A 72,089-nucleotide genomic window follows, 5' to 3' on the forward strand; every position below is an offset into this window, starting at 1 on the left:
AGAGGAGTGGAAGGCTTTCTATTTTGACTCATGAGTTTGTACAAATATTTGGAGAAAGCTGTTCGTGAAGACCGCCGATTGACAATGGATGACAATTCTGCGATGTTCCCACAACTCTCTAGAGCTCTCTTCTACGGGACACACTCAGAAACGTTGGAATACCACGAACCATGCGCAAGATAGATCCAGAAACAGTTGACAGAGAAGCAAAAGAAATATCGCGTCAATAGCGTCCGCGGGTTTCTTAAGCAGCTTGGACTGGCAAGTAAGGATTTTCTGAACTCTCTTGTGATTGGACCTAAAACGTGGTTGACTGATGACACGACTGAGACAAAAACACACATGTCACAGTGGCGCTGCACCAATTTCCCATCTGCCAAAAAATTCACAACCATAATTTCGGGCAAAAAGTCGCCGCCTCAGTGTTGAGGGATCGAAAAGGCATCATTTTGGTTGAATTTCTACCTCAAAGGGAGACGACGACGATATTGTGAGACTCTAGAAAAACTCAAAACGGACATTCGAAACATAAGGAGGGAAATGCTGACAAGAGGAATGTATTTGTGCACGACACCGCCCGTCCTCACACAGCCTTAGCCACCAATACGTTCTTGTACTCATTTGTTTGGGATGTTTTGAACCAACCTCTGTAATCCCTTGACTTGGCGCATTCAGATTAGCATATTTTCACCTCTCTGAAGACAAAACATGTGTGAAATTAAATGCTCCACCGGCAATCAGGTGCAGAAAGAAGGTCTGAAGTGAGGAAAGGAGCTGGCGGGTGAGCTCTTCGGGGAGAGCGTAAAGAATGGTTTTTCCATGGCTCACCACATGCACTGAACTGGGTTCCATTTATGTGGAGAAACAGTCAACAAGTGCATCTGTAATAGCCTGTGTAATTTTTCCAATAAACTTTTTAAAATATATATATTTCATAAAGACTTGCACCAGACTGGCAAACAGCTCCAGAATGGATCTTCCGGCGAATAATGCAATACCATCATTTCATTATTATTATTTCTTGTAGAAGAAATCCGGCGTTCCCCAAGGAAGTGTTATAGGTCCTCTATTGTTCCTGATCTCTATTAACGACGTGGAGACAATCTGAGTAGCCGTCTTAGGTTGTTTGCATACGATGATGTCATTTACCGTCGTGTAAAGTCATCAGATGATCAAAACGACTTGCAAAATGATTTAGATAAGATATCTGTATGGTGCGAAAAGTGGCAACTGACCCTGAATAAGGAAAAGTTTAAGTTATTCGCATGAGTGCTAAAAGAAATCAGCTAAATTTCGATACACAATAAGTCACACAAATCTGAAGGCTGTAAATTCAACTAAATACTTAGGGGTTACAATTACAAATAACATAAATTGGGACGATCACATAGATAATATTGTGGGTAGAGCAAACCAAAAACTGCGATTCATTGGCAGAAGACATAGAAGGTGCAACAGGTCTACTAAAGAGACTGCTTACACCACGCTTGTCCGCTCTATTCTGGAGTATTGCTGTGCGGTGTGGGATCTGTATCAGGTGCGACTGACGGATGACATCGAAACAGTACAAAGAAGGGCAGCTTGTTTTGTATTATCGAGAAATAGGGGAGATAGTTTCACAGACATGATACGTGAGTTGGAGAGGCAATCATTAAAATAAAGGCGTTTTTCGTTGCGACGGAATCTTCTCATGAAATTTCAATCACGAGTTTTCTCCTGCGATTGCGGAAACATTCTGTTGGCACCCGCCTGCATAGGGAGAAATGATCATCGCGATAAAATAAGAGAAATCAGGGCTCGCACAGAAAAATTTAAGTGCTCGTTTTTCCCGCGTGCCGTTCGAGAGTGGAACGGTAGACAGACAGCTTGAAGGTAGTTCATTGAACCCTCTGCCAGGCACTCTATTGTGAATAGCAGAGTAATCACGTAGATGTAGATGGAATCAGTAGTTCATCCCGAATCTTGGATTTATTCCTGCGTGTTTGAAATAATTTGTGTATTATATGGATAACTTTAATTTTTTCAGCGTAAATGGTTGTAATGGTCTGCATGATAAGAGAGATGTGGAAGCAACGTGATTTATCATAAAGCGTTGCAGGAGTCAACGGAAATTTGCACCCAGACTGGTCGTGCGTTGGATGAGTGCTCGTACATCTGGTGTGTAGAGAAAGTAGTATTTCATCAGTTCGCTATGTTCAGTAAACCGACTCTTATTTATCTTTTAGGAAATTAATCTTTAATTTGTGCTCCGTTGGTAGACCGCTGCGTTAGTAACTTCAATGCACTGTGCTGTACCAGCCAGCAATCGAGCAGGAGCGAAGCTTTTTTCGATGCAGCTATAATACGTACGTTGTTCGCTCGATTCATGTAAACAACCTGCCATATGTTGCAAATCACTAGGGAAAATACCTAATTGAATGACCTCATTCTGGGTTTCATCCTGCTAACTGCCAATAACACGAGCTTTTATTAAATTATCGATATTTACCTTACTTTCATTTCCCACGTTGGCTTCAAAACTGTCCCACAGTTATTGCAGCCGTCCATATATCTCAACTAATTTCATTTCTCGATTAACAAAGCTGTGTGATTTCTTTTGCGGCATATGTTTATTGAACTACTCTTAAATAACGCTGGCGTTTCTTTCAAAACGGCTCTGAGCAGTATGCAACTTAACTTCTGAGGTCATCAGTCGCCTAGAACTTAGAACTAATTAAACCTAACTAACCTAAGGACATCACACACATCCATGCCCGAGGCAGGATTCGAACCTGCGACCGTAGCGGTCGCTCGGCTCCAGACTGTAGCGCCTAGAACCGCACGGCCACTCCGGCCGGCCGTCGTTTCTTTAACTACGGGCATCATACAGAAAATATATGAACATTTAATTCACATCACACGCGCCACATTTCCGAGTTGATCACTCAATAGATTAGTAGACTAGAAGAAGCCACATCTATGTGCGTAAGTTATTCCGTTTCTCTCTAGTTGGTTTGTAATCGTTACCTTATCACGTAACTCTCCTTGCTTCGTCGCTAAACACTACGAAAAACAACGATTGGAACCTCTCTCAAGCTCGCTCTTGTTATTAGCCTACTGATATTTTCTTACATATTTCCAACTTTATCACTGATATCTGGAAGAGATTTCACTACAGTATTTTAATAAGAGTGAAGTGCATAACGAACAAATCACAATTATGTACTGGAAAGAATGAAGACTCACGCCGCTCCCCTGTTTGGAACGAAACGACACTATCACACACAAATATTTATGTCCATATTTTGTTATTACGTATATACACTCCTGGAAATGGAAAAAAGAACACATTGACACCGGTGTGTCAGACCCACCATACTTGCTCCGGACACTGCGAGAGGGCTGTACAAGCAATGATCACACGCACGGCACAGCGGACACACCAGGAACCGCGGTGTTGGCCGTCGAATGGCGCTAGCTGCGCAGCATTTGTGCACCGCCGCCGTCAGTGTCAGCCAGTTTGCCGTTGCATACGGAGCTCCATCGCAGTCTTTAACACTGGTAGCATGCCGCGACAGCGTGGACGTGAACCGTATGTGCAGTTGACGGACTTTGAGCGAGGGCGTATAGTGGGCATGCGGGAGGCCGGGTGGACGTACCGCCGAATTGCTCAACACGTGGGGCGTGAGGTCTCCACAGTACATCGATTTTGTCGCCAGTGGTCGGCGGAAGGTGCACGTGCCCGTCGACCTGGGACCGGACTGCAGCGACGCACGGATGCACGCCAAGACCGTAGGATCCTACGCAGTGCCGTAGGGGACCGCACCGCCACTTCCCAGCAAATTAGGGACACTGTTGCTCCTGGGGTATCGGCGAGGACCATTCGCAACCGTCTCCATGAAGCTGGGCTACGGTCCCGCACACCGTTAGGCCGTCTTCCGCTCACGCCCCAACATCGTGCAGCCCGCCTCCAGTGGTGTCGCGACAGGCGTGAATGGAGGGACGAATGGAGACGTGTCGTCTTCAGCGATGAGAGTCGCTTCTGCCTTGGTGCCAATGATGGTCGTATGCGTGTTTGGCGCCGTGCAGGTGAGCGCCACAATCAGGACTGCATACGACCGAGGCACACAGGGCCAACACCCGGCATCATGGTGTGGGGAGCGATCTCCTACACTGGCCGTACACCACTGGTGATCGTCGAGGGGACACTGAATAGTGCACGGTACATCCAAACCGTCATCGAACCCATCGTTCTACCATTCCTAGACCGGCAAGGGAACTTGCTGTTCCAACAGGACAATGCACGTCCGCATGTATCCCGTGCCACCCAACGTGCTCTAGAAGGTGTAAGTCAACTACCCTGGCCAGCAAGATCTCCGGATCTGTCCCCCATTGAGCATGTTTGGGACTGGATGAAGCGTCGTCTCACGCGGTCTGCACGTCCAGCACGAACGCTGGTCCAACTGAGGCGCCAGGTGGAAATGGCATGGCAAGCCGTTCCACAGGACTACATCCAGCATCTCTACGATCGTCTCCATGGGAGAATAGCAGCCTGCATTGCTGCGAAAGGTGGATATACACTGTACTAGTGCCGAAATTGTGCATGCTCTGTTGCCTGTGTCTATGTGCCTGTGGTTCTGTCAGTGTGATCATGTGATGTATCCGACCCCAGGAATGTGTCAATAAAGTTTCCCCTTCCTGGGACAATGAATTCACGGTGTTCTTATTTCAATTTCCAGGAGTGTATATTGTGCAACTATAAACGGTGTTTCACATTTATTACTACTTGCAATCATTATAATTACACAGATTCTGTCTTACTGTAAATGCAATATTATAGAAACAGTACAGCACTTCAAGATTTATGAAATTATATCTTAACGGTATAAGTGCTGTAGTCTTTGGATGAGCTGATCTACCCCTAAGAGAAGATTATCACCTTTCTTTTCACATGGTCGTCTACCAGGAGACTGGTGACGTTTCATTATCATGTGGCGCAGTGAATATTGGCGCTCAGGTGCAGAACATAACCAATCAGCATCAACTGTTGCAGAGATCGGTATCCGATGTACTTGGCGAAAGTTCCTCTACAGCATCGTCCCGCAAAATTGCATCGGACAGGAGGTATATGAAGGCAAACAGACCATTCAAATGTTCAATCTATGATGATAATAAGGAAAGTCAGAAGTAGTTCTGTGGAAGAGCTATATCTTATAATGCTGAGTATTCGTAATTAAAATATACATGAACAATCACTATCTTGTGGTTTTGACTGTTCATGTTCATTTTAGGTAATAAAAAACCGCTTTTCTCCAAGAGAAATGTTCTTAAAAATTAGTTATTCGTGATTTGCTTCGGCGTGGAATGCATGGGATTTTCCAGCTGAGTTTTCGTGTGAAAAGTCCATTCGGGGACAGCTACCACAAACGTTTTGGAGATGGCTGTTACATTAAACATGTTATCCCAGCAGGTGTTTTTAGTAATTGTTTCGCTTGTTTCATGAATAGGTATTGAGGTACCACAAAAAAACTGAAACCGAGGGGAATTTTCTAGAGACACTATGCTTGCAACTAAAACGGAAGGGATCAGTTCGTAAAGACGCACCTTATTATCGAAACAGGGATCGAACTTTAGTGAGATTCTGTAATAAAATGCCCAAAATTAAATAGACGATATAATGATAGTTCTGGCTTCCGCCACCATAGATTACTTTCCAAATAGAAAATTTCTCTGATGATGACGGAAAGGTCTTAAGGCAATATGTCCTTCAAGCAACCGATGTTTACTATTTAAAGCCAAAATAAATAAAAACTTTAGCCTATTATCCTTGCATGGCAAATTGTTCTAATTAAAGGCTCTATACCGTGGCAAGATAATTCGTGTGCCGAAGACGGCTGGTTCCCCGAACTTTTAAAAAGACAAAAAATATTCAAATGGCTCTGAACACTATGGGACTTAACGTCTAAGGTCATCAGTCCCCTAGAACTTAGAACTACTTAAGCCTAACTAACCTAAGGACATCACACACATCTATGCCCGAGGCAGGATTCGAAACTGCGACCGTAGCGGTCACGCGGTTCCAAACGAAAGCGCTTAGAACCGCACGGCCACACCGGCCGGCTTTTAAAAAGACACCCAACTCTTTCTGTACAAATACCAGATGCGATCAGCGTAGTATAAGCTTCTAACTGCAACCGAACAAACGTGGTATCTTCTTCCTAAAATTTTACAGCAGTTTTAGTAAGATCTGATTTTCAACCTCACAGAATTTGGGACATAGAACTGTTGCTAATAGTAAAAGCGAGGAATAAAGGATCCATGCATAGAACGGAAGAAGCGTTCTCACGAATTACGTGCGCCAAGGCCAAATAACTTTAATACATACGAAAATTTTGAGAATTTTTTCTATCTAAATCATCCTTGAAAACCAATTCCTTTGTCTGTGACAAATAATCCAGATAGGAAGCAGGTTGCCAAAAAGATTTACTCCGATGCTTCTTCATGTCTGAAAAGCCGAATGCTGCTTATGGTGTCAAATTTATGAAAAAATATATAGCCAAAGCTACATATTACGAGATACACTAATGATAGGGAAACTGTGAACACTTCCATTTAAAAAACTGAAAATCATGAATTGTGCCTCGGTCTCCCCTACATAAAATTTTCGCTAATAAGTAAAATGAAAAAAGCTACTTTGACTCAGATATCAAAATAGGTGTTCTTGCTTGTTTCGTGTCAGTTGGTTGAAGAAAAGAAGAAAAGGAGTACAACTAAAAAATACGAGCTGGTTTAAAAGGAAAGTAAAAATAACTATTTGCCACAAAGATTGGGATTATTTATTCGGACCGCAGCTCTATCGTCCAAAAGACCTTTTCCTTTTTTAACCAAAATCCAGTTTCATTAACAATTTCTGGCTTCTTACGTGAAACGTGGTAGTTATAAGTGTTTGTTACGTATAAATTGCACCCTTCGAAAACTATTACATGAAACATAAAACGATCTGCATTGAATGTATGACTACATATATGTAAAAAGAAAGGCTTACCAAAAAAGATGAAAATCACAGGTTTGAGGTTTTATAAAAATCTTTGACACATGACTGTTTCCCTCCTTTAGGCCTCTTCTACACTACAATATCCCTCCACTTACGACAAACAGATGATATCATCTGGTGCTGCTTTCTCCAGCTCACTACTGTACTACAGCCAACCTCAATCATTTATGACATATCAAAATGTGAGAGAGATTTTTTCTGTTATCTAAGCTTGTCTCCTCCTCTCGTTATACTTCCCTTCGTGTCACTGTTTCCACAGTATCGTTGTCAACTGGTTCACCAATTTCATCACTTGCCATCCATTCTGTGACGTCCTCTGCAACGAAATCATCACAGACCGGCACATTTTTGAATAAAGAAACGACATCATCGTTTCCATCTTTGACTTCGATTTCATAATGGATTAAAAGTTGAAATCTCGGCTTTTATAGCCTAAAAGAATTTTGCAAGACCTTACAAGTGATATGTTCAGGATCTCTTCCCACGCGTCGGCCAACCACGTTATGATATCTAGGAAGTCATTCCTCTAAAAATGTCACACAGTCTTCATTATTTTCAGTCACTGATATCAAAGAACTGAGAAGACGTCGGCGATACTTCTTCTTTAGCTTTTCAATGATGCTCTGGGCTATCGGCTGCCAAAGAGCAGTCAGGTTTTGTGGTCAAATTCATGCTTTTATATATCTCCATCTGTGCGTTATCAAGAAAAAGCAGAGCTTTCCTCAGAAAATTGTTGTCTTTCGAATATTTATCTACTGCTGGAACGAATTCATTTTGGGAGCTTTCAAAACGTTGTACGCGTTTTTTTAATGCTCGCCTGGAGTCACACACAATGTATGTTAATAATAAATTACTGGAACCACTTTTCAACAAAAGATACTTAGAAGCCCTTTCCGGCGTTCATAAACAATAATGAACACTCTTAGAGAGCAGCTCTGTTGGCAACCCTGTGTTCTTTGTTTTTTCAGTTGCATCACAGATGTCCAAAGAGTGGGTGTTGTTAAATTGTTGTGTGTGCAGTCCTTTGTATTTTAACTGAAGAGTCCAAAATGAATGATAAACGAAGAAGTAACGACTACGGATTAGAAACTACGTGCTTTAATGTGACTGGATGCTGGGATAGCAGTCAAAGTTATTGCTTTGGAGTCAAGTGTAGGAAAAAGTACTGTTGGATACTGGAAGAAAAATCGAGCAGAAACTGAAAAGTGGTGTGTTTCCCAAGCTACTGGAAGTTTAATAAAAGTAAGATAGGCAATGTTGAAAGGTAAGCTTAAAGAAGCTGAGGAAGCTTTAGTTTCGTGACATGAACATTTAAGAGGAAGTAGTTTGCCCCTTAATGAGCTGATACTGCAAGAAAAAGCACTGCAGTTTCAGCGGTCAATACAAGGAGAAAATTCAGAATTTATTGCCAGTTGTGGAAGGCTGTATTGGTGGAAAAAACGACTGGGTATTCGCCAGACTACCATTAATATAGAGGCTTTATCCGCTGTCAAAGAGGCTGTGCCATATTTTGAAGCCTATCTTTCTGAGATAATTGACGAGGAAGGAATTTCTGGCGAAGTGTTGTACGATTGAGACCAGATTGGTTTAAATTACAAGGAGCTCCATACGAAGACGATTACTCAAAAAACTAAGCTGCGGCACACAGATACAACAAAGGTAAGTAGCGAGTTACCATACTGGCTTGCAGTAATGCAACTGGCAACTAAAAGCTTAGGCTTACACTAATAGGGAAGTCGCGGAAATCTAGAGCTCTCAGAAACCTGAAAACTCAGAAATCGTTGCTTCTACAGTACACACATCGAAAGAAAATATGGGTGAATTCGGAAGTCTTTACAACTTCGCAATAAATTAATGTTCATTTCATCACAAAGAATTATTTCCGACGGCACAGAAGAGGGATAGTCACGAGCTGGATAATCGAGATACTGCTGTATCTGACATCAGGTAATAAGGTAGTCATAGTTATTGTGGGTACATTTGGTCATGTTAGTATATCGGAATTAAGCGTAGGTCTGCGACTCATAAAAGACATATAAATATTTATTCCTAGGCCATTGCAAAGCCCTTATTTTCAGAAACTGGACTGCAGTTCAAACGTTCGTTTTACATTTGTAGACAATGTGGGAAAACATATCAGCGTTGAATTGCAGGTACAACATTCAATCAAAATAATATAACACGTGTAAGTCACAAATTAAGTCAGTGCTCTTATCGTACTAACAAATATCTACCAGGCGGTTATAATTATAACGACAGTGTACCGAATGCTGCAGTGTCCTCTCTATACATCGCAGGACGTTGTTCATTAATTACTGCAGTCGCAGAATATGCTGGAAAAAATACTTATTCCACTTTCTGCCAACAGGACGAGACGATGGCGGATCATAGGGTATCACAAAATGTGACTATCATCCGAGGCAGCACTTCTCGAATGTCGACTGGGCTAGAACCGACCGTGTTCAACTTCTCGAACGGGCAGTTCTCCTATGCGTCTCTCCTAAATTCACCGCGCATGGAAATTTTAATTTAACTGGAACCGGGAATATTCATCTTGTCTTCAATCTGGCTATACACTACGAGTAATCGTCCGAAAACTGTAATAACACGAAGGATCACCCATTAGCCCAAATCAAACAGGTTACCACTGATGAAATATTCTCATGAACAAACTGAACAACTGGACGTTTTTTAATAATGCAATGGTGGTTAAAAGCGCCTAAAATTAATCGGCAGAGCACAAAAATTTGCATGAAATAAAATGCGAAACAATAGAATATGCAAATGCATATAAACACTGGCAAAACATATAAACAAAGAAGCATTGGCAATTAAAAGCAAGTGAAAGGGAATAAAATTGTTTGACCTTTATCTCGTTAGTATTGATAGCAACTGTTTGCAATAATGCAGACTATGTCGTGAGTAAATAAGTTTGCAAAATTATTACAATTATTTAAAAAATAAGATAATGGATTAAACCAGGGTTTAACTATTATTCTGAACGTTATAACTGAAAAGAAATTAAATCAACGTTACAGTATGACAGTTTATAATTACTTAAAATTAATCACCATGAAAAGTTACACCTACTGATTACAATAATATAGTTCGCAGTGTCTCTTATTTAAACCTCTTTCAAAACAGTTTCCACTTAGCTTATGTTGTCGGCGAGTTGTCGACGTCCGCCTCGTCAGTCCATAATCATTGAGTGTGTAATCCTTTAACTGGCACTGTTTTGCTGAGCTGCTTGACTGGAGGCGCCCGTTAGAAATGTAACAGGAACGTTAGATGTTTGCAGGATTAATTCCAATTTACATATCTACATGCAACGACGAACTTAAGTCGCGCTTCTTTCCATTAACGCGTGACGTAACCTGACGTCATAATGTTTGTTGAACACATTAGCCACATTTTTCAGATTTATAGTTGACGATTGCGGTGCGGCACTTTTCACAACATACCCGTCCACACTACGAATGTAAATCAAGCCAGTTGTACCGAAAATCATTAGTCCATCGTTTAAACAGAACATTAAGTGCGTGCACTGTTGCCTAAGCAGTCACTTCAATCTCGTGGCAATCAGCACACCGTACTTTCACAGTTAAGTTCTTCATATCAAGATACGACGCGGAATGTGTTACTATGTTTTCTGTTTCATTCCACAGTCCGTGGTATCCACTAAACCGTGTGTGGTGTCTACAAACGAAAAAATATCGTTGCGGCGTACACATAGCTTACCGGTCTACATATCAAAGTTTTATGCTTGCTGACTCAAAACACAGTTCCGACAAATGAGCAAACGACACTAGGTCATCAATCACGGTACACACCGAGATCATAAATGTAGCACTGCCCAAACACTGTTATCTTTGGGGTTAGGTTGTTTGGGGGAAGAGACCAAACAGGGTTGTTATCGGTCTCATCGGATTAGAGAAGGCCAGGGAAGGAAGTCGGCCGTGCCCTTTCAAAGTAACCATCCCGCCATTTGTCTGGAGCGATTTAGGGAAATCACTGAAAACATAAATCAGGATGGCGAGATGAGGGGTTGAACCGTCGTCCTCCTGAATGCGAGTCCAGTGCACTAACCCCTGCGCCATCTCGCTCGGTCTGATATCTTTCACCGGCCACGAGTACAATGTGTAGCAGTGCATACGCGGCACGACAATCACCACCACTCTCTCCTACTCGCTACCAACTCTTTGATGACTCCTTTTATTTAAATCTATGGATATAAGTCTACATCGCTCACACACCACGCTTTACGCAACACTTCCGAAGATTCCGATCTTTGAAAATATTAAGTGTTTTGAGATAAAACATTTCTGCGAACGTGTATCTTTCGTAAAAGACTAGTGAAATCGGAAGCAGCTAAAATTAGTGAAATAGATCAATCAAATGAAGTCTGTCCCTATGTTAAGACAATCAAAGTTGCTTTCGGAAATTATTCTGTCGTAAAGAAATAAAAATTTCTTCAAGTTTACCGACGCTGCGTTCAGTGCGTAAACGAAAGTAGATGTAACATTCGGAGTTAAATACCACAGAAACGTTATATGTAATTAAATCTGAAATGATTCGTTGGTACGTTCAACGGAGATAATCTTTCCACACAGTATTAAAAGCTAAGTGACGTATCAATCCAAAGTCATAAACAGCCCTTCCAGTTCTGTTGGAACGGCCACTCCCGTGAGATGCCACTGCCAGAATCATCTTACAGTTCACGATTAATACTTGTGCAGATCTAGCGGTACACAGCGGCGGAAGAAGATACTTACTGCTGCAAAATACTTATCACCATAGTGAAACAAAGTATTAAAAATGACGACTATAGTGTCAGGGCTATTAAGTACAGTGATCGCCAACGCTGTTAACGAGAAGAATCAACATATTAGCAGCTCTACCGATTTAGTTCTAGGAAAACGATACACCAAGAAAATGTCTGAGCACTGTTCTGGGTTTAAAGATATGAGCAGTACTGGTGCAAAGACGATATCGCTGACCCATCGTATTTACTTACACGTAAGCAGAAATAAGTTTCAAATCGTATTTAATTCCAAGACACCTTTTTTAAGAGGCAAATTATATCCGAAAAACATAGTTCAGTGTTTTAAAAGCGTCTATAATATTTAGAAATTTTGATAAAATATATTATTTTTATATATGTATGGAAGGCTTGGTTTCAAGGCACCGTGATGACATACTCGACTTAAAATACGAGAGCTATTCGGAAAGTAAGTTCGATTGTTCGCGAAATAGTAAGCACTATGAGAATCCGATGAAGTTTTGTACACATGTGTTGGGCATTGTCACTGGTATGCTCGTCGGCCATGGTACATTTCTCTTTACATTTCTGGGAGCACAATAAGCACGTGAAGATGCCTCGCAAATAGTTCCTCCACCAAGTATGAGGGTCTGGTGAGAGATTTCGCCTGACCTCATGCAGACCACATAACGTAACTGTCATGCGTTTCGGTCTTCATGGCAGTTCTCGGTCGCACATTTCACGGCAATGAAGAAGGTCCTGTAGCCTCATGTACTTCGAACAACGCCTGTACGAGTGAATGCAAACATAATTTGGCACAAAAATTGTCTACGAGAATGTATAATTTATCTTATTCTTTTTTTTGTAATTACAAGGTTTATAAAATTAATGCTTCTCAAAAATAAACATCCTCAGTTAATTCTTAATTAACAGTATGGATAACTGGTTTGCAAAATAAAACTATCCTGAATGTATCTGCAGTGCAGAAGACCGCCATATTCATTAAATACACATGCCGTTGAGGATCTGTGTTAATGAATCCAGAGAAAGGTGCAATCGTTTTTACATCTGTTTTCTGTGTAACATGGATTGGCGGAACTCATACGTTTGTTGATGGCTTACCTTCCGACTTCTATCGTAGCTCTGTGTTAGTGTTTTCTTCAGATTTTGCTGACTATGGAACGACACATTCATGTTGCTCGCCAGTCATCTCGTCTCAGATCGATGCTAAGCAACGGCGTGGACGGCTGCAGAGACGTCTGTATTGTTAAGAATTGCAGCACGTCACTATGCGTTGTGTATTTTAAGAGGATACGCGCACAGCTAGGGAAACTACCCAGCGGTAATAGTAGGGGCGTAACTAGACTAGGACGACGGGAGGTGGTTCCAAAAGTAAAGAAAAAAAAAAGACGAGGAAAACTTGTGGAAAAGTTTAAATTCGTAAAATCGGTCAGTTGAAAAATGTTTTGGAAATCATTCTGATGTAAAGATATGTGAATAGCTTACCTCCTTTATCGAGGCCAAACAGAAGTCCACATGAGCATAGAGAGTAGCTGTGAGCTAATGTTTCGATCACGGCTTCGACGGAACATGTATCATAAGTGGCGTACAAGGGAATGTGCAAAAAAGAATTAAGTCACAATTTTAGTTTAGTCCTTAAAGGCGCTGTACATACTAAGAGGATAATCAAAAACACCTTCGTATTTCGAAAGAGTTGATAACATGTATACTTCAGTAGGTCACCCGTTATTAATGTGATAGGATGTAAAAGCACGTTCCGTAAAGACTTCTAAGGTAACGTTAAACACCCTAAATAAGAAACAATCTATACGCTTAGAGATCCTTTAACATTCAGAAGACTCTGAAAATTTTAATTCGTAAGAGAAAGAAATGTAAGGAAAGAAAGCGTCGCAAGAGCTGTTTGAAACCTAGTCCAAACCAATTTCAGACATAATGTAAACGACAAAAAAGAATTAATACACCACCTAAGGCCTTGGAGTCTGAGAGCACGTACATTACAGCTACGTACGACTGAAAGTATTTGTATGGAGTGTAGCCATGTATGGAAGTGAAACATGGACAATAACTAGTATGGACAAGAAGAGAATAGAAGCTTTCGAAATGTGGTGCTACAGAAGAATGCTGAAGATAAGGTGGGTAGATCACGTAACTAATGAGGAGGTATTGAATAGGATTGGGGAGAAGAGAAGTTCGTGGCACAACTTGACTAGAAGAAGGGATCGGTTGGTAGGACATGTTTTGAGGCATCAAGGGATCACAAATTTAGCATTGGAGGGCAGCGTGGAGGGTAAAAATCGTAGAGGGAGACCAAGAGATGAATACACTAAGCAGATTCAGAAGGATGTAGGTTGCAGTAGATACTGGGAGATGAAGACGCTTGCACAGGAAAGAGTAGCATGGAGAGCTGCATCAAACCAGTCTCAGGACTGAAGACCACAACAACACGACTTCTTAGGAATTGCTCAGTCAGACATAAAGATGGAAGATTACGGTTTCACGTCCCATAGACTACGAAGTCAAAGAGACGAAAAGCAAAATAGCAGAGTGGAAAGATGGGCAAAAAAACTGGTACTACTCTTTTCAAAAGAACCATCCGGGCTCTTATTCTGTGCTGTTTTGGAGAGAAATCACGGACGGACGGGGATCTGAATCCCCGTCCTCCCGAATGCTGGCCCAATGTCTTAACACTACGCCAACTCGTTCGGTTGTTCACATAAACAACTAGCATCAAAGGATCATGTGATAAACCACTTGACGAAACTTTCATCGTCTGTGAAATATGAGTGTAAATTTCCTAACAAACGAATTAAAGCAGAAAGTAGCACATCGATCAGGTTTGCTAGGACGAGAAACTGACAGAGCATGTGACTGGCCCTAAGGTAACACCTTCTTTTTCGAATGATTGCCAACACTAATTCACAACTAAATATGTGGATTTAAGGAATGGTGTACGTTGTAGATGCTTATGTAGCAATATAATCTTTCTTTCGTTTCTACTGCCTACTACCATGACCCTATAAGAGTGCACTTGAGTATTTCAGTGACATTTTCCCATGTACAACACTTAGCAGAGTTGATCTCGATTTACCTAACGTCTGCACAGCCGTGCTGATGCATCTAACAAAAGCTACAGATGTTAGCAAAAACTGAACGTTCTTTTCCCAAAACAAAAGTATTTTTATAAAACACGTTGTACAGTGAGTCCGTATGGTTATTCTGTTTTTCCGACTCGTGTGAGAGTGAAACAGAAATGCTGAAAATTTTAATGGGCAGAACACGAAGGAAGAGAACGTACATCATTAAAGAACGTGCTTGGGGAACTGAGCAGTTCTGCAACTGAGGTCAACACAGTTGCTCCAAGCCTCATCACCGTCAGCCAGATGGCGCATTATATGAATATGACCTACTGCTAGCGGACGCAACTGGTCATGTTTTTTGATGAATGGCTGAGCGATCGAGATTCCTTTCACGAATTTTACTTAACTGAGAGATCACTGTTAAATCTTAATAATGTTATCTAAAATTTTATTTCATCGCCCATTGTAAAACGCCTTTCCACATTTCTAGTGTCACAATAAGCCATCGTTACGTCAGTCCGGTAGTTAGTGTGGTATCCCAATATTTCGTCATTCTCATTGATATTTTGAGAAAGTATGACTGACAGAGTGGATTTTTAATTTATGAAGTGCAGTGCATGATTTTCATTTAAGTGAAGAATATTACGTGAAATGGAGTTATTCTATGGAATAGAGAAACTCCTTTGACTTGCATAATGAAGATATTTATTTAACACACAGTCAGATGCACGTTTCGGGCCACAATTTAGTTTTGCATCAGAAGCGTATTTTTTGGGATTCTATGCCCCTATTTCATGGACGTTTCACCTGGGCCGGAACTTTGTACTTATTCAAGAGCTCTTGAACATGGGGCTGGAATCGTTAGCAGTTAGACGCAAGTTTCCAGTTGTTTGTTGTTGTAGTCTTCAGTCCAAAGACTGGCTTGATGTCGCTCTCCGTGCTACTCTATTCTGTGCAAGTCCCTTCGTCTCCGACTAACTACTGCAACCTACATCCTTCTGAATCTGCTCAGTGTATTCAGCTCTTGGTCTCCCTCTACGATTGTTACCCTCCATGCTTCCCTCCAGTACTAAATTGGTAATCCCTTGATGCTTCAGATCGTGTCCCTTCTTCTAGTCAAGTTGTGCCACAAATTCCTCTTCTAACCGATTCTTTTCAGTTCCTCCTCATTAGTTATATGATCTACCCATCTAACAAGTTACATTCTTCTGTAGCATCACATTTTAAAAGCCTCTTTTCTCTTCTTGTCTACATTGTTCATTGTCCATGTTCCACTTCCATACACGGCTACACTCCATACAAAATCTTTCAGAAAAGACTTCCTGCCAATTAAATCTGTACTCGAAGTAAACAAATTTCTCTTCTTCAGAAACGCTTTCCTTCCAGTCGCCAGTGTATATTTTATACCCTCTCTATTTCAACCATCCTTAGTAATTTTGCTGCCCAAATAGCAAAACTCGTCTACTACTGTAAGTGTCTCATTCCCTAATCTGATTCCCTTAGCATCGGGTGATTTAATTCGACTACTTTCCATTATATTCGTTTTGCTTTTGTTGATGCTCACCTTATAGCCTCCTTTCAAGACACAGTCCATTCCATTAAACTGTTCTTACAAGTCCTTGGCTGTCTCTGACAGAATTACAACGTCATCGGCAAACTTCGAGGTTTTTATTTCTTCTCCCTGGATTTGAATTCCTACTCCACATTTTTCTTTTGTTTCCTTTACTGATCGTTCAATGTGGAGACTGAATAACACAGGGGATAGGCTACAACCCTATCTCACTCCCTTCACAACCATTGCTTCACTTTCGAGCCCCTTCGTTTCCAGTAAACTCCATCGAATAAGATACAGATCACAAAATAATAGTGCATTAAAAACATTATATATAAAATTTACGACAAAAGAATTGCAAGGCGTGCCCGAATTTCACATTAGCTGTGATTGGGCCAGTGGTAGAGTATAAATGTTAAGGTCAACAGTTTTGTGACACTGCATACCATTACGTCCAGACGTAAATCAGTTTCTGCTGTAATACCCTAAATCCTGGATAAAATCAAGAATAATTATTCAAATAAAGATAATTTTATAACACGTTTTTGTACTGGACCAAAAAGAATAAAACAATTTCCCTAGTCCCCTACTGTAACGTTCCCTGGCATTTTCACAGTTTATTTGTACCATATACGCCGCTCTGGGCAAGTTGTATATACATCGTAATTATTCAACAAAAATATTACTGAATGTGGTATAAAGTACGTTTGTCATTTTTATTATGTTTTATTGTAATATTTCTCTGTATTTAGGATAGGAATTTTTCTGTATTTAATATGTGAATGTAAAATGTGTCAGTATTTGCGGTATCAGAGATATAAAAATTTGCCAGAAGAGAATAATTTACAAAGAAATGTTAATAGTCGGGAAATGCTATATAAGGACTAAACATTATGTATTCTTTGGTCTTGTCTGATGAGACGCGATTGAGGTTGGACGCTGTGAAGAAGCTTTTAACGAATGTGTAGAAGTCTTTTGTCTCTGTCTGGACTTAGCCGCCATTAGACGATGTGTTACGAATTAATGTGAGTTGAATTGTTGTTTGAGCTAAATATATCAGTATTTATCAAAAGTGTGAATTATTTATGTGAATTAGCTTGCCCACGTCATCTATAAAATTTCTTTAAGAATTTTTCAGCATTTTTTAGCGGTGTTGCTGGGCTGTGCCGCGACCAACAATCGCAGATCTGAAGAGGCGGCACATTTAAAAAATTATCAAACCCGTAAATCGGGAACAGATGCATAAAAATCAATCGTGAATTAAGAAATTGTTCTTTCTTTTCAGTGATCCTGTGGCTGATAAAATTTGAATTAATTATACGTTTGTGCATCCGTAGGCGGATAGTTAATGTTAGTTAACACTGAAATTTAAACAGTTTGGTTCTTTAAAATAACTCAAATGCATAGTGAAGTAGGTTTGATCAGTGATAAATGTCGGCTTGGCAATAATTACAACATTTTCTGCTGATAGGGATAATCTTGTGTTCTATGGCTATTGCCGGGATAAAATTCAGTAAAAATATTTAACAAAAAACCCACTGCATCAGGAAAGTGTATGCCAAGGCCGAATGATCTAAAGGACTCAATTCTCAACTAAATATTATTATCCAGTTAATATGAGTGCACGTAATATTTTTCTTTAAATGTACGTAATTCTTAAGAAAGTAAAATTTTTTATTACCACACGAAAATAAGAGAACGGTTCTACAACAAAGTTCGCACGAAAGAAAATTAACTTAAAAGCAAAAAGATAAAATTTATTATTATTATTCATCATTCTTTAACGAATTCGACATTACGGCGATTTCGTTACACTACAGATTTCCAAATCCTTACAGACAGTTCTAAAAATTTGTGACTGTGAATTTCTAATAGCTATGAAAATACTTGTAAGATCTATAATGAGAAAATGGGGAGCATGCCCCAGGTAAAAGTTAGTGTGTGGACTATTCTTGCATCAGTTATGCACTGCACGCACCAAACGTTTTTTGTTATGAATCTTACAAGTATTTTCGAACTACAAAAGTTTAAAGTCACATATTTTCAGAACTATTTACGGAACATTAGTGATCTTTTTGCTGCCAGGAGAAATTATTTTGCACTTTCCAGTCGGACATTATTAAAAATTTATTATTATTTAAATAATTATTTTCTGCTTCCAGTATGAAGTATTTCAGTAGAAGTATCTCGATGGGACTGCAGCGGGGACATTAGTATCAGTCCACATAGGGGCCGATAAGGGCGTGTTGGTATCAGTCCACAGACGACACATTCAAGTAAAGCGTATTATATTGAAGAATAATAATTTTCTGCCTTTCATTCCGGCATGCGAGAAGGTTTTAATTGTAGTGAGGGACCATATCAAAAAATATTAGTCTATTATTTAAGTTATTATTTTCAGCTTATCCTTTGTTTCCACCTGCATAAACAAATTTGTTTCTTCCTCCGACATATATTTCGTGAAAATACCATGAAGGTAAAAAATAGAGTGATTAGAGCTCACATAGATGATTACCAGCAATCGTTTCTCCTGCGAATCATTCTTGACTACAACAGAAAGTTGAAGAAATGGCAGTGATACAAAAAGTGCCCTCCGTCACACACCAGACGATGAAACAAATTAATATTGCATTGTCACCAAGTTCTGAGCTATGTTGGAAGTATTATATCGAACGGACAAACAGACATACGAAAGACAGAGTTAATAATAATGTAAGAAAATGAATCGTGTCTGCATCAGGTTTAGGTCAAATTGCTCCAGGCATTCATGAATTATGCTTTTATGTCACCCCTTTCTGATGTCCAGGTTGCAAGTGATATGTATACCCAGTTTGGTAGAAATTGCTTTCTGCGTTACGGAGATGCACCTATAAATCGTATGAGTTGTCGCAGACTCTTTCTGCAGGAGGTAAGTGAAGGACATTACGCCTGCAGGGGCCCTGATGCAACCTGCTAAGCACAGGCGTCGTGCTGGAACTCCAATTAGACAGGCAGTGGCTCTGACCACTAAGGAACTTAACATCTGAGGTCATCAGCCCCCTAGAACTTAGAACTACTTAAACCTAACTAACCTAAGGACATCACACACATCCATGCCCGAGGCAGGATTCGAACCTGCGACCTAGCTGTCGCGCGGTTCCAGACTGAAGCGCCTAGAACCGCTCGGCCAAACTGGCCGGCCGAAATCTCTCACTAGGCCCTCATACTTAGCCGGAGGCATTATTTTCTAGGCATTTTTATGTGCTGACTGTGTGGTCGGAACTGAAACAAGCGAAGTGACGCGACCGACTGGTATACAAGAGACACTGCCAACACACCAGTGCGAATCTTCATCGGATTTTCGCTGTGGTTTCCACTTTGCGCATGACCAGATCTTACTTTCCGAACAGCTCTCGTATAAATCGAGTGAGTAGTCGCAGACTCTTTTTGCAGCAGGTACTTGGGCTACTTTGTCCCTGTAGGTGCTCTGACGAAATCTGGTAAGCACAACTGTTGTGCAGGAGCTCCAATTGTACAGGCGTTATACTTCATCGTTACCACAGTTTCAACTTCACCCCTTCCCTTATTGGAGGTAGTGTTCATAACCACACACTATTGCAGTGTTATTTAGTTCTGCGCTATGTTAACGGGTCTCTGGCTCATCGGGTAGTAGTTAGCTTCTGATCAACTGCAACATTTGTAACTGGTAGCCGGCCGCGGTGGTCTAGCGGTTCTGGCGCTGCAGTCCGGAACCGCGGGACTGCTACGGTCGCAGGTTCGAATCCTGCCTCGGGCATGGGTGTGTGTGATGTCCTTAGGTTAGTTAGGTTTAAGTAGTTCTAAGTTCTAGGGGACTTATGACCTAAGATGTTGCGTCCCATAGTGCTCAGAGCCATTTGTAACTGGTAGACAGAAAGGCAGAAAACGAAAGTCATAAGGTGGCGATATGCACATATACAAATACCGGTAGTATCGCATACGCAGAATATAAAAGGGCAGTTCATTGGCTTTGTCATTTGCTTGGAAAGGTTTGCGGCGTGATTATCCCCACATAACAGGAACTAACAGATTTTGAACGCGGAATGATAGTTGCAGCTTGACGCATGGGACATTCCATTTCGGAAATCGTTAGGCAATTCAATATTACGAGACCCAGGATGTCAAGAGTGTGTTGAGAATACCACAGTACGCGAATTACCTCTCACCACGGACCATGTAGTGGCCAACAGCCTTCACTTAACGACCGAGAGTAGCGGCGTTTGCATAGAGTTGTCAGTGCTAACAGACAAGCAACACTGCGTGAGATAACCACAGAAATAAATATTGGACGTACGACGAACGTAGCCGTTAGGACACTGCTGCGAAATTCAGCGTTAATGGTCTATGGCAGGGGCGGGCAGGAATCCTGCACGTGTGCGATGCACTTGCACATGTGCAGTTAACAGGTGTTCTGCGTGCACACAGGGGCAAGCTGGCCACCCGCTTCTCTCCACCCCCCTCCATACCGTCTCTCCGCTTCTTCCTCTGTAATGCGTTTTGTTTACTGGCCTGCTTTATTGAATGAAGGAATAAGGTTAGTAGGAGTGCTTGAAAGAAAGTGCGTGTACTGCCTAATTTAGAGGAAGCATTCGGAAACGACGATTGTTTCAGCATAACAATGCAAAAATGGTTCAAATGGCTCTGAGCACTATGGGATTTAACATCTGAGGTCATCAGTTCCCTAGAACTTAGAACTACTTAAACCCAACTAACCTAAGGACATCACACACATCCATGCCCGAGGCAGGATTCGAACCTGCGACCGTAGCAGTCACGCGGTTCCGGACTGCAGTGCCTAGAACCGCACGGCCACCGTGGCCGGCTGCTTGAAAGACATCGTGGTTTGAAAGAGTACCTATTACCTACGATACGTTTTATTTAATCATCACAGGTGGAGTTTACAATACGTTTAATGTCTGGAACAAAATTTGTACATACAGACAAATGCAAACAGTTACGTAAATTTTCATTACTGATGTTTGCTTTAACCGATACTTATTAATTTTTATAACAGAAAAAATCTCTCACAAACGTATATCGAGACAAACATTGACATTATCTTCACGGCTTCACGATGGAGACGAGGAAACTCTTGCTGTGGAAAGTCGTGATAAAAATCTATTACACGTCTTGCCAAAAGGAACTTGTCTCTCAGACGAGAATTATGCTGTAGAATCTACAGTGCAGATCTATTAATTCCATTTGCAAACTGAGATGAATATCATCTACAGAAACAGCAAATTGTCTCGAGAACTATTCAAAACCTTGGGATAAGTATGATATATCCCCAAATCGCTTGAGAAATTCCTGTTTTATTGCACTAAGTACGGGAACATATTGAAATTTATTATAATGGCGTTCAATATTAAACTTCCGCTGACCAGCGAGAATACTGTCACATATTATACATTTCGAATTTTCACGTTTTTGCACAAAGAAAAAATGATTCTCCCATTCGTTTTTAAAAGATAGTAAATCTCCACTTCTCCGTTTCCTTGATTCACTCTACATTTTCTGGTTCTTTAAATACTACGTTCACTACGTAGTGGTCGCTTCGCTTCAAAGTCCGCAGCTTAGCCTGGTACTACACTACCGCAACCTGCGGGCTGTCGTCACTACCCCGTTTGACGATTGCACGCGAGCAGCACACGTGCAGCGCTGTGTGCTCATGAGCAGCGTGCAACGTTTGCCCGCCCCTGGGCTATGGCAACAGATGGCCGACGCGAGGGCCTTTGCTGACCTGCGGTGCCTCTCTTAGGCTTGTTACCACATCGGTTGGACAGCAGGCGACTGGAAAACCGTGGCCTGGTCAGATTTCAGTTGGTAAGAGATGATGGTAGGGTTCGAGTGTGGCACAGATCGCACGAAGCTGTGAGGAGGTTCAAATGGCTCTGAGCACTATGGGACTTAACTTCTGAGGTCATTAGTCGCCTAGAACTAACTAACCTAAGGACATTACACACATCCATGCCCGAGGCAGGATTCGAACCTGCGGCCGTAGCGGTCGCCCGCCTCCAGACTGTAGTGCCTAGAACCGCAAGGCCACTCCGGCCGGCGAAGCTGTGAGACCAGGTTGTAAACAAGGCACTGTGCAAACTGATGATGGCTACATAGCGATGTGGAATGTGTTTACATGGAATGAACTGGGTCCTCAGGTCCTACCGAATTGAACATTGACTGGAAATGGCTATAATCAGCTACCTGGATACCATTTGGAACCATTCATGGGCTTCATGTTCCCAAACAGCAGAGGAATTATTATGGATGGCAAAGTGCCATGACACCAGGCCACAGCTTTTCGCGATTGCTGTGAAGAACATTTTGGACAGTTCGAGCTAATGATTTGGCCACCCACATCGTCCGACATTAATCCCGTCGAACATTTATGAGACACAATCGAGAGGTCAGTTCGTGCACAAAATTCTGAATGGGAACATTTTCGCAGTTATGGGCTGCTATAGAGGAAACCCGGCGCAATATTTGTGCGTGGGACTTCCAACAAATGATTGGTTAAATGCCATGTCGAGCTGCTGCACTAAGCCGGGCAAAAGGAGGTACGACACGATATTAAGAGGTGTCCCGTTACTTCTGTCACCCCAGTGTATTAAAAACCTGCTTCAACGAAAGAAACAAAAAGATGTGCCACTTTCTGTAATAACAAAGTACGAATGAGTGACATTATTACCTTTGCTCGAATTATTTGATGTGGAACAGAGCGTATGACACGTACACCGCGTGGTCGTTTTCTGGAATTTTCCTTTATAAGCTCGCCATGTATGGCAGACGTGCAGGCCTGCCTTGTCGGGAGCAGCCGAGAACAAAGTGTGCAATAAAGGCGGGCAGAGCAGAGCTGGCGCTGCGAGGCGGCTACGCGACATCCCACTTTATGTAGGCGGGCAGTATTTTAATTTCCAGGGCAATCCCGGCGGGCGGCGGGTGGTCCAGCATTTATCACGTAACAACCCGGCTTTAGCGGAGCTCCGTTAAAAGTTAATGGTCGCAGCAAGCGCGTTTGCGGTTGTTATGAATGCAGCTTAGATTTATCGTTATTGTCTTAGAGCGGACTACCGTTTTAATTAAGCCATAAATAAATTATGAACTCCATCTAGCGGTTTAAGAATCTCCTTACTTTCGATTACGCGGCCGCATTCCGCTGGTCCGACGTCAATTTATCCCTTGGCGAACCGCAAGGGTCAACGGTTTGGAGTGGCGTGGGCACGCAAACACGAATATCGGTCATGCACACTCAATTAGAGGCAATGGAGAAGGTAATAGAAATGCGGAGCCACTTGGAGAGCACTTTGCAGATGGCGCCACTGGATGAATGTTCTCCGAGGCAGGCTCAGCTTGATAAATCGTGCCCACGAATTGAAACTGACTGAGAAAGTTAAGATCTGTACGAGAATGGACTCCATAGGTATTCGCACAACCCGATGAGAAATATAAATCTTTTTCGTGAATGAAAATTAAAGACTATGCGTAACTATGTCATCATTATACTTTGTAATGGAAAACCATCATTTAGCAAAGCTACCTTGCTTGAGCAAATTAAATCGAAGAAAATATAAGAGTACAATGAGGATACACATTGTTGTTACTGTCTTTTTGGGGATTTTAATGATGATTATGAAGTTGAAGATAATGATCTTCAGAGCAACACAACTAACATTGCGCATAAAAATAAGAAATGATCATACTAGACACGCTTACCTAAAGCAAATTTGAAAAACATTGATTTCATCAAATATATGAAAGAAGAACTGGGTCAACGACAGTCGGTTGTATACCACCTTTCACACGAATGTGGATATACAAAAACGTCTCAAATCATTAAGTTTTTGAATGAATTGCAATTCATATCCATAGTTAAAATATTGAAGAGGTAGAAGTGACTCGCAGAGGTAAAAACTGAAGCTAGTGTGAGATGTCATGTTACAGACGACTTATATAAATCGCTACTTTAATTGGTTGATACGAAATATTTCATAATAATTCCTGTAGCACAGTTCTTATGATAATTTGCCTAACAATGAAAAAGGTATTTGTTTATTCCCTGCAGCCGTCACAAAAATGCGAAGTTTCTATTGGATAACAAAAACAAACATTTTCCTACACTAGGCACACTTGAGTATACAAATTTAATGCATTCAGGCACTTCACAATAATTAATAGTTTCATTTAGATAGAACGGGAACTGAGTAAAAAATGTTTGTCGTCTTTGTTTTGCATATTGTGCTGTGTACCAGGCACACTCTTGGCCAAATTCATAAAATGTGATGACCCAAGTTGACAACGCAGAAATGATTGAAATTTAACAATACTGTTCCGCTGATAAATCTAAAATGACAAAGAGCTATCGAAAAGTATAGTGTTTGACAGTTTTCTGAAAAATGCTTTACACTGTCCAAACCTTTATTATTGAGAGGTTGAATCACCCTATTAGCTGAGTGGAACCCCGATTGTATTAACAGTCTTTTCGACGCCCTCCTCAAGAAGGAGTTGTTGTCGTGTCCGGGCCAAGAGTCCAACAAAAATAATGAATTATTTTGCACACCCTGACGACAGAGATAAATTAATCCAATAACACTTAGTCCGCAGCTCGTGGTCTCGCGGTAGCGTTCTCGTTTCCCGAGCACGGGGTCCCGGGTTCGATTCCCGGCGGGGTCAGGGATTTTCTCTGCCTCGTGATGACTGGGTGTTGTGTTTTGTCCTTAGGTTAGTTAGGTTTAAGTAGTTCTAAGTTCTAGGGGACTGATGACCATAGCTGTTAAGTCCCATAGTGCTCAGAGCCATTTGAACCATTTGAACCAATAACACTTATCACTGCCACTATTATTTACGAATGTGTCGATAGAATTCATCGGTCTCTTTTCACTTGAAATTACAGTGTGCAGTTTGTATGTAACCTGACTGATCGGCATTATATAAAGTTTTTATAGGATGATGAAAAGCTTCGTCTTCACGCTGCAAATTTCCCTATAGTATTACCTATTAATGACAGCTCCTCTACGCTTTTACTTGAGGTAAACTTCGTAATTTTGGGACATTCCTTCCCGTATAATTTCGTGGCTCTGCTTAACTACGTCAAAGAATCCTGCAGTTCAGAGCACCCAGTCCTGTAGTCCTCCTTGGTAACTGCATAGGCTCTCAAGAGCAGTTCTAAATCTTTCACACTTTTGCGAGTTTCAGTATGGTACACATTTTGTACTTCGTATAAATCTTTCTTCCATTTATACACTTTAAGTTTATATTTTAGGAAAGGAATCGGCTTTGCACAATGCGTAAGTTTAAACGTTTTACCCCCTCCTTTGTTCATCTAAATAATTTACGGCTTTTCCTTTCTCACTGAAAACTGTTATTGTACACGATTTATTTGGGCTTGGAAGGTACTCTATGTTTTGTTCTGGACTTCAGTTAGCGCAACAATCATCATTCCAACCACAGTTCACAAAATCGTCCCAGTTATTTCTTTTAGTACACACGTGAATAACTTCACACTTTTCTTTATTTAGGCACAATAGCCACTCCGCACAGTACAGATATCTTATCTGAATCATTTTGCAGTTCGTTTTGGTCATCTGATGACTTTACAAGGCGCTAAATTACAGCATCATCTGCAAACAATCTAAGAGGACTACTCACATTGTCTCCTATGTCGTTAATACACTGTAGATCAGGAACAATAGAGGGCCTATAACACCTCCTTGGGGAACACCGGATATTACTTCTGTATTACTCGATGACTTACCGTCTTTTATTGCGAACTGTGACCTTTCTGACAGGATATCACGATTCCAGTCGCACAACTGAGGCGATATTCCGTAGGTACGCAGTTTGCTTAGAAGACGCTTGTGAGAAAAGGTGTCGAAAGCCTTCTGAAAATCAAAAAATATAGAATCAGTTTGACATCTCCTATCAAATGGACTCATTAGTTTATGAGTATAAAGAGCTGGTTGTGTTTCACAAGAACGATATTTTCTGAATAAGTGCTATGTGCCGATTCTATTTTGGGAACTAGTTTCAACGTTGTAACGTCATCTTCTGGTCCTATAAAATATACCCTACATATAACAACCAATGTGACATCAGTAATCTATGACTTATTATGTAAGCAAAAATATTGTAGACATATCACATAATGGACGAATTCAATAAATTTAATTACATTTTGTCCGTTTTCATTAAATGCATTTATTCTGGAAACTAACAATTTATGTGGTACCAATAAGTACAAATGAAATTATATATACATGATCGTTTTATTACAGATCAATATCAAGCATTAACTGAAATGGGAGTATATATAAAAATCCTAGGTGACAAGCCGTTACGCTTATTGATAATAATGCCTGCAGCAGGGTAGTACTCTGTCGTCAGATCTGCCACAGATTATCGTCTGCCCTGCTTAACAGGTTGTTCAAGCCTCAGGCCTCCACAATCTGTGATGAGGCACGGACATCCAAACACCTTGTCGCCTACTAGTCGTTTCGCTGTTCCTCAAACATTTTATGCAATTTATGCGATATAGCTGCCCATATGTCCCTTATTACCACCACCGGTTTCTGAGTTTCAGTTAATAAACGTTGTTACAGTATAATATTGCATGGACATTTGTGTATCATGTCACATTATGTTAATGGAGCAAAAGATTTCGGATTTGAGACATTACCTGTTAAGTAGTGGTACTTGCACGTGCTTTCGATATTCAGCGCTTCAGATGGGGCTATATTAATAACACTGCCACATTGATATGACATGCTACGAGCCAGAACTCGAGTGACTAGTTTTCAGAGGTTGTTTAGGGAGACCTATACCAAGGTCTGCCAGGGGCAGCAGCTGCCAACCCATGGGCATCACTTGTGTGGATAGCGATTGGTCGATGCTTCGTTAAATACCGAAGCAATGAGCTAGGCGGACGCTTCTCTTCAGTGCCCTGAGTCGCGTGTAGTCTTCAGTCATAGCCGAGTCTACAAGCTGCAGTGTTCGTCCATCGTCTCTGAGACTTTCGGCCTGTAGGCATCTACGGCCAGCTCTCCGTAGGCTTCACTCAGAGGCGCTTGTCATAATTACAAACAGCTAATTGTGGTGGACATTTCACAAGATCATTTAAGTTGAGTATTACTTTATATTTAATAAATGTCATTTCATTACCAATTGTTGGGAATCTTTATGATTGAAGATAATCTATGCCGTCCTCCTGTATTCACAATTGCTACTACATTTTCTCCGCTGTGACGCAAGATGGCCAATGTCTTCACGGAAAAACGTTTTCGGTTACCTATGACACCATGATTGTTGCCATGTGTGCACCTGTTCGCCCGAAGCAAATCGACGATCATTAATGTAAATAGCTTGGAGGTTGTGAAAGGGTTTCCCAGAGAAACTTATGCAGTGTAGTCGAAACAACTTCGGCAACACGTCGGCAAGCATTAGTCTGCAACATTATGATGCCGTCCGTCAACATTCCTGCATGTCTGGACTTGATGGCGTGGTTCAGTGTTTGCGACGTTTCCCTGTACGTTAATAGTGGTGCCGTGTTCCATAAAGTTAACGAGAAGCGGGCCTTCGGTTTGTTTCGCACGAAGAGGTGATTCCTCCATGCAATAATGGTTCCCCAAGCAATCGCAATCATCTTTCCATGAAGGCACTCATCATCCTGTTTTACAGATGGTTAAATGCATTAACAGTTAGGGCGATTACTTTTGAAATAACTAACAGTTTACATTGTAACGTCACGTTAGAAAAATTAAAGAATTACTGTGCTGGTAAGCCCCTACGTTATTTGATTTTCAAACAGCTGAGCAGAACTGCATGTACTCAGACATTTCGCTCTTTACCTATTCTGATCAACACTAAACTGACACACAATATTTTTAGCGCAACGCAATCTGACTTTCAAAAATCCCTACAAAAGAATGTCCCTGACTAACAATAACCTATACCTTTCATGAATCACTTACCTCACAAAAATCTTCGTTACTGAAACTACTGCAATACAGCGTGCGCCAATACTGCCAGCTGAATAAAAGATTCTAACTACTGAAGGCACTAACTACTGATAGGCATAGTTATTAAATGAAAGATTTTGATAGAGAACAAACAATGTATTTACCTTAATAATGTTCCAAAGTCATTTTATATATTTGGAACAATATTAAGGTAAATACATTGTTTGTTCTCTATCAAAATCATATATCAGTTCATGGTATCGAATCATACAAATTTACTCTCTCTGATGGACACACGTCCAGATCATCCGCTCTCAAAATTCTGCCATTTCTCTCCCCACATCCACCACTGCTAGCGGCTCAACTCCAACTGCGCAACGCCACACGCTGCCAACATCCAGCTGCCCAACACTACAATACCAAACAACAATGCAAACCAGCCGCAGACTGCACACAGCACAGCCAGTGATTTTCATACAGAGCGCTACGTGGCGTTACACCATAAAAACCTGAACAGCCTACTTACACCTATCCAGCCTACTTACATAGCCCCCATGCTCCCCACAAAAAATTTTACAAATTGTTTTGGGCAGTGGCCAATACAGATTTGAAAAAAATTTTCATAGTTACCATAACAAAGATATCAAATTTACACACTTGTTGATACACTGTTGGTCAAAAGCAAAGATTTTCTCACAGTCCATAAAGACAGTGCTGATCATTCATCACAGTAAAATTGCAGTGTTTGTCTCAAAGTCTGAGCAGTAAAAGAAAATGCACATGGAAGTAGTGGATTACCATGCAGTCTTGAAGAAGTAGTGTTGTCCTTCCAACGGAAAGACAGTGCTGACTCTTGACATGCAGACAGGTAATGGGCCACAACAGAGCAAACCCACAGCAGAGTCAGTCGAAGTTTTGAAGAATATCGGTAGGTAGGTCATCACAGAGCAGACCCACTGTAGTCCTGGTAGAGAGTATGGTATTGGTGGGCCACCAGAGGTGCAGACCCATTGCAGTCCTTGTAGAAATAATGGTATTGGTGAGTCATCAAAGATGCAGACCCACAGTAGTCCTTGTAGAAATAATGGTATTGGTGGGCAATCAAAGATGCAGACCCACTGCAGTTCTTGTAGAGACGGCCAGCAGCCATCTTTTGCGACTGTGCAGGTGCACAATCACCATCGAAGACTCTTGCGGACAATATACCAAGTCCATAAACCACCACTTGTGCACTCACAAAGTTTTTGGAATTGTCCTTAGAACCAGCAATGCTGATAACCAGTCCGTTGCTGAATTATTAAAACACGCCCAAACACTAACCATCCTCTTTTTTTCACATTTTGTGCATATACTATGATCAACAGAAATATGTGCAGTGAAATGAATGCTTACATGTTACTTAATTTGATGAACTGGTGTCAATTAAAATTTTATAACATGAGAATACAATAACAAAGGTACAAAATACATCATTAAAGAATATAGCAATACAGATAACATTTGCAGTAATACGGGCTTTACAAAAGAATCGAAATAACATATACATCAGTTTTACAGGAAATATGACATAAGTACTTACATAAAAGATCAGAATAACTTTCGAAACATCAACTTCACACATGAGCTACAAAACAGAACTGATAAATATTTTTTTAAACACCTTTACAAAGTAAATACCATAGTATTACAAAAATTGTACAACGTAACTCTCATCAGCTAAACACATAAAGACAGGAAAAACACAAATACACAAGAGTACACAAACACATAGCAGAATAGCACAAGAGGAAAGGGCAGGGTTTGTTTTCAGTGGAACATTTGGTACTGCATTCCAACCCAAAACTTTGTTCCATAGATCTTTCGTCTTATTTCAACATTTGTTTCCACCAAAAAAATCCAATCCAAGTATGCTTTCTGTATTTATATGTTCACATATTTCATACCTCATTATTTATTTTCCATTATCTTACCTCATCATTTATTTCCAAGAAAATCCTACTTAAACCTATTTTCCCTAAACCCTACTTTTTTGTTCATATCCTCTTTCAAAATACTTTTTTTGGCCAAACCATTTTCTTATAGCTTCTCAATGCATTTCTTCCAATTCATCACAACTCATTCTCTCATATAGCCTACCCCCCGTTAAGCTAACTTAAATCTACTGAGCTCAGATGCTAAACTAAGGGTCGAGGCAATGCAGCAGCACAAAACAATTAATACAAACAGCAATGACAAAAAATTGAAATTGGCAAAGCAAGCAGCAATATATATAAGTTAGCAAAGAAAATGCAACATTATCACTAATATGAGCCAATGTGCAGCAACAAGAAAAATAAATCAGTAGTAAAACTGGCTTAACAGAGTAATACAAAGTGAAATTCAGTAACACTCTGCCTGGCAAACAGCAGCAGCAAATGCAATAACTTATATCTAATCATGACAAACCCACAAAAAAAAATAGTACACTAAGGACAACAATGCAGGTAAGGGAAATGTCTATTCACATCTTAATGTCTATGTAATTAAAGTGGTGCACCACAACTTATTTTACAAAAAATATTACCAAGTACTCGAAAAGAAAATTATGTATGCTGTTACTGTTATTAGTCCCATCTTATTGTTCTTTCCTTTCCAAGTGCTCCTTTTTCGAAGCATGTGGGTCATAAAATTATTATTTAATAGATCTGTTGACAGAAAGTGTTCACATTAGCAAATGCATTTAATTTTATTTTATAAAAACAATGCTGCAACACAGCTGGAAACCAGGTATCAAATGAAATAAGCAACTGTGTACAAAGTAAAGCATAAATATATCATTCAATAGTCATGTGGCATTTCATAAGTTAGTATAAATTCTCTCAACTCTCGTAGAAAGACGCTTTTCATAATCAGGTGTGCAGATGTGAGTATCTTTCCAAGTAATGAGCGTGTCGTATTTGCGATGCTTTCTACAAAGAAATGTCAATAGCGAGGATAATGGCCTCTTTTTTTTCTTCACCTGTGCCTCTGAAAGGCATACACTAATGGCTTTTTCTCCAGGTGACTGTCGCTCAAATGGCCCTCCACAGCACATTACGTCAAGGTCATCTATCTTCTTTACTGACATATTTACGACAGCAGTTTCCGCTACAGTGACAGTCTCATATAAAAATTTTCACATATCGAAAATTTGCGTTACAAATGTGTAGAAACAAAATCATATAAATATAAGTGTCCAAAAATTTTCGCCGACATTGTAATACATTCACGCATTTACACACATTTCATAACTCTTAAAGTACGATTCTTGGTTTCCAACATCCTTTTTCACAAATCAGAGTCCCTAACCACTACTCATTATTCCTTATCTTATTACACATATACATATTCGTCGACACGTCAATCTTGCCTCGACACTTCAATATTTCATCATAATAAATACGTAGCATAATCAGATTCCTCATATAGCATCAGCTTATTGATCATAAACATACCTCAACAGCATAATACACATTGTCAGCGTAATAATAACATCATAAAAACTCAGCCAAATCTCAAAATCATTGTAGCTTCCTCCAATAATTTCAAAACCTAAAAAAATTCTCTGCTCATTTCAATAGTGTCATCTACCTCAAATATATTTTAAAAATCATGATCCCATACCAAATACATCATTCAAAGCTCTCATAGTATCACAATGGTTCCAAAAAAATATGAACTGTTCACAAAGTACAGACAAAATACAATTTCATAATTATGAAGTTATCCAACTGTAAGTACATAAACATCTGTCACTGATGTAGTAAAAATATGTTAACTTCTCTGTTAAAATAATCAGATAGCTCTGTAATTCTGTATTAGAGAAAAATGGTACTGATGTGTAAAGTTGTATAAGCAAATACCATATTAGCTAGGGCTCCTTGTGTTTGCCACACACATGGTACACAAAGTAAGCGTGTACCCCCCTGATGATTAATGTAATTATACCCTCAGGTGTTACAGATTGCAGCAATGGAATGAAATGTATCACAGAAAACCTTTGTATCTTTGTAATTCAAAAATATTTAAAAATAAATGTTTTAAGTACAAAATTAATCACTCAAATACGTGTGCTGCAGCGCTAAACTGTGCGTCTTGTTGTAAGACAATCTCTGTCACTACTCAACGGTAAAAATGTGCTAAGTGTAGTAATTATCGTTGTCCATAAGCAAAGTTCTGTAGAAGTCAATGTACTTACCTCGTAATTAACCTAAGTGAAATGCTATGCGTATAGATATTGTAGTTATTATGTACATTACCCTGATCAAGAAAGTACTGTGCTGTAACGTATTGATGTGCTACATAAAAGGCTGTCTCATTGTAGCTATACCACAAAAGTTACTACTAAAACATGCTTTACTTTCCAGAAGAATTCAGAAAAATGTGCAGATATAAAACAGATACAGCGCAAAAGCAATAATATAAATTGTGTCACTCATTAGTAGCGTCATGATATAATAGTGTAGCCGTCAAATAAACTAACCACTGTGTCATCTGGTATCTCTCAGAAAGTACTTTAAATCCAGAATGTATTTTCAAGTAAACCAAAATGTTGCATTTAAATCTCATTAGCAGTACCGGTACATGTTCTAAGTATGTGAGCCTTATAGTCGTTACATAATCATGCAACTAACAAGCAAGAATGTACACACACAGTAACACTGTGTCCTCAGTTCACTATCACAATGCAGTGGTAATTACTCTCTAAATATGTTCCCTAGGTTCTAGATTGGATAGTTAGCTTCAAAACATTGTTGCATGATAACAGTTTCTAAGTGTGACAAACGCATACTAGTAGTGTAAAGTGAAAAAAATTATGGCAAAGGCTAAGTTAAAAAGCAGATAATCTCTCAATAAACGGTTTTACATGTGAAATGTGGTGTAATCCTTTACTCTTCTTAGTACGCAGAGTTTCAACTTGAACGCTATTATCATGCGGTATACGTCGGTAAAGAATACTGGAATTTTTCTCAAGTTTAGCTTATGTTATGTTCCTCAAGCCGAGCCGGCGCACATGGCTACCTTCGGTGCGAGTCATTGTCTGTCTCTTTGTTGGCGCGCGCCGTTATTGTGATTAGGAGACCTAACTTCTACAAATTCACTTTGACGAGAAGGCCCTGCCCTGTTTGAAGCTTGCCAGTTCTGATGCAATTCGGGTCTGTCATTACGATCACATCGTCTGTCGTCATGTCGGTAATTTCTGTGATTAATTTCTTGTCGGTCACATGGTGGAGAACTTCTCCCTGAGTCGTAACTGCGCGGTGGACCGTTGCGTCTGAAGTTATTCTGCCTCCCTTGATAATAATTATTTTGGTTTCCATATTGTCAGTTTCTCTCATTGTCTCTGTGATAGCCACTATCACGGAGAGGTGATCTTTCCGTGTAATTATTACCACTCTGCCAACGGTTGTCATACGGGTGGTGTCTGTTTTGGTCACGATTTACGTTGTAAGAATAGCCATGTCGTGTCCAGTTATTATTTGTTGCATCGCGAAATTGTGACGGATGTGACCTGTAATTGTTGTGTTTCTGTTTTCGCATTGCGCGATTGCCAGTGTCAATTTCCAATTCTTGTAACAGTTCCTGAAAAGCTTCAATGTCGTCTTTTCATCGTCCTGCCAAAATAATATGTCGTAAATGTTCAGGCAATTTGATTAAGCAAATGCGGATGAGTTCTGAGGGGCTGTATGGGTTTGAAAGATACTGATTCTTATGTAACATGACTTCGAAATAATTGACAAGACTGGAAAATTCAGATTGTTCGAAATGTTTCATCATTATGACGCTATGTTTTACTCAATCTTGAGTAGCTTGAGACCAATATGCTGAGAGGAAGGCATGATAAAATTCTCATTCACTGTGACAATCGTGAATGACCGATCACATTCTTACAGCTGGTTCATTCTCTAAATAGCCACACATAAATTCTAATCTGTGGTCCAATGACCAGTTGGGAGGAAAACAATGAGAATTGATGAATCCATGCTTGTGGATGAATGTCGTTGCCAGAATTCTCAAATGTTTTGAATTTACGTGCAGTAATAAACAGCTTATAGTCAAAATCACCATGTCGGCGATTAGCACATCGGTCATTGTTACTTCTTTTCGGCGGTTCCATCTCAAAATTCGGTGTACCTTGCCAATTTCTTTCATAACTTCCAAAGTGCCCTGTGTTATTATTTTGTGGCTGTTCCGTATTTCTATGTCCCTCTTCCCGTATTGGAGCGCGAGTGTCCTTTGAAAAATGTAATTCTTGTATTACTTGTGCCAATGATCGTGTCCTTCCCTGATTTCTCTTTTGTACCGTGTATTGATTTGATTTTGATTTTGTTTGAATTTTCTGATTTTTTCATACTCTTCTGTGTCAGTGAGGGCTACAGGTCTTGTGTCATTCAGATCATCATCTACCTTTGTAGATAAGTTAGTGAACTGATCCGAAAGTTCGTCTACTTTCTCCGATAGTGAACTGATTTCCTCAGTGTGTTTTTCTGAACCAAGTTTCAGAGTGTCCATTTGTGTTGAAAGCGTATCTACTGAGTCCTTTAAGTTTTCCTGAGTTTTTGCAAGTTGCGTAACCGAATCGGTAGATGCAACTGAGTCAGTTTTAGCTTGCAAGGTGTCGTGATTTTCATGAATAGTTTGCAGTTGTTTTATGGCTGCTTCGTGATTCTGTAATGCATTTTCATGACGCGAAAAAATAGGTTGGAAATGCTCACAAATTTGTGTTTTTACGTCATTACAGACTCTTTGACATTTCGATTCGATGTTATGTAACTCAGCAGTTAAACCTTCACGTGTTTGTTCAAGTGTGGTGTCTAACTTTTGAAGCTGTTGCTGTGTTTGTCTCTGATTTTATTCCATTTGTACGGTGAGGACCCAAAACCTGCGTCTACAGTATTTGAAATATTGTGTCCTGTCTTTACGGATTCTTGAGGCGAACTGTTGCCGACCGATCGATCGATAATGCTTCCCTGTTCACTAATTGTTTCACTGTCTACACCATTATTTGCCGCCCGCTCCATTTCCCTATGCACAATTACCAAATTACTACTTTGAACATTAGTTAATGCTTTACTTGGTGGTGCTAACACACTGCTTTTGTCTTCACTGTCATTTCTCAGTTTACTTTGGAGCCTAGTATTTCGTTTTTCACACGCCATAATTGTCACAATGTTTCACATGATAACACAGAAAAGCACAATTGGAAGAGTAAAATAAGAAAACACATTAACGTAGCACTGAAAATAATATCTAGTTAATTGCAACTACAAAGAAGATTGTCTCTACAATTATGCACTAGCAATAAACAATAGCTACACTAATTACACAATCTACAAGAAAAAATCAGAAGATTCCAGTGAGGTATCCTCGGCTAAGTGTCGACATATGTAACGTCACCTTAGAAAAATTATAAATGACTGTGCTTAAACTGACACACAATATTTTTAGCGCAACGCAATCTGAATTTCAAAAATCCCTACAAAAGAATGGCCCTGACTAACAATAACCTATACCTTTCATGAATCACTTACCTCTCAAAAATCTTCGTTACTCAAACTACTGCAATACAGCGTGCGCCAATTCTGCCAGCTGAATAAAAGATTCTAACTACTGAAGGCACTAACTACTGATAGGCATAGTTAGCAAATGAAAGATTTTGATAGAGAACAAACAAGGTATTTACCTTAATAATGTTCCAAAGTCATCATATACAGGGTGTTACAAAAAGGTACAGCCAAACTTCCAGGAAACATTCCTCACACACAAAGAAAGAAAATATGTTATGTGGACATGTGTCCGGAAACGCTTACTTTCCATGTTAGAGCTCATTTTATTTCTTCTCTTCAAATCACATTAATCATGGAATGGAAACACACAGCAACAGAACGTACCAGCGTGACTTCAAACACTTTGTTACAGGTAATGTTCAAAATGTCCTCCGTTAGCGAGGATACATGCAACCACCCTCCGTCACATGGAATCCCTGATGCGCTGATGCAGCCCTGGAGAATGGCATATTGTATCACAGCCGTCCACAATACGAGCACGAAGAGTCTCTACATTTGGTACCGGGGTTGCGTACATAAGAGCTTTCAAATGCCCCCATAAATGAAAGTCAAGAGGGTTGATGTCAGGAGAGCGTGGAGGCCATGGAACTGGTCCGCCTCTACCAATCCATCGGTCACCGAATCTGTTGTTGAGAAGCGTACGAACACTTTTACTGAAATGTGCAGGAGCTCCATCGTGCATGAACGACATGTCGTGTCGTACTTGTAAAGGCACATGTTGTAGCAGCACAGGTAGAGTATCCCGTATGAAATCATGATAATGTGGTCCATTGAGCGTAGGTGGAAGAAAATGGGGCCCAATCAAGACATCACCAACAATGCCTGCCCAAACGTTCACAGAAAATCTGTGTTGACGACGTGATTGCACAATTGCGTGCAGATTCTCGTCAGCCCACACATGTTGATTGTGAAAATTTACAATTTGATCGCGTTGGAATGAAGCCCCATCCGTAAAGAGAACATTTGCACTGAAATGAGGATTGACACATTGTTGGATGAACCATTCGCAGAAGTGTACCCGTGGAGGCCAATCAGCTGCTGATAGTGCCTGCACACGCTGTACATGCTACGGAAACAACTGGTTCTCCCGTAGCACTCTCCATACAGTGATTTGGTCAACGTTACCTTGTACAGCAGCAACTTCTCTGACGCTGACATTAGGGTTATCATCGACTGCACGAAGAATTGCCTCGTCCATTGCAGGTGTCCTCGTCGTTCTAGGTCTTCCCCAGTCGCGAGTAATAGGCTGCAATGTTCCGTGCTCCCTAAGACGCCGATCAATTACTTCGAACGTCTTCCTGTCGGGACACCTTCGTTCTGGAAATCTGTCTCGATACAAACGTACCGCGCCACGGCTATTGCCCCGTGCTAATCCATATATCAAACAGGCATCTGACAACTCCGCATTTGTAAACATTATACTGCAAAACCACGTTCGTGATGAACACTAACCTGTTGATGCTACGTACTGATGTGCTTGATGCTAGTACTGTAGAGCAATGAGTCGCATGTCAACACAAGCACCGAAGTGAACATTACCTTCCGTCAATTGGGCAAACCGGCGGTGAATCGAGAAGTACAGTACATACTGACGAAACTAAAATGAGCTCTAACATGGAAATTAAGCGTTTCCGGACACATGTCCACATAACATCTTTTCTTTATTTGTGTGTGAGGAATGTTTCCTGAAAGTTTGGCCGTACCTTTTTGTAACACCCTGTATATATATCAGTTCATGATATCCAATCTTACAAATTTACTCTCTCTGGTGGACACACGTCCAGATCATCCGCTCTCAAAATTCTTCCATCTCTCTCCCCACGTCCACCACCGCTGGCGGCTCACCTCCAACTGCGCAACCCCACGCGCTGCCAACATCCAGCTGCCCAACACTACAATACCAAACAACAATGCAAACCAGCCACATACTGCACACAGCACAGCCAGTGATTTTCATACAGAGCCCTACGTGGCGTTACGTGGCGTTGCGAATAAAAATCCTAAACAGCCTACTTACAACATACTATTTTTTCATCTGTCTGGTTTTCATTTGACAGCCACTTACAATTAAGAGATTTTTTCGGTTTATCACCGCAGTCGACATTTGTTCTCTGAAATTACCTCCTCAAAAATGAAGAAGCCTGTAATACTCAGTATTGAAAGCGTACAACACAAAATACAGAGTAATGGAACAACACTCGGATGCAGAAGTACTGTGATGTGCCTGCCAGCGCTGCAAGAGTGGCTCAGCACAGCATCATTGTAGTGCTGTTACACTGCTTTCAACGAATTCGTAGACGAGATGAAAACCGGCCAATTATTCGTCAGTAAACGTGTTGATACTATTGAAAGCCACTGTTGACGTACAACGAAGACTGCCGGAAGAACGAACTCGAGAAACAAGCGAGCAACACTGAACGAAAGTTAGAGAACGAAGTTTAAATCGGGCATTACTGTTGTCAACAGCAAGTCCGAGAGTAGTCCAAGAGTGTCTGGAAATTGTTCGTTTCCAAACAAGATACACGGTGCATACCGTCGGTAGTCACAGCGCTCAACGCCGCTATTTGTACCCTTGTCCACTATTTTCCGTGCAACACAGGTATAAGGCTAAGTCAAAAATTATCTGCAATTTTGCTCTGATTGTCTTTAGGTTGGCTTTACGGCTTTCTGTGCTCACCGGCGTTAGATGGCACCGTTGCCTTCGCCTGTGGTAGGGTGCAGCGTTATCACATCAGTCCGCTTTGCGCTGTTGCGACACACAGACGGCCGTGCCATTATCTGTTTGCACCATAGGAGAACAGAGTGCTGTAATCCGTTTTTGTGCTATCTAGGTTTACCAGAAGCGGTTATTCAAACAAGACTTTCAGCAAAATATGGGGCGATTCTTTTGGTCACAGTGATGGATTTACCAGCGGCTTTAACATTTCTAAAGTGGTCGAACAAGCGTGAAGGATGAGGAACGAATGGGAAAACTAGATACAACCACAACTAATGCCGATATTGAACAAGTCCGCGTCATGCTTCTGAGTAAGAGGCGAGTGACAGTTGATGATGTGACAAAAAATATGAAGATTAGTCACGATCCTGCATATGAAATTATGTCGGTAGGCGTTGTTTTGTTGCACGACATGGAATATTCACACACTGCCACCAGCATCACTCAAACTCTTCGGGCGTTGCGTTTTGAGGTCGCTAGCATCCTGCATATTGTTCCGATCTCGCCCCGTCGGATTACCGTCTGCTTGGTCTACATAAGGATGGTTTAAGAGGCCGTCGATTCATCACCGATCAACAGGTAAAGAAAGTGGTGCTTAGACGGTTTGCTGCGTAATCAAAAACATTTTTGCAGACGATATCGGAAAGCTTGCGCAACGGTGGACCAAGTTAAATGCATATCAGGGTCACTCTGTTGAAAAATGATGTGAATAGAAGTTGAGTAATCTTGTTGTGATAAATTATAAAAATTGATTGCAGATACTTATTGACCTATCCTCGTGCAAAGCTAATTGCGGCAAGAAAACAAATGAAATGCCATAAATGCCTACCGAACAACCGTGGATCCCTAATACCAAAATTCTTAGAAGGTATCCCTGAACAACCTCTGAAAGTTTGTTGGTGGGGTTCTGGTTCACCTTATATATATATTGAAGCGGCAAAGAATAAACAGGCAGAGCAAGGCGCTGCAGTCGGCAACGCCTAATAATATAACAACTGTCTGGCGCAGTTGTTAGATCGCTTACTGCTGCTACAGTGGCAGGTTATCAGGATTTAAGTCAATTTGAACGTGCTGTTGTCGCCGCACGAGCGATGGGACACAGGATCATCGAGACAGAGATGAGATGGAGATTTTGCCGTACGACCAATTCACGAGTCTACCGTGGATGTCAGGAATCCGGTTGAAACTTCCCCTTTGAACAATTTATACAGGACTGTGCTTTAACTGACACACAATATTTTTAGCGCAACGCAATCTGACTTTCAAAAATCCATACAAAAGAATGGCCCTGACTAACATTAACCTATACGTTTCACAAATCATTTACCTCACAAAAATCTTGGTTAATCGAGCTACTGCAATAAAGCGAGCGCCACTACTGCCAGCTAAATAAAAGATTCAAACTACTGACGGTACTAACTACTGATAGGCTTAGTTACCAAATGAAAGATTTTAATAGAGAACAAACAATGTATTTACCTTAATAGTTATAATATATATAGCAGTTCATGACAAATTTCAAAACTCCGCCATCTCTCTCCCCACATCCACCACTGCTGGCGGCTCACCTCCAACTGCGCAACGCTACGCGCTGTTCACAGCCAGCTGCCTAACACTACAATGGCGAGTATTGCAACAATGCAAAGCAGCCACAGACTGCACACAGCACAGCCAGTGATTTTCATACAGAGGTGGCGTTACCAATAAAAAAACCTAAACAGCCTACTTACATAGCCCCCATGCTCCCCACAAAAAAATTTTACAAATTGTTTTGGGCACTGGGCAATACATATTTGTTAAAATTTTTCATAATCGTAATTACAATAACCAAGAAATCAATTGCACACACTTATTGATACAATGTTGGTCAAAAGCTAAAATTTTCTCACAGTCCATAAAGATAGTCCTGATCATTCATCATAATAGTAATTACAGTTTTTTTTCACAAAGTCTCATTAGTAAAAGAAATTGCATACAGAAGTAGTGGATTTCCATGCAGTCTTGAAGAAGTAGTGTTGTCCTTCCAACGGAAAGACAGTGCTGACTCTTGACATGCAGACAGGTATTGGTCCACAACAGAGCAAACCCACAGCAGAGTCAATCGAAGTTTTGAAGACTATTGGTAGGTAGGTCATCGCAGACCAGACCCACTGTAGTCCTGGTAGACATTACGGTATTGGTGGGCCACCAGAGGTGCAGACCCACTGCAGTCCTGGTAGAGATTGTGGTATTGGTGGGCCACCAGAGGCGCAGACCCACCGCAGTCCTTGTAGAGATGGCCAGCAGCCATCTGTTGTGACTGTGCAAGTGCACAATCACCATTGAAGAGTCTTGCGGATAATATAGCAAGTCCATAACCACCACTTGTGCACTCACAAAGTTTTTGGCATTGTCCTTAGAACCAGCAATGCTGTTATCCAGTCCCTTGCTGAATTATTAACACACATGCAAACACTAACAGTCCCTACTCCTCACATATTGTCCATATACTATAACCAACAGAAACGTGTGCAGTGAAATGTAACTTACAAGTTACTTAATTTGATGACCTGGTGTCAATTACAATTTTATAACATGAGAATACAATTACAAAGATACAGAAAACATCATTAAAACATAATAGTACAGATAACATTCGTAGTAATAGGGGCTTTACAAAAGAATAGAAATAAACATATACATCAGTGTTACAAAAATAATGACATAAGTACATACATAAAGATCAGAATAACTTTTGAAACATGACCTTCACATATGAGCATTAAAACAAAACAGAATAAATAATGTCTAAAGCATATTTACAAGGTAAATAACATATTATTAATGCCAATTATATTTGAGGATAACAGTATTCCTCATCATAGTGAATGTAGCTTAGTATTAGAAGAAGAAAAAATTCTATGAAACTACACAGAGACAGGAAGAAAACAAATACACAAGGGTACACAAACACATAGTGGGATAACACAAAAGGAAAGGACAGGGTTTGTTTTACTGCAGTATTTTGCGAACAAAACCTTTTTTGTGCTTGGAGATCTCCCTTCATTCATCATTATTTCCAAAAGGTCCTATCTATACCTGCTTTCTGTACTTTTTTCGTATAACTTCTCAATGCATTTCTTCCAATTCATCGCAACTCATTCTCTTATATAGTCTACCCCCTCTTAAGCTAACTTAAATCTACTGAGCTCAGATGTTAAACTAAGGAACGAGGCAATGCAGCAGCACAAAACAATTAACACAAACAGCAATGATAAAAAATACAAAAGGCAAAGCAAGCAGCATAAATTACAACTAATATAAGGCAATGAGCAGCAAACAAGAAAAATAAATCAGTAGATAAACTGGCTTAAAAGAATAATATAAAGTGAAATTTAGTAGCACTATGCATGGCAAACAGCAGCAGCAATGCAAAAACATATCTAAACATGACATAGCTCAAGCAGACAAAATATTACACTCAAAATGGCCATGTCTAATACCTATGTCACATCTTAACACTACAGTGATGCATCACGATAACTTACTCTACCAAAAAAAATTACCAAGTAGTTGAAAAGAAAATTATGTATGCAGTTACTGTTATTAATCCCTTCTTATTGTTCTTTCCTTTACAAGTGCTCCTTTTTCGAAGAACGTGGATCATAAAATTATTATTTTATAGATCTGTTGACATAAAGTTTTCACATTAGCAAATGCATTTAATTTTATTTTATAAAACCAATGCTGCAACATAGCTGGAAAACAGATATCAAATGAAATAAGCAACTATGTACAAAGCATAAAAATATCATTCAATAGTCATGTGGCATTTCATAAGTTAGTAGAAATTCTCTCAATTCTCGTAGAAATACGCTTTTCATAATCAGGTGTGCAGATGTGAGTATCTTTCCAAGTAATGAGCGTGTCGTACTTGCGATGCCTTCTACACAGGAATGTCAACAGGGAGGATAATGTCCTCCTTTTTTTTTTTACCTAATGGCTTTTTCTCCAGGTGGCTGGCACACCTGGGTGCCACCTGAGTCACTTAGCTTCCTTACCGAAATATTTACGACAGCAGTTTGCGCTACAGTGACAGTCTCATATAAAAAAAATTTCAGAGGTCGAGAATTTGCGTTACGAATGTGTAGAAACAAAATCCTATAAATATAACAGTGTCCAAAAAATTTTCGCCAGCTTTGTGATACATTCACGCATTTACACACATTTCCTACCTCTTAAAGTACGATTCTTGGTTTCCAACATCCTTTTCCACAAATCAGAGTCCCTAACCACTATTCATTACTCCTTACCTTATTACACATATGCATATTCGTCGACACTTCTTCAGTATTTCATCATAATAAATACATAGCATAATCAAATTCCTCATATAGCATCAGCTTATTGATCATAAACATACCTCAACAGCATAATACACATCGTCGTCATAATAATATCATAACACCTCAGTCAAATCTCAAAAACGTCGTAGCTTTCTGCAATAATTTCAAAACTTAAAAAAAATTCTCTGCTCATTTCAGTAGTGTCATCTACCTCAAACGTACTTTAAAAATCATGCTCCCTTACGAAATACATCATTCAAAGCTCTCATAGTATCACAATGGTTCCGGAAAAATATGAGCATTTCACAAAGTACAGACAAAAATACAATTTCGTAAGAGTGAAGTTATCCAACGGTGTAATTACGTAAACATCTGTCAATGATGTAGTAAAAAAAATGTTTATCTCTCTGTTAAATGATTAGATAGCTGTGTAATTTATGTGTTAGAGAAATATGGTACTGATGTGTAAAGTTGTATAAGCAAATACCATATTAGCTAGGGCTCCTTGTTCTTGCCAAACGCATGGTACACAAAGTAAGCGTGTACCCCCCTGAGGATTAATGTATAATACCCTCAGGTGATACAGATTACAGCAATGGAATGAAATGTATCATGGAAAACCTTTGTATCATTGTAATTCAAAAATCTTTAAAAATAAATGTTTTAAGTACAAAATTAATCACTCAAATACGTGTACTGTAGCGCTAAACTGTGCGTCTTGTTGCAACATAATCTCTGTGGAAGTGTCGTAGTTATCGTCATCCGAAAGCTAAGTTCTGCAGAAGTCAATTTACTTACCTCATGATAAACAAAAGTGAAATGCTTTGCGTATAGATATCGTAGTTATTATGCTTATTGGCGTGATGAAGAAAGTACTGTACAGTAACGTATTGTTGTGCCACGAAAAAGGCTGTCTCATTGCTGCTATACCACAAAAGTTACTACTAAAACATGTTTGACTTTCCAGAATAAAACAGAAAACTGTGCAGATATAAAACAGAAACACTGCAAAAGCAACATTGTAAACTGTCACTCATTAGTAGCGTCGTGATAAAATCGTGTAGCCGTCACATAAACTAACCACTGTGTCATCTGGTATTTCACGGAAAGTACTTTAAATCCAGAATGTATTTTCAAGTAAACCAAAATGTTGCATTAAAATCTCATTAGCAGTACCAGTATGTGTCCTAAGTATGTAAGCCTGATAGTCGTTACGTAATCGTGTAACTAACAAGCAAGAATGTAGAAATAACAACACTGTGTCGTCTGTTCACTATAACAATGCATTCGTAATTTCTGTTTAAAAATGTTCCCTAGGTTCTAGGCTGGATATTTAACTTCAAACATTGTTGCATGTTAACAGTTTCTTAAGTCTGACAAAGCGTACTAGAAATGTGAAGTGAAAAGTTTTATGGCAAAGACAAAGTTAAAAAGCAGATTATCTTTCAATAAACGGTTTTACATGTGAAATGTGGTGTAAACCTTTACTCTTCCTAGTACGCAGAGTTTCAACTTCAAAGCAATTATCATGTTGTATACATCGGTAAAGAATGTTAAAATTTTTCTCAAGGCTAGCGTCTTATGTTATTTTTCTCGGAGCCAGCGGGCGCACGCGGCTGCCTGCTGTGCGAGTCATTGTCTGTCTCTTTGTTGGCGCGCGCCGTTATTGTGATTAGGAGACCTAACTTCTACAAATTCACTTTGACGAGAAGGCCCTGCCCTGTTTGAAGCTCGCCAGTTCTGATGCAATTCGGGTCTGTCGTTACGATCACATCATCTGTCGTCATGTTGGTAGTTCCTGTAGTTTCTTTCTTGTCGGTTAAGTGGTGGAGAATTTCTCCCTGAATCGTAACTGCGCGCTGGACCGTTGCGTCTAAAGTTATACTGTCTCCCGTAATAATAATTATTTTGGTTCCCATAGTGTCTGTTTCTCTGATTGTCTCTGTAATAGTCATTACCGCGGAGAGGTGTTCTTTCCCTGTAATTATTATTACTCTGCCAACGGTTGTCATACGGGTGGTGTCTGTTTTGGTTACGATTTACGTTATAAGAATAGCCTTGTCGTGTATTATTTCTGTCATCGCGGAATTGTGACAGATGTGACCTGTAATTGTTGTGCTCCTGTTCTCGCGTTCCGCGATTGTCAGTGTCAATCTCCAGTTCTTGTAACAGTCCCTGAAAAGCTTCAATGTCGTCTTTGCAACGTCCTGCTAAAATAATATTTCTTAAATGTTCTGGCAATTTCATTAAGCAAATGCGGATGAGTTCTGAAGGGCTGTATGGGTTTGACAGGTACTGATTCTTGTGCAACATGTCTTCAAAATATTTCACAAGACTGGAAAATTCAGATTGTTCGAAATGTTTCATCATTACGATGCCATGTTTTACTCGGTCTTGTGTGGCTTGAGACCAATATGCTGAGAGGAAGGCATGGTAAAATTCTCCTTCACTGTGGCAATCGTGAATGACCGATCGCATTCTTACAGCTGGTTCATTCTCTAAGTAGCCACACATAAATTCTAACCTGTGCTCCAATGACCAGTTGGGAGGAAAACAATGAGAGAATTGATGGAGCCACGCTTGTGGATGAATGTCGTTGGCAGAATTCTTAAACGTTTTGAATTTACGTGTAGTAATGAACAGCTTATAGTCAAAATCTAGTGTCGGCGAGTAGCATATCGGTCATTGTTATGTCGTGTCGGCGGTTCCATCTCAAAATCCAATGCGCCTTGCCAATTTCTTTCATAATTTCCGAAATGTCCTGTGTTATTATTTTGTGGTTGTTCCGTATTTCTATGTCCCTCTTCCCGTACTGGAGCGCGAGTGTCCTCTGAAATATGTAATTCTTGTATTACCTGCGTCAACTGATCTTGTACTTCCCGGATTTCTCTTTTGTACTGTGTATTGATTTGATTTTGATTTTGTTTGAATTTTCTAATTTGTTCACACTGTTCTGTGTCAGTGAAGGCTACAGGTCTTGTGTCATTCAGATCATCATCTACCTTTGTAGATAAGTTAGTGAACTGATCCGAAAGTTCGTCTACTTTCTCCGATAGTGAACTGATTTCCTCAGTGTGTTTTTCTGAACCAAGTTTCAGAGTGTCCATTTGTGTTGAAATCGAATCTACTGTGTCCTTCAAGTTTTCCTGAGTTTTTGCAAGTTGCGTAACCGAATCGGTAGATGCAACTGAGTCAATTTTAGCTTGCAAGGTGTCGTGATTTTCATGAATAGTTTGCAGTTGTTTTATGGCTGCTTCGTGATTCTGTAATGCATTTTCATGCCGCGAAAAAATAGGTTGAAAATGCTCACAAATTTGTGTTTTTACGTCATTACAGATCTTTTGACATTTCGATTCAATGTTATGTAACTCAGTAGTTAAATCTTCACGTGTTTGTTCAAGTGTGGTGTCTAACTTTTGAAGATTTTGTTCCATTGTGTCTAACTTTTTAAGATTTTGTTCCACTGCGTCTAACTTTTGAAGATTTTGTTCCATTGTGTCTAACTGTTGCTGTGTTTGTCTCTGGTGTTGTTCCATTGTGTCTAACTTTTGAAGATTTTGTTCCATTGTGTCTAACTTTTGAAGATTTTGTCCCATTTGTTGTATTAATTGCAATAATAATGTATTAGTGTCTGGAATCTGTTTCTCTATGCTTTTTTGCAGTGCATTTTCACCGGCAACATTCACATTTTGACAAGCAGAAAATGTGTCTTGACTCATTTGAGAAAACGGTGAGGACCCAAAACCTGAGTCTACAATATTTGCAAAATTGTGTCCTGTCATTCCCGATTCCTGAGGCGAGCTGTTGCCGACCGATAGATCGATAATGCTTCCCTCTTCACTAATTGTTTCTCTGTCCACGCCATTGTTTGCCACCCGCTCCATTTCCCTATGCACAGTTACCAAATTACTACTTTGAATATTAGTTAATTCATAACATGGTGGCGCTAACACACTGCTTTCGTCTTCGCTGTCATTTCTCAATTTACTTTGGAGCCTAGTGTTACGTTTTTCACACGCCATTATTGTGACAATATTTCACACGACAACACAGAAAAACACAATTTGAAGAGCAAAAATAGGGGAACACATTAACATAGCACTGAAAATAATATCTAGTTAATTGCAGCTGCGAAATACTTGGTGCAAATCTACATGCGTGCCACACCTGTTTTACTGTACAACAATGAAAGACTGCAACTACAAAGGAGATTCTCCCTACAATTACGCGCTAGCAATAAACAAAATCTACACTAATCACACAAACTACAAGAAAAAAATCAGAAGATTCCAGTGAGGTATCCTAGGCTAAGGGTCGACATATGAAACTTCCCCTTTGAACAATTTATACAGGACTGTGCTTTAACTGACACACAATATTTTTAGCGCAACGCAATCTGACTTTCAAAAATCCATACAAAAGAATGGCCCTGACTAACATTAACCTATACGTTTCACAAATCACTTACCTCACAAAAATCTTGGTTACTCGAACTACTGCAATAAAGCGAGCGCCACTACTGCCAGCTAAATAAAAGATTCAAACTACTGAAGGTACTAACTACTGATAGGCTTAGTTAGCAAATGAAAGATTTTAATAGAGAACAAACAATGTATTTACCTTAATAGTCATAATATATATAGCAGTTCATGACAAATTTCAAAACTCCGCCATCTCTCTCCCCACATCCACCACTGCTGGCGGCTCACCTCCAATTGCGCAACGCTACGCGCTGTTCACAGCCAGCTGCCTAACACTACATTGGCGAGTATTACAACAATGCAAAGCAGCCACAGACTGCACACAGCACAGCCAGTGATTTTCATACAGAGGTGGCGTTACCAATAAAAAAACCTAAACAGCCTACTTACACGGTAAACCATCAAATCTCCGACATCGCTGCGGCCGGAAAAAGGTCCTGCAAGAACGGAAACAACGACGACTGAAGAGAACCGTTCAACCTGACAGATGTGCAACCCTTCTGCAAATTGCTGCAGATTTCAGTGCCGGGCCATAAACAAGTCAGTGCGCGAACCGTTCAGCAAAACACCATCGATATGCGCTTTCGAGGCCCAAGGCCCACTTGTGTACCTTTCATGAGTCACGACACAAAGCTTTACGCCTCACCTGAGCCCGTCAACACCGACATTGGACTGTTGATGACTGGAAACGTGTTACCTAGCCGGACGAGTGCCGTTTCAAATTGTATCGAGCGGATGGACGTCTATGGATCCATGGACCCTGCATGTCAGGAGTGGATTGTGCAAGCTGGTGTAGGCACTGTAATGATGTGGGACGTGTGCAATTTGAGTGATATGGGACCCCTGATACTTTCACACTCATGCTCATAAATTATGGATAATTGCAGAATGTGGTGCTACACAACATGGCACTACACAAAACTTGCGCTTATAGCATAGGCACATAGCGAACACACACGACACAGATCTGTAAGTCCACGGTATTGGTGATAAGTTGAGAAACCATTCTAAATCACATGTGCTACAAAACTCCTCGCATGTACCCTGACATCAATATGGGATATGATCAGCATGCACACTTACACAGGCCGCACATCGAGTTGGCATACTCTGGTGCAGGTGGTCGAGCAGCTGCTGGGCTATAGCGTCCCATTCTTGCACCAGCGCTTGTCGGAGCTCCTGAAGTGTCGTCGGGGATTGAAGACGTGCAGCAATACGTAGACCGAGATCATCCCAGACGTACTCGATGGGGTTTAGGTCTGGAGAACAGGCAGGCCACTTCATTCGCCTGAATTCTTCTGGTTCAAGGTACTCCTCCACGATGGCAGCTCGGTGGGGTCGTGCGTTATCATCCATCAGAAGAAGGTGGGACCCACTGCATCCCTGAAAAGGTGGACATACTGGAGCCAAATGACATCCCGATACACCTGACCTGTCACAGTTACTCTGTCAAAGACATGCAGGGGTGTACGTGTACCAATCATAATCCCTCCCCACACCATCGAACCGCGACCTCCATACAGGTCCCATTCAAGGACATTAAGGGGTTGGTATCTGGTTCCTGGTTCATGCCAGATGAAAACCCGGCGAAAATCACTGTTCAGACTATACCTGGACTCGTCCGTGAATCCTGGGATCACTGTTCCAATGACCATGTCCTGTGCTCTTGACACCAGGCTTTACGGGCTTTCTTGTGATCAGGGGTCTGTGTAATGCACCTTGCAGGTCTCCGGGCGAATAAACCATGCCTATTCAGTCGTCTGTGGACTGTGTGTCTGGAGACAGCTGTTCCAATGGCTGCGGTAAGGTTCCGAGCAAGGCTACCTGCAGTACTCTGTGGCCGTCTGCGGGCACTGATGGTGAGATATCGGTCTTCTTGTGGTGTTGTACACTGTGGAAGTCCCGTGCTGTAGCGCATGGACACGTTTACTGTCTTCTGGAATCGTTGCCATGATCTTGAGCTCACCCTTTCTGGCACACGGAGGGCCCGTGCTACGACCTCCTGTGTTTGACCAGCCTCCAGTCGCCCTAGTATTATATCCCTCATAACGTCATCAATACGTGTTCTTTGAGCCATTTTCAACACGAAGTCACCATTGTCACGTCTGAAAACGTCTGCACAATTACTCGCTGCACCGTACTCTGACATGCACCAACACACCTCCGTGTATGTGGACTGCTGCCATAGCCACCGTGCAACGACCGCAGGTCAAATGCACCTCATGGCCATATCCCGAGGTGATTTAAACCCCCAAACCGCCAACCAGAGCCTTGTTTCACCATGTATGTACGTAAGCATCCGGTCTGATCACCTGCTTTCATCCATGTCCATTGTGAATCCCGACGGACTTGGGCATTCAGCAGGACAATGCGACACGCCACACGTCCAGAATAGCTACAGAGTGGCTCCAGGAACATTCTTCTGAGTTTCAACACTTCGTTTGACCACCAGACTCTCCAGACATGAACGTTATTGCTCATATCTTGGATGCTTTATAACGTTCTGTTCAGAAGAGATCTCCACCCCCTCGTACTCTTATGGGTTTATGGACAGCCCTGCAGGATTCATGGCCTCAGTTCACTCCAGTACTAGTTCGGACATTAATGAAGTCCATGTCACGTCGTGTTGCTGCACTTCTGCGTGCTCGCGGGGGCGCTACACGATTTTAGGCAGGTGTATGAGTTTGTTTGGCTCTTCAGTGTATCTTTATACTCCGATGATAATTATTAATCGGAGCCGGTAGTCATAATACGGGACTTAGGATTATATACCATTGCGTGTCAGGCATTTCATTAAATATTTAACAGCAGTTGACAGTCGCTTGCTAAACTGTTTAATTATTCTTCAGGCACTTACCATGGATGCCCACGACAGTAGCAAGCGAGTAGCCGACCAGCACCACCGTTTCCGAAGTACTCCTTACCAGGCGTTGGATTGTAACAATTTGACCTTATCGGAGTTTCTTATGTCAGTGGCTTTTACCATTTACAGGTCGTATCGTCGTTAGAATGATTCTTCATTCGTCTCTGATCCGGGTACGCATTTTTACCCCCTTACGTGCCCCCAACTGCCCCAGACAGCATTCGGTCTGGCAGTGGGTAGCGGTGGCAAATGTAAATATTTTTTGGCATTGTTGGCTGGGACATCCCACGAGATGTGTTTAGTCGCCAGTCGGAAATGCTGTCCTTCCTCTACGCACATTGGCCCCTTTCCGTGCGGATATGTGGGACTTGCGTCCATGTGTATGTGCGGAGTGCACGTGAGTGTAATGGGTGCGTGTAGTATGTGGTTTTATGCTTGTGTTGTGTGATTATAATGGGAGAAGGGAGGTGATGAAAGCCGGTGCCGGCAGGTAGCCCATCCCTCTAGAATAGTACTAACAACGGGATCTTGCTTACTTTCCGTCAGGGATTTTGTTCAAATTTATGGTATATGCGGGTATTGGTCAGAAATGAAAATGACAGAACGAGAGCTTCGTATTACCAAGCGTTTAGAAGAAATAGAATTATTGGCGCGGGATAGTCTTGGTATGGGCCATTTATAGAGTGACAATTATTTAACTATATGAAACAAAATCGTCATAACTTCTGAACGGTTTACGTTAGGACGATCAAACTGCGTCTTTGGCCGCTGGACATGATAGAAATTAGTATTTGCAGTATGGTTTGGTTTAGCGACAAAGCCCACTTTCATTTGGATGGGCTCGTCAATAAGCAAAATTGGTGTATCTGGGGGACTGAGAATCAGCATTTCGCGATCGAGAAATCTCGTCACCTTCAACGGGTGACTGTGTGTGGTGTATAATGTCCAGTTGCAGAATAATCGGTGCAATATTCCTTGATGGCACCGGAACTACCGAACGGTACGTGAAGGTTCTGGAAGAGGATTTCGGTCTCATTACTCAAAGTGACCCTGATTTCGAGATGATGTGGTTCATGCAAGACGGATCTCGACTCCATCGAAGCAGGAGAGTGTTTGGCGTCCTGGAGGAGCACTCCGGGGACCGCATTCTGGCTCTGCGGTAGCCAAAGGCCGCTGGCATGGGCCTCGATTGGCCGCCACATAAAAAAAGTGTTTCTCCATTGGGTTTCGATCCCACGACGACCGGTTTACCGTTTTATACTCTTCCTGCTGCTCCAGACGCTGCTTCGAAACCGTTATAACATACAAAATGACAATTATTGAGCTATATGAAAAGAAACTTAAATTAGTTACAAACTATGGCATGCACACATTATTCAACATGTAAACGCCACTACAGATATTCGGGTTTGGGTGGATTTAGGTTATGAGATGTTTTTTACGCCTGCCATCATTGTCGAAGATGTGGCGCAGACGAATAGCGAAATTCGCCATGACCCACTGAGGTGTCAGAACATCGATGATGTCAAAGTACTCCTGAATGGCTGTTTTCAGCTTAGCAATGGCTCTGAGGTTATTGCTGTACACCGTGTCTTTAATATAGCCTCACAAGAAGGAGTCGCATGTGTTCAGATATGGAGAATATGGCGGCCAGCCGTCATTAGGGACGGCGCACACGGAGCACAATCTCTTGTTGGTGAATGACGGGAAAGGAAATCGGCCGTGTCCTTTCAAAAGAACCATCCCAGCATTTACCTGAAGCGATTTAGGGAAATTACGGAAAACCTAAACCAGAATCAGAAACAGAATGGCCGCACTCCTGGAAATTGAAATAAGAACACCGTGAATTCATTGTCCCAGGAAGGGGAAACTTTATTGACACATTCCTGGGGTCAGATACATCACATGATCACACTGACAGAACCACAGGCACATAGACACAGGCAACAGAGCATGCACAATGTCGGCACTAGTACAGTGTATATCCACCTTTCGCAGCAATGCAGGCTGCTATTCTCCCATGGAGACGATCGTAGAGATGCTGGATGTAGTCCTGTGGAACGGCTTGCCATGCCATTTCCACCTGGCGCCTCAGTTGGACCAGCGTTCGTGCTGGACGTGCAGACCGCGTGAGACGACGCTTCATCCAGTCCCAAACATGCTCAATGGGGGACAGATCCGGAGATCTTGCTGGCCAGGGTAGTTGACTTACACCTTCTAGAGCACGTTGGGTGGTACGGGATACATGCGGACGTGCATTGTCCTGTTGGAACAGCAAGTTCCCTTGCCGGTCTAGGAATGGTAGAACGATGGGTTCGATGACGGTTTGGATGTACCGTGCACTATTCAGTGTCCCCTCGACGATCACCAGTGGTGTACGGCCAGTGTAGGAGATCGCTCCCCACACCATGATGCCGGGTGTTGTCCCTGTGTGCCTCGGTCGTATGCAGTCCTGATTGTGGCGCTCACCTGCACGGCGCCAAACACGCATACGACCATCATTGGCACCAAGGCAGAAGCGACTCTCATCGCTGAAGACGACACGTCTCCATTCGTCCCTCCATTCACGCCTGTCGCGACACCACTGGAGGCGGGCTGCACGATGTTGGGGCGTGAGCGGAAGACGGCCTAACGGTGTGCGGGACCGTAGCCCAGCTTCATGGAGACGGTTGCGAATGGTCCTCGCCGATACCCCAGGAGCAACAGTGTCCCTAATTTGCTGGGAAGTGGCGGTGCGGTCCCCTACGGCACTGCGTAGGATCCTACGGTCTTGGCGTGCATCCGTGCGTCGCTGCGGTCCGGTCCCAGGTCGACGGGCACGTGCACCTTCCGCCGACCACTGGCGACAACATCGATGTACTGTGGAGACCTCACGCCCCACGTGTTGAGCAATTCGGCGGTACGTCCACCCGGCCTCCCGCATGCCCACTATACGCCCTCGCTCAAAGTCCGTCAACTGCACATACGGTTCACGTCCACGCTGTCGCGGCATGCTACCAGTGTTAAAGACTGCGATGGAGCTCCGTATGCCACGGCAAACTGGCTGACACTGACGGCGGCGGTGCACAAATGCTGCTCCGCTAGCGCCATTCGACGGCCAACACCGCGGTTCCTGGTGTGTCCGCTGTGCCGTGCGTGTGATCATTGCTTGTACAGCCCTCTCGCAGTGTCCGGAGCAAGTATGGTGGGTCTGACACACCGGTGTCAATGTTTTCTTTTTTCCATTTCCAGGAGTGTGTATATATATATATATATATATATATATATATATATATATATATATATATATATATCATTATTTCATCAAAATCCAAAATCTAGAACCTTACAACAACCTTAAGCAAAAAGTTTTGGCTGATATATATATATATATATATATATATATATATATCAGCCAAAACTTTTTGCTTAAGGTTGTTGTAAGGTTCTAGATTTTGGATTTTGATGAAATAATGATGACATTCCAATATTCTAGTTCTTTTCCGCCTTTTCTTGAATCTTCAGTCCAAAAGAGCAAGTACTCCGTAGCCAAAGGTAGCGTTGTTCATAACGGGCGATGGGGCGATTTTACCTGCACCGGGAAGCTATTGTTCGCTTGCTGCGCCCAAGGGCTGCTCGAAGATCAAAATTAAACTAACGAAATACGAAGTCGTGAACGCTTTAATTTCAATCCTTTCTTGGAAGTGTATTTGCAATCCGAAATTTACCTTTGCCTTTCCTATTCATGCCCTTTATGAAAATATTAATGCGATAGACTGACAATTATTTCGATCTATTTGCGACTTAAATAACTTAAAATTAGAAAAAAAGAAAAGGAAAAGTTTCCGCGCTGGGACTTGATCACACGCACTCGTATTAGTGTTCTGATCACTTCCCGCTAGCCAGCTGCTGCCGTGAAACTGCGCTAACATAAATGGATCATGCCTCGATAGACCCATGCCAAACATGTTATTTGTTTCTAAATGCTTGCCCACCTACAGCTCCCTCTTCTGTCGCTTCCCTTTCTGACCAAGCCCTGAATATACCGTTAATTCGAACGAAGGTTAGGTTAGTGTTGTTTAACGTCCCGTCGACAACGAGGTCATTAGAGACGGAGCGCAAGCTCGGGTTAGGGAAGGATGGGGAAGGAAATCGGTCGTGCCCTTTCAAAGGAACCATCCCGGCATTCGCCTGAAACGATTTAGGGAAATCACGGAAAACCTAAATCAGGATGGCTGGAGACGGGAAAATTCGAACGAAATTGGTGCTGACGAGCAGGCGCGGTTCTCTTGCAGGGCCGCCTAGCTCAAACGACAGACGGGTTACCATCAAAAGTGTCACATGTCCTCACTTCATGAGACAAGGTGGAGAGGTTTGGAATTTAATTCAAGGCATTGGCGTGAACATTGGTGGCAATCGCCTCTGTTCCTTTTCCAGCCAAATACTGACAGGGAAAATTTCGCCCACCACCAGCGTTCGAACTGGTTTACGTTCGAGTACAGCGCCAGCACACAGGCGTGCGTTACCGATTTAGGGCATGGAGACGGGTATGTAGCTAGTGGTGGTAATGTTTCGGCTCATCGCGTGGACCATGTGTGACTGAGTTAGACTAGAGCGGAGAAAAAGAGGCGTACAAGTTGAAGTGGCTGGGAGAGGAAGGAAAACAAAATGTTGACCTCGTGCACTTATAATTTCAACACTTGATTCTCCTTGAGGAACTGAAAGATAAGCGTTAGGGAACTGCAAATTTAACTTTCGACGGACGTCGTATTACCTTAAGACTGTTGCGAAGTACCATGATTTATATAAATATCTGCCTAAGTAAAGTGAGCTACAGTGGAGAAAAGATTAATCGCGTCGTCTCCAGAATAGAAATGTGGATGACGTCTCCGTGTTTCCATTATTTTGGCCCCCATCTGCAGCTGCCAGCGAGGCCGAGCGATCCCAACAAACGAGGTCTCATCTCTATGTAAATCACACACATATCGCTCGTCGCCGCGGGTGGCTATCAAATAACTGCAACATTTACATGTGACCTCTGGGCTTCGTCACGACCGCAACATAGCGCTATTTGACTCTCCCCTCCCCGCTCCCGTTTGTAACAACGAAATAAAACAGAATCGGGGCGGACGATTGGGAACAGTGTGGTAGGTGCGGCGAGCACAGCTGAGCTGAGGTGAGGTGCGGTGGGGCTGGGTGCGGGCGTCGCGCTCTGGGAATTGCTACCCGGCGTTGCGACATGAAATATTCATGGCGGCGCGATAAATATTTAATTTGGCTTGCGGCTGCGTTATGAACGGAGGCCAAAGCCGCCGCCGTCACAGCGGAGTATAACGGCGGGTTTGCCGGGCTTCACCTCCCGGCGTTGCAAACGGCGCCCCCAGGTCAGTGGATTAGCCTGCAGCTGTTTGTTCTCGCCGCTCCCGCGCAGGCCGCCCCTCTGATTCTTACGTTGGTAGTCTTAGCCGTGTCCGTCCACCTGTTGTTGGCTTATTTCTAATGTGTTGTGACACACCGTTCGAAAGAGTTAGGGGAACATTACTTTGGGCGCCTTCCGTACACCATTTAGCAATAACTCAGGACTACTTTCCCAAATAGAGTGAAACGTAACATCATTAGAGCCTCATTCACTGACATAACAAGAAATGAAATGTAAGATAGATGTTGAAAACAAAGCAGAAACATCCGTTCAGTCAGTCATCCAGGGTCGTTTTCACTGAGATCTTCAACAACTTGTATACCCTCCGTGAGCGTTTGCCACCGCCTGACACCTACGCGACATGTTCCGCATAGGTCTATGGAGGTCACCCTGTGGTGTCCTTTCCGGTTCTTCAATGAGAGCCTTTGAGAGCTCTTGAATATTCTGTGGTGGACCAAGGCTCCTACGAACACGTCTTTCAAGCATGTTCCACACATGCTCGATGGATTTAGGTCGGGACACACAAATTGAGAGTTGGCAATACTCTCTTAAGATTCAAAGGTTGGCTACAGCGCGCATACACAAGCTCTGGAATCTAAGGTATTGTTGTCGCGCTTCGCAGCGCACGGATTAACTAGTGGCAGTTTGGAAGCCAGTATAGGAGCCCGCCTGCTGTGGTGCGCACTTGTGTTGGGCGAGGGGTCGTCGCCGAGCTGCCGTACTGCCGCGTCCGCCAGCAGCGACACAGGATTTGGTATTTACTTGATATTTTTTATAATTTGCAGCGCGCTTATTAATTTAAAGAAAAGCGTTTTTGTATGTGCGTAGCAGTAGACGGCAATTTTGATAATGATAGGAGTTGAATTCTTAAGGGAAACCATTGTTAGGCGAATAGATTAAGTATTGATTTTTGTCATTGATTTCTTTTGTAATTGTCAGGGAATTGTTTCACTATGTATTTAATTGAGAAGTATTTCAGTCTGTCTCAAGAGTTTCATTAATTTGTAATATTGCTTTAATGCCACTGGAGGCAGATTTACATACGAAGCGATTGTTCAAAGAGCTTCTAGCGTTTTGTTAATTGAATGAGAAAGAATCGCTTTCAGAATATAGTTTTTGAAAAAAGGAATTACTTGTTTAGGTTATCATTTATCGAGTCTACATTTAACCAAACCCTTTCTCTTGAATTATATGTAGTTGTAGTAAGCAGCAGCAGCCGCAGCAACAGCAGGAGCCGCCATACAGAACACGAATTGGACTCAGCATGAATGATAGGTTTTTTAATGTTGTTTGTTAAATAATGGAATGCAGCAGATCAAGCAGTGGCAGCAGAAAGACCAAGTAAGTTATTTGTTGTGCACAGGACCAATTAAAAAATAATAAAGTTTAGGCGATCTCTGTAATACTAAAGTTAACAAGAGTACAAGCACAAGATTTTCAGTAGGAAACACGAGATAAGAAGCTGGAGCTCGCGACCTTCACAATGGCCTTCCATTACTTCAACGTCTACATTTCACAAAACATCACTCCCGTCAACCGCCGCATAGGCTATGGTCTTATTGTGCTTGGAAAGGAATTCAGAGCCTTCACCGCTTTCAGCAGCCACCACATGATCCCACAGGATCTGTTAGATGTACTGCCTGCCGGTAAGGTGACCATAGACAACCACAAGTCAACAAGTCACGTACGGCTGGCAATCTTAATTCACCCTCCCCCCCCCCTCATTGTCGTTGAACGTTGGCCGAATCTGTCGACTTCCTGGACAATATTTTACACGTATAGCTGACCACGGCGTCTCCACACACTAGCACAGTCATCAGAGGAAATCTGGACTCGTCTGTGAATAATACTTTTCGCCGGTGACGAGGTTGTCGGTTGACAGGGGAATGGCAGTACTGAAGGTGAGCTGCGAGATGATTGCGTGTCAAACTGGGTACTCGAACAGGACGTCTGGGTCTAAGGTCCTTTCTCGAAGTCTGGTCGGGGCAGAGCGGCCCCAGTGGCTATTCTGAGGTCGTGTTGCAGTGCTCTGGCGGTAGCCGTACGACGCTGCAACGCAGATATTGCCAGATACAGATCTTCAAGTGGGCTTCTAATGCGTCGGCAACCTTGTCAAACTCTTCTTGTGTACTGACCTGTCTCTCTGTACCGTGTCCACAACCTGTGAAAGATATACGGATATACACGGACACTTGTAGCAACACGATGGGAAGTCCGTCGTTGGACCAAAAACATTGCCCTTGCAACTTTCACGACATTAAGATGCCGCACTGCAAGTCCTTGGTTGAATACAACGTCCTCAAATGATAACTGCCTCCTGCGTACTTCACTAGAGAACACTGGGGCATCCGTACTCACTTCCTTCTGAACGGTCGTCTGATAATGCAATACATAACACACCCCACAGTGGCGAATAATTTTATTTACTGCGTATATTGAAAGTGAAGGTCTAAAGCTGTACAAAAAGGTCACAGGTGCCGCCTCTATCAAAACAGAGTTTGCATAGCGGACATTGAAACGCATGTTTTCCTAATTACTATTATTATTTTTTTGAGCAATTTATAATTCTAATGAACTCGTGGATTTTTTCATAAATCCGAGCGACCAGTCGATGTATTCCAAAATTTATCGGATGAAAGCTCCTTTGCTAACTATAGCGTAAAATACTACATTTCAAAATTTTACTTTGGTGTAACATAGCTAACACATTCTGACACTTTATTAAATTGCCTGAAATTATCTGTTCCTCTCCATAACGAGCTTATTACTTGCACTGACTGCGTAAACTTTCCTCTTGTTTTTCAACTTTTCATATTTTATTTCTTTTTTAGACACTGTCCTCAGCTTGACGAACATATGTCGGAAGTCATAACTTCTTATTCGCAATGACATAATGTTTTGTGGCGGTTACATCATCCACCTTGCAAAACCTGATTTTGACACATTTTTGTAAGAGTTTTTTGAAGTAATTGAGATATCTGAGCGCAGACCGTGTTCAAAATATCTCTACTATCAACTAGTTTTACTGAAAAGATGCTGTTTTAATTGCTATTAACTAAGTAAAACATCGATAGGCGAACATCGGTTACTGTTGTAACACTTTGCCTAGAAAAATTAACTTTGCTCTTTCGTATTCCTGTGATTAAACGGAATAGTTTGACATATGTCACGGAAGCATTCTCTTCGATTTTTATTTTGACATTTGTCTAGTTAGTTTTGTGTGTTCTTAGATCTTCCATCCCCTTTCAGGCCCGTTTAACCAACATATTACGCGCATGATTTGCAAGCGAAAAAATCTGTAATTTTTGTGAGCTATATCATACCATTGGTCCTTAGCACAGCTTTAAACTACAATGCCGGACAAAAATATGAAACGCCCAGATGTCACTGTAACGTCGTACACGTACAAACCATCGATGGCTATATAAGTTCAAAATGGCTCTGAGCACTATGGGACTTAACATCTGAGGTCATCAGTCCCCTAGAACTTAGAACTACTTAAATCTAACTAACCTAAGAACATCACACACAACCATGCCCGAGGTAGGATTCGTACCTGCGACCGTAGTGGTCGCGCGGTTCCATACTGAAGCGCCTAGGACCACTCGCCCACAGCGAACGGCGCTATGTAAGTGATTAGTTTTGTAGTTCTCTCTGGCTTGTGGAACGGCCAATGTACATTAGTGTTGTTCATGTTTGTGTAGTTACTACGCCTAGTAAGGTGTGTTACGGGAATGAACAGTGTCAGATGTTGAGTGATCGCTGTGCAGGACACAGAGAAGCTGCGTATTCGTACGAGACAGCGTTATCAGCCCCTTAGAGTGTTTTAAACGGGCTTCATTGCGGCTTTCCACTTGGAAAGTTGTGAGAATTTTGAAATATTAGGATTTATGAGCCATTCACATGTGACAATGGCTCGTTGAGCGCATTGAGATCACGAGGCAGGCATGCTCGTCGTCTAGCGCCCAGTCGACCACATCTGACCACCACATGGGAGGATCACCATACTGGTGCACCAAAGACATCGGAACCCTTTCACATCAGCCATCCCAGAACAAGTAATGGACTCCTTGGAACATTCTGTATAATACCGCATCGCTGGTCGGAGACTGGCAACGGCTGGATTAGGGTATTATCGTCCCATGCGTAGACTGCCGTCAATACCACAACATAAACGGCTGCATTTGGAGTGGTGTCATAAGCGGGAAGCATGGACTATTCATGAATGGCGTAGCTCTGTGTCCAGCCATGAATCACGGTTCTGCACTACCATGGATGACCATCGTCAGTGAGAACGATAGCGACTTGAGGAGAGGTGTCACTCTTCCAGTGTTTAGAAGTGGCACCGAACTGTTTACCCCTGGCGTCATTGTGTGGGGAGCCTTCGGATCAAATCACGGTCGGTAGCGACTGAGGGACCTCTGACGGCACAAAGGTACGTTACAGACATCTTGCGTCCTCAAGTGTCACACCCTAAGGGACATTATCGCGATGCCATTCTTCAACAAGACACTGCTCTTCTATAATGATAGGTATCTCCATTTAATGTCTGCGTGATGTTCAGGTACAATTCCCCCAGTTCTGTCCCTAATATAACATTTGTGGGACGAGTTTGTACATCAGTTTGGTTCTAGATCCAGTATCCAGGATTTCAAGGACAAGTTACAATAATTGTGTACCATCTTGCCTCAGGGGAGATACAAGGCTCTTATGACACCTATCCCGGCAGAATCAGTGCATATATCGAGGCCAGACTGGGTGCAATATCGTCGTGATAAGTACGTTCATACTGACTCGAAAAAATGGTTCAAATGGCTCTGAGCACTATGGGACTCAACTGCTGAGGTCATTAGTCCCCTAGAACTTAGAACTAGTTAAACCTAACTAACCTAAGGACATCACAAACATCCATGCCCGAGGCAGGATTCGAACCTGCGACCGTAGCGGTCTTGCGGTTCCAGACTGCAGCGCCTTTAACCGCACGGCCACTTCGGCCGGCTCATACTGACTCGATTTTGTAATCACTGAAATAACATAACATACAATTTCAGCTCGTCTAGATTCATTTCGTTTCCTCCTTCATTCTCGGTGCTTCTTTTTTTGTCGGGCAGTGTCTATGAAACTTCATTTTGTACATAAGACACGTCGAAGCTCCGCAGTAGGGCTTGTTTGTTTGATGAAGTGAAATGATGTCAAAAGCCAACGGAATAAAAGGAGCCGTCTCTGCTAAAGGTGGTCAGTTGTGGGCATCATTCTGCAGGATATTGAGCTGCTTATAATAGTGATAATGATTTATGATTTCATTAAATATGTTGGCACCACTGTGTAGGCCAGGTGAATAATTTCCTTGTTTATGAACTGAACAACAATAGACCATCATTACTCAGAGCTGATCTTGGTTATTCATAAAGACATGATCCCCTCAGGATTAAATGAATCCGTGGACGCGTGACCCTAAACAACCAACGAGCGCAACATAAGTTTATCTACAGGAGTTGTGGATCTGAAAATCCGTTGATGGGGCTCTCTTTTTGTAAACTACACAAAGAAACATTGGTAGATCTCAGTGTATATTCATTTCCTAGAAATATACACAGTTCTTCACAGAGAGGGGTCGTTTATTACGGAACGTTATTAGTCGACAGTATTAGAAATCGATTGTGTTGGGAACTTGATACATTTTCTAAAATAATAGCAGAGGTGAATAATTAAAAAAAAAGACTAATACAGTATGTGTGAAACAAATAGAAAGACTTGAAATCTCTTTCCATCGATATTAACGTCATCAGCGAAACCAGTTTTGCTCTAGTATATTGGAAACCTGAATTTTGCTGCCGGTTCGTCGCTCTGCTCAGAGATTACCATCGCATCAACGCCACCACTGCTAACATCTTCACCATCCTCTCCGTGGACAGTACAAGTTCACTCTGCACTGATGTGACCACCTCTACAGTAAAAAAAAAAAAAAAACGGAATGGAACCACAACATCAATTGAAGAGCTCTGTTACATACACCACCTGACAGGTCCAACAACTACAATCCTTTCTTAGTCCACGTATCGCACTTCACAGTAACCTTGATACCTGTACTATATTCCATTAGGTTATTTCAGCTCGAGAGCCCGCCCGCATGTAGCCAGGCACCTGCAGGCGCGGGGCAGTCAGACAGCCAGGCTGTAACTTCACGACCGCACTGCTTCGCCTTCACGTCTGTAAGTCGGGTAGTCAAGTGCATCTTGAATGCATGCAATGCATGCAATTGGGATTCCTAGTAGGAAGCCTATACTAGCTGTACCTGTCCTTGAGTAAGCTAGCAGGAACTCCGCAGTACATGTGCCCAATAGGGCAACGTTAGAACAGCCAACATGTTAACATAGTTATATATACGTAGCCTGTCTTTGCACTTTTCACATCTATCACCGATATCTTAAGCAGGACCAGCACCATCGCCAGGTGCATCACCAAGACCTCAGTCACATCAGTCACATGTACCACTTCCAGTATCACATGTACCATTGCCAGTTTCATCATCAAAATAATTGGCAGTCCAATGACCACAACCAATTGTACAGTCTCCAGGTAATCACCAACTTTGCAGTCTCATGGTATAATACGTCCATTAACCATCACAACCGTTGCAAAAATCCATTAATAAAGCTTCTAACTAAGAAGCCTAAGCCTAACTGGCATCCGCATATATAACAATCATCATCCCCTCAGTCGGCTCTTTCTGGAAATGTCGCCTGCCATTTATTCATAATGCATCCTTCGTCCACCTGGAATGCCACAAGTTACAACCATTGAGATCCCAACCGAAAGTAATTTCCTGTCTCCACTGCCTGTAACATAATGACCACCACACAAATCAATGGTAAAAATCCATGCAACTTTCTTGATTGCTGGTCCCAGCATATTCACAAAGATTGCCCAAAACTGAAAACTTGCCCAGTCCATATAGTCCCACATATAAATGTCAAAGCCTGCTCCACATAATCCCAAATTAACCGCCCCATCTCACCAGACGATATCCAAAACCATTGCAGCAGCTCCCTCCACCCAACGCTAGCAGCTGAAGCTAGAGATTTATTACCATAATCCTTCAACGTATTCACCTATTTGACTATTCCCACAAGGTACACCAAATCTCTGTAGCAGGACAACTCTTTTCACCTTAACACAACTGTCATATTTTCCCACAAACAGACCCATAACGTATTTAACACATTGTTCACTCTAATTTAACCAGTTACTTCGCTATTCTAGAGCTCTAACTTCAAAATGGCGCTAAAGTGTTGCGTTCTCCCCATTTCATAAATATCAATTGAACTTTACTTACGAATACTCTTACCCAGCACAGCCTTCATCGAGTATATATCTACAGCTGCAGCTAGACACTGAATTCGATTCCTCAAAAGGTTCTCTAATCAGACAAATCTCCTGTTCAGTTATCCCGATAAACTCCTTCTCCTTACCATATATTTCACTACTAAGTCATGTGCAACCCTACATAACACTACATATTAAATGTAAAAAAGCTTCTAATGTGAAGTTTTTTATTGCCTTCACCGCTTCTGTGTACACTCGCGTTAAGAAAAAACAGAACAGCTTGAATGACGTTCATATTCACAGCTCATGTACATTAGTATGTTCGGCAGCAATGACTAGTATTTCAGTTACCTCGGTCCAGCATGTGTCCTGTTGCCTAGTAGCCACAGGATCCACCCTGGGCCCTGATAACGTCATCCTTGCGTGATGGCATCGGCGCGCATAAGGTGCGAATGGCGTGCTGTTCTGTAGTCGTCCATGCTGCATTAACCTGGTTCCAAAGTTCATCTTTGGCGTTTGGCACTGGGTCACAGTGATGCACCTATCGTTTCTACACGCCCCATAGCCCTCATACATTTTCGATTGGTGACAAGTTTGGTGATCTAGTGGGCAGAGGCAAAAGTCTGACATCCTATGACTCCAAGAAAGCATATGTTTGAGCACTTTCTGACTGAAAAATGACGTCTGGGGTGATGTCCAGAAAGGGTATGGCTACGGGTCTCAGGATGTCCTTCACATAGATCACAATGGCCACAGTCCCCTGGACACGCACCAACTGTGATTTGTGGTTGTACCGAACAGCACCCACACCATAAGGCCTGGAGTTGGTGCAGTATGTCTCGTGCGAATGTAGTCACTGTGATGCCTCTCCCCTCTCTAAAGCGAACCAAGCTGCGACCATCATTTTCAAATAAACAGAACTATCTGTCGCCATTTCTGTCCGTAGTGACGTCTTTCCACACACCATTGCCATGTACCATGTTTCTGAACATTCGTCAAAGGTAGACTGAGAAGTGGACGACGCGCACATAACCCTTGCCTTAATAAACGACGACGGGCTGTTACCCCTGTTTGTGTACGATGTGGTACACTGTTGCACTGTCGCATCACACCCGAAAAGGACGCAGACCTGTCTTGCAGTACCATTCGGATGAGGTGTCGATCTTCTCAGGGTGTTGTCTGGGTGGTGAGACCTTACACATGTGTCGTATTCTAGTCCACACACATCCGTTTCGTTGCCGAAGCATTTCGTCCCACACGAGCAGCAATTTCCTGGATGGGTGCACCACATTCTCTCATGCCAATAGTGCTCCCTCCTTCAAACTCACTGATTTGACGACCTGTTCCCCGTCTGCGAGGCATCTTGCGCATCTGCTCAAGTCACACGGATTAATTGCCTTCGGTTTATAGCGACAACGGGAGTAGCAGTTACATTTTATCGATGTCGACCTCGAACACGCTGAGTGACATTGTTTCAATGCTGGTCATTTCTGCAGAATATTCTAGCGTATATGTCCTGTGAATATGAACGTCCTATCTGTAGTCGTTCAAGGTGTTCTCTTTTTTCTGAACATGAGTACATTACTTTACTAGATACGACGGGACTAAGCTGCTATCTTCAGATCTGTAAAATTACAACAATTACGAAAATATCTACACTGAAGTAGCTGTAATCGTAAAATAATGAATTTACATGACTTATTTTTGGCGTTCCCATAGAGATTACGAAATCACGCTGTGCAATAAAGCACACTTTTTTATTCGTGCAAAAGTTGCAGACTGTGAATTTTAAATGCAGCAAAATTAGCTTTAGATAAGTTATTATAATAAATATACGAATTCGAATATAAGCCTAAGATAGCATTGCATCAAAATAAAAATAGAGTGGGACATTAAAAATTATAGTTGCGTCTTCATTGTAAGAGAGAGTCGTGCAATTGTGGTGCAACAAGAAATGCCGCATGTCCTGGAATGGCTGCCGGCTACATACTGCATTAACATTAAACTCTGTTACAGGACAAATGAACGATGTATGGGGAAACAATGTAGATAACGGTACGAGATCATTCAGTCATTTAATAGGATTATGGCAGAATGTCTACTTTTATAACTAGAAATATGATGTATTTTACTTACGTCTCACAGTAGACATCATACTAAAATTTTCAATTATAGTGCTGTATTACATAACAGTTTTCTTATACTGTATATATAGATTTACAAAACATGGCATAAAAGTAGTATCATCTTGGCATACTACAGTAATGGATATCGGAAGGATCATGTCTAGGGTACTAATTTAAAGTGGACACGTAAATATTTCACAATTAATGCACACAGATACATTTTCTCATGCAGTGATAATAGTATGAGAGCTAGATTAAGGAACTAATGGAAGACAATTTTCAAGTGTTATAAATATTAAATGTTATTTGTCGATGACTGCGACGTCACTCGGTATTTAGGTAATAACTGAGCAATGTGATTATCGAGATGTGATACTGTAATACTGACAGAAGGCGGGGGGGTGGGGGGGGGGGAAGGAAGGAGAGAGCTAGGGGATCTATTATGCACTCGGCGCCACTTGCAGAGAGGCACCAAATCGTCTCAAAGACAAACAAGATTTTCCCGGAAAACTAATTATTATTAAAGTAAATTCTATAAATTACATAAAAAATTGTGTTTCTGGAGGTGGGTGCCAATAAAGTGTCGTGCCCCAGTGGCGAGGGACTTTGACAAGGAAGTGTTGTATCCACAATCATGATGTTAATTCAGTAATTACAAAATCCAGTCAAACTCACAGAGGACTTGGCAGTACGATTCCATTTATCAGTATGATGTGCACCGCCTTTGTCGTGGATGCACGCACAGGTTCGTTGGCTGAAACTTCTTTATTCTGTTTTTAATTCGACTGAAATAAATGGGAAGATGAAACTTCTTAATTTAATTCTGAAACTGCTGAGTGAAATTGACGTACTGTCTCTTTGCTTGTCTTTATCCTTTCGTTTCTGACCTACAGAATTATTCGTGACAAATACGAGTATAACTCAAACGCAATCTGACTGCTCAAATAATTAACACAAAAAAATCGTCAAGAATTAGAAGAAATCCTAACAATAACCTATACATGATCACTAACTGGAAACCTCAGCTGCCGACAGGTGTTGTTGATATACCTCGATGTGGACAACTGAAAATGTGTGCCCCGACCGGGACCCGAACCCGGGACCTCCTGCTTACATGGCAGACGCTCTATCCATCTGAGCCACCGAGGACACAGATGAATAACGCGACTGCAGGGACTTATCCCTTTCAGCTGTCCACATCGAGGTATATCAACAACACCTGAGGTTTTCAAAAAAATGGTTGAAATGGCTCTGAGCACTACGCAACTTAACTTCTGAAGTCATCAGTAGCCTAGAACTTAGAACTAATTAAACCTAACTAACCTAAGGACTTCACACAATTCCATGCCCGAGGCAAGATTCGAACCTGCGACCGTAGCGGTCACGCGGTTCGAGACTAAAGCGCCTTTAACCGCACGGCCACACCGGCTGGCTCTGAGGTTTTCAGTTAGTCATCAATTATTTCAGGGAAAACCTGCACGGTCATCAACAGTAACTGTTCTTTCGAGAACAAGTTACTGTCTTCGTATATAACCTATACATTTCATAAGACACTTACCTCACAAAAAATCTTCATTACGCGAACGACAGCGATACTGCAAGCTAAATAAAAGATTCTAACTACTGAGGCTTTAACTATTAATAGGAATGTGGTTAGCAAAGTAAAGTTTTTTTGCAGAGCAAACATTGTATTTAGTAAATTTTACCTTAATAATGTGACAACCAGTTAAAAAATTATATAATCGTCCATGACATCCAGTTCCGAAAAATTATATAATCGTCAATAATATAAAATCTCAATGACGGACACATCCAGACCGTCCACTCGTGCTAACACTTCAGACTTCTAACCTCCATCACTGCTGCCTATACACATCCAACTGCCATCACTGCTGGCTATTCACTCCCAACTGCCAGTCCGACCAGCCACACATATCTCTTACAGAGGACGCACTGTGTTGTCAGAGTTATTAATGCAGTCTATCGCGCTGTCAACATACAAACATATAAACAGGCTACTTACATCGTGTCATAATACGGTTGTATCCTCTCCTGAGGCAAGCTGGCCCTTAAATGGTTCTTCATATACTGGTTCTTCATATACTGGATACTGGCATCGAGAGAAGATTGACTTCAGAGCCGGTCCTACACATGTTCTATTAGGGACAGATTGGTTGACCTTGCTGGCCACAGGAGTATCTCAGCAACACGCAGACAGTTTATAGAGACTTGTGCCACTTGTTGGTGAGCATTGTCATGTAGTAAAATGGCACCACAATGCTGTCGCATGAGAGGTAACACATGAGTGCTCAGGATGACCGTGACGCACCGTTGTGCTTCAGTGTCCTCTGTCAGTCCCAGCTGTTACCTGAAGACATATCCAGTGGGTTCCCACACAACGACGCCAAAAGTAACACCACTGTGCCTTTGCAAAACATTGGGAGAACAGTACCTCTCAAGGTCGCCGACATATTCGCCGATGACGGTCATCTAGCATAGTACAGAACCGCGATTCATCACTGAACACAACGCGACGTCATTCATCAGCAGTTTATGCTCCCCTGCCACGGCACTTCTCCAGTGTCAGCTGATTGTGGTGTGGTGTTAGCAGTAGGCTACACATGGTACACGTGGACAGTAATTTCCCAGTTGGGCTACTGCCACTCTCCGACATGTGTTGCGGGATATGACATAGAAGGTTGTAGTGAGTCGATTGCCTATTGTCGTTGGCAGATGCAGATGTGAAGGGTTACGATATGGTTGGTGAACAACAAGGAGATCCTTCCTTCTGGTGTTCAGACGTGATCAATCGGCACCATGATGATGAGTATGCCTGTTTCACGTTACCACGCGGTCCTGCATCGAGAGACTGTCACATCTGAATGCCCCACAATGAGGATCTGGTACAATTCGACCAGACGGCCGATTGGAGATCCACAGTGAGGCCCCTTTCAACTGTGTCAGGTGGTTACAAGCTGTCTCACACAAGTACGCGGCATCCCCATGTCTTTCACAGTGACCACTCAGTTTCTGAAGTTGTTCACACCATTTGACGTCGTACCAATGTTGGTAACTGCACTAACGCGAACAACAGGAGTAAATTCTCGTGGCTGTTCTACCTGTCTCAGAGATTTTCAACCCTAATCATTTAATACCCACCGATGATGTACACGTGTACGAAGTTGCATTGACGTCAGACCATGTTTTCTGGATTCTTTGCGTTTTTTCCAAGCAGCGTATTTAAAATTAAACATACTGTGCACGTCCCCACGAGCTCCTGAGAGACTACAGGAGGAATCCGAACAGGCTCTACAGCTACTTCTTCTGCACCTACAACTGGTACACACTCACTGGTGATCATAAATTCCATGGCACGCTCATGATTAAAAAAAAAAAACACTAGGCATTCAATAAACTTTATGCATCGCTTCACATTAACTCAAATATCTGCTCAAGGATTTCCACCCCTATCCCATATTCCTCACTCCCGCAGAACAACCAACCTATGCCTGACAAATTAAGTTAAATCAGTCTTTTCGTTCATATCCCAAACAAATAATCATCACCTCTGACAATCCCAAATTTAGTTTCGCCTTGGCCTTAAATTTGTGTGTCCTGATTATCATTCTGTTGCTCGTCTCTCTTCAAATTTACGATGCTCCTCATCTTGGCCACTCACTGCACACGATATACAAACTGAAAAATAAAGTAAAAGAAAGGAAAGGACTCTCCTAGCAACTATAGAACTCATCACAGTGTACAATGGTTCCTACTGAGGCATATGGAAAACCTAACTTATTTTTCTCTTCCTGAAATCCAGCGAACCTCGTACCGAAGCCTTTTCCTAGTGAACAATTAGCCTAACCCCACTCTCCAGCACGCAATCTATCTTAACGAAGCATATACCCAAACAACTAGGTCAGCATTACCATACTCAACGTGCAGTGTGATTCTGTCCGAAATATTCATCTGAAGCTCATAGTCTGGAGCTGGTCCATACGAGTAACATACCGCTCACCAATCCCCCAACTTCCCCGCTAATTCTATCCCTAGAAATTTGAGACGTCCATGACTCTTTATAAACTGTAAGACAAAAAACGTCGCATCATGAAGGATATATCTAAAAGGGATGTAATGAGATTTACAGGCAAACAAATGATTACAATTTCAGAATAAAATAGATGATTTATTCATGAGAAGGAACTTGACAAATTTAGCAAGTCAATAACGCGTTGGTCGACTTATGATCCTTATACATGTGGTATCGATAGCTACGATGGCACAACGTAGGTGCGCTCTGCTAGGTTGGCACTACGCAAGCGGACGAACAACGCCGACCACAGCGCCCTCTAGCCCATGCTGTGCAGCTCTACGAGAGTCGGTCCAGATTCAGCGCCATTTGTTCACGAGCAGACGACCAAATAACATTGTTTCATTTTCATAATGGGCGAGGCACTACAGATTTGCCTTTGTAACTTCTAGTAGGTGTTACCTTTGATACGTGAACGGCTTCACACCTTCGTGTTCATCTGTACGCAACGTTAAGTAATATTGTAATTTGTATATGTTCATACACCAGTAAAAGAGCTACCCGCCAGGATAGCCGAGAGCGCTAACGCGCTGCTTCCTGGACTCGGGTAGGCGCGCCGGCCCCGGACTGAATCTGCCCAGCGGATTAACGACGACGGCCGGTGTGCTGGCCAGCATGGATGTGGTTTTTAGGCGGTTTTCCACATTCTACTAGGTGAGTAACGGGGTGGTCCCCACGTCCCGCCTCAGTTACACGACCCACAGACATTTTAACACATTTACACTATTTCACGATTTACACTAGCTGCAAACAGCTGGGGTACACTAATTCCGTCCCGGGGGTATGTGGTGGCGGCAGGAAGGGCATCCGGCCACCACTAAAAATTAACCATGCCAATTCCATACTTAACCCTGCCGACCCTGAGCACAATGCGGGACACAGGAAGTAGCAAAAGAAACAAAGAAAGATGCAGTCATAAAAGAGCTTTAACCTATACACAGTACCGAAGTACTTCACCTTTTTCGCTGGCCGCGGTGGCCGAGCGGTTCTAGCCGCTTTAATCCGGAACCGTGCGACTGCTACGGTCGTAGGTTCGAATCCTGCCTCAGGCGTGGATGTTCGTGTTGTCCTCAGGTTAGTTAGGTTTAAGCAGTTCTAAGTTCTAGGGGTCTGATGACCTCAGATGTTAAGTCCAATAGTGCTCAGAGCCATTTGAACCATTTCACATTTTCCTGCTCCTACTAGCGTCCTTCACTCTCGGCCGAATTTGCAGAGGCAGTTCACAGGAGCAGATCCACGCGCCGCCTATACAGGCGGGATACAAAAATACAAGCTGTTATTCGGATTGGGTTTGATTGATGGTATTGTTGGATGTCCTCCTCAGGGATATCGTGCCAGATTCTACCGCATTGGCGCCTTAGATTGTCAAATTCCCGAGCTCGTTGGAGGGCCCTGCCAATAATGTTCAAATGTTCTCAGTTTGGGAGAGATGCGGGGGCGCTTTTGTCCAAGACAGGGTTTGGCAAGCACGAAGACAAACGGTAGAGTCTCTCGCCATGTGCGAGCGTGCGTTGTATTGCTGAAGTGTAAGCCCAGGAAGGTTTGCTATGTAGGGCAACAAAACGGGGTGTACAATATCGTCAATGTATTTCTAAGCTGTAAGGATGCCGCGGATGACATCCGAAGGGGTTCTACTATAAAAAGAAATGGCACCCCGAACTATCACTGCTAGTTGTCGGGCCATAAGGCGGGCGACAGCCGGGTGCGTATTCTATCGTTGTCTGAGGCGTCTCTATATGTCTTCGCTGGTTATTGGGGCTGTATTCGAAGCCGAACTTGTCACTGAAGGCGATTCTACTCCATTCAATGAGATTCCAGGCCGAAGACGTTTCTGGAGACGCCTCAGATAGCGGTGAGATACCAGTCTGACTGTTGCCAGCAATACGACCCGGCGGCGAGGAATGTTTCACAGCAGGACCGCTTTTGTTAGCATCCACGGCAACATTACAACAAAGCGGTACATCGACGATATTCTACGCCCCGTTTTGTTGTCCTACTTAGAAAGCCATCCTGGGCTCACGTTTCAGCAAGATAATGCCCGATCACACACGTCGACAGATTGTGCTGCTTCTTTTCGTGCTTGTCAAACCCTGCCTTGACCCACAAGGTTGCTGGTTCTCTCCCAACTGAAAACATTTGGAGCCCTCCAACTATTTTGGCAGTTTGATGATCTGACGCGCCAATTGCACAGAATCTATCAATTGACGCTCACATAAGCGCCAGAGGTGGACCAACGATCATTATTGACTTGCTCAATTTGTGAATCTCTTTTTCTTGAACAAATGAAACAGTTTTTCTGAAATTGCAATCATTTGTTTGTCTGAACATATATATGATCTTTTTTTTGTCTTAGGGTGTATTTATTCACTCATGAATGTGTTTAGTGCTGTGTAGCAATATACACAAAAAGCCTCATTTGTGATTTATAAAATTTAAGAAATGTTGCTAAATGTGATCTGAAGTAGTACAGCAGATTTTAATTTACTTTTCATTGTCTTTATGAGGCATAATTTTTTAATTTAATACAAATGCAGAACACTAAAGTAATGTGGTTAATAAGTAGACACCGGATTATAAGAATTTGCATGCTACATATATATTTGCATATTTGACTTCTTTTCACCAGTAATTGAATATTTTAACTAAAAACTAGTGAGTATGCATATTTTCGCTTTGTGTATAATATTTTAAAAAATTTGACGGGCGGTCTCTATCTTGATCCATTTTTCATGTCTCACAGATTGACCGCGACGTAGAGCTGCGTGCAATC

This window comes from Schistocerca nitens, chromosome 5, assembly GCF_023898315.1.
Source record: "Schistocerca nitens isolate TAMUIC-IGC-003100 chromosome 5, iqSchNite1.1, whole genome shotgun sequence".
Taxonomy (NCBI): domain Eukaryota; kingdom Metazoa; phylum Arthropoda; class Insecta; order Orthoptera; family Acrididae; genus Schistocerca; species Schistocerca nitens.